The sequence below is a fragment of the Nyctereutes procyonoides genome, unplaced genomic scaffold (assembly GCF_905146905.1).
Source record: "Nyctereutes procyonoides isolate TBG_1078 unplaced genomic scaffold, NYPRO_anot_genome, whole genome shotgun sequence".
In the NCBI taxonomy this organism is placed as follows: domain Eukaryota; kingdom Metazoa; phylum Chordata; class Mammalia; order Carnivora; family Canidae; genus Nyctereutes; species Nyctereutes procyonoides.
Window position 1 is genome coordinate 18085047 of NW_026575034.1, and position 71931 is coordinate 18156977.

General features: G+C 40.2%; 2 protein-coding genes across 5 annotated transcripts in view; both read left to right on the top strand.

Moving 5' to 3' along the window:
• The first annotated feature begins 18358 nt into the window (after positions 1-18358).
• Positions 18359-41645, top strand: TMEM41B (transmembrane protein 41B). 3 transcript variants are annotated; one of them, XM_055317870.1, is made up of 8 exons: positions 18359-18436; positions 18562-18687; positions 28957-29074; positions 31299-31427; positions 36066-36159; positions 36984-37088; positions 38056-38194; positions 39761-41645. In XM_055317870.1, exons 2-8 carry the CDS (start codon positions 18567-18569, stop codon positions 39928-39930), a joined length of 876 nt encoding a protein of 291 aa, XP_055173845.1. In that variant the 5' UTR covers positions 18359-18436; positions 18562-18566; the 3' UTR covers positions 39931-41645. The 3 variants fall into 3 exon arrangements, with proteins under 3 accessions (XP_055173845.1, XP_055173847.1, XP_055173846.1); XM_055317872.1 differs by having other exon boundaries at positions 18363-18436; positions 18565-18687; XM_055317871.1 differs by lacking the exon at positions 18359-18436 and having other exon boundaries at positions 18443-18687.
• Positions 41646-70733: 29088 nt separating this feature from the next.
• Positions 70734-71931, top strand: part of DENND5A (DENN domain containing 5A) — a 98174-nt gene continuing 96976 nt past the window's right edge. Inside the window, exon 1 of one of the 2 annotated variants that reach the window (XM_055317888.1) lies at positions 70734-70891. In XM_055317888.1, coding sequence (XP_055173863.1) covers positions 70771-70891 — 121 coding nt within the window. In that variant the 5' untranslated portion in view covers positions 70734-70770. The remainder of the gene's footprint in view (positions 70892-71931) is intronic. The other variant, XM_055317887.1, reaches the window with a different exon arrangement.

Consider the following 71931-nt stretch of genomic DNA (forward strand, 5'->3'; position numbering starts at 1 on the left):
AAATCTAATGGTATTTGTCTTTCTCTGACTGACTTATTTCACTTAGCATTATGCTCTCTAGATCCATCTGTTGTTGCAAATGGCAAGATTTTGTTTCTTTTATTTATGTATGTATGTATTTATTTATTTATTTTAAATATTTTCTTTTCATTTCTTCATGAGAGACACACAGAGAGAGGCAGAGACATAGGCAGAGGGAGAAGCAGGCTCCATGCAGGGAGCCCGATGTGGGACATGATCCCAGATCCCAGGATCACGCCCTGAGCCAAAGGCAGATGCTCAACCACTGAGCCACCTGGGTGCCCCGATTTCATTCCTTTTAATGGCTAATATTCTATTATATAAATATGTATTGCTTCTTGCTTACTTTTTATCTATGTTGGAAGCTTGAGTTACTTCCATATCTTGACTATTATATAATGCTGCTATAAACAAAGAGGTGCATATATCTTTTTGAATTAGTGTTTTCATATTCTTTGGTGGAATATATTTCATATATTCATTAGTGGAATTGCTTGGATCATATGGTAATTCTATTTTTAATTTTTTGAGGAGTCTTCATATTGTTTTCCACAGTGGCTGCACCAGTTTGCATTCCCACCAACAATGCACAAGGGTTCCTTTTCCTCCACATTCTCACCAACATATGTTGTTACTAATCCATCTGTATAGTCTTTTCACTACAGAGAACTAAAGAGAATGATCTTATTGATACTAAGTTCAGTGGGCACTTTTTCTATACTTTTAAAATGTGTTTTCTCTATAGACATGCATTAATTGAGATTAATTGAGCAAACTTTTGTTACTAATTTGCATGTTCTATTGAATAACAGTATGCTTTAGGGCAACTCTTGCAAGTGCTATTGAGGGAAGCATGTGTCAAAGGTTTCTCTAAGATTTGCTAATGGTTTTTTATGTCCTTTGATCTCAGATCCAAGTGATGAAACTAACATTGTGTGTGTGTGTGCATGTTTTTTAAGATTTTATTTATTTATTAATGAGAGAGAAACACACACAGGCAGAGGGAGAAGCAGGCTCCACGCAAGGAGCCCGACGTGGGACTCAATCCCGGGACTCTAGGATCACGCTGTGGGCCGAAGGCAGATGCTAAACCGCTGAGCCACCCGGGGATCCCAGTGTGTGTGTTTTTAAAAAGATTTTGTTTATTTATTTGAGAGAGAGAGATTGAGAGCAAGCATGAGTGAGGGGCAGAGGCAGAGGGAGAAGCAGGCTCCCTGCTCGGCAGGGAGCTGGATGCAGGGCCCCACACCAGGACCCTGGGATCATGACCTGAGCCAAAGGCATAGGCTTAACTGACTGAGCCACCTGAGTGCCCCAGCATTGTGTGTTTTCTACACTTATACCATGTATACAAAATGGGGCCAAGGGCACAATTAGAAGTTTACAAAGGACACAATAATCACAATTCCTTTTCCTTTTTCTTTTTGGCAAGATGATTCACTGAAAATTAAAAATTTTCTTTTTAAATCCTTAAATAAATCACCCTTAAATCTCTTGCACTTAGTCACCTGCTTACCATCTATCAGCCGTCATGTATTCAATTACAAATAAATATGTATAAAAAGCCTGCTGTGTACCAAGTAATGCTGGAATACTGCAGTCACCAAGGCAGACAAGGTGTTTGCTTTCATGGTGCTTAGGTCTTACCTAGGGAAACAGACAATAATCAGATCAATAATATAATTTCAGGTGATGTGGTGTGAGGACAATAAGACTAAGTGCCATGAAACAGAGTGATGGGAAGAGGGCAATATTAAATAGAATAGGCAGAGAGGACCGACATTTGACTGAACCTTAAGATGAGGAGGCAGCGACTCAAAGATTTGGGAAAAGAGCCTCTCAAACCAAGGAACTAGTAGGTGCCAGGGTCTGAGATTATTTGGCAATTTTTATGTTTTGGATAATGAGAATATGAGTCCTCTCTCCATCCCATCCCCCTCCCACCCCGCTTACTGATGAGAACCCATCAGCAAGTACAGAATAAGATGGAAAGATTTTGTTTAACTTCTGGAAGTGAAAAGACCTGGTAGGGAAAGAAGCAGAAGCCAGGAAGAAAGTAAAGGTGAACTGAAGCCCAAATTGTAGCCCAGGCCTACTGAGAAGCTTTTCTATGATGAAGGTGAATTCTAGGATTTGATGTCATTTTGCTGATTCAATGGCATTATTAACTAGCAAAGAATCCACTTTTCTGTGCTTAGTGCATCACTTTATTTATAACTAAATGTTTCCTAAAGTAGAAAACAGCCACTTTGCTCTCTGTATTTATGCTCCTCAACAGAGATCCTATAGTAGACTTTCTTACTTGTGGTAAACTACTTTTAATCAGGCATCAAGGCAATAAAAATAGTTTTCATGTGATTATATCTTTGGAAAGCTGGCATAAAAATGTGATTTCACTCTGTGAGTGTGGTGTGACAGCTGTAAATGGCCACATTCCAGCATAATGCTTCAATATTGTATTTTCAGTGTGGCTGAGTTGCTGGTTTTTTCTGGCTTTGACTGCATTTTCCACAGAGAAGCTGGCACTCAGACAAATCCCCTGAGACATCCTCACAAAGAGAGGCTGACAGATCTCTGTCTCAGAGGATCTAACTGGGCAGCGTTCCATCCAGACAGGCTGGGCATGAGCGTGGGTGTCTGTGTCTGCTGGCCTCTGGGAGGGGCTTCTCATTTTGTCTTGCCAACAGTCAAGAGACATGGAGAGCTCCTTGGGATGGGAGTTCTGCCCTGGGGCCAACATGCTCTGGTACAAAGGCACTGGACCAGTTTAATAGGGCAAAGAGTCTTATTCAAGGAAGCCTGAAGTAGTGTTGCAGGCTAGACAATCAAATTTCTCTCTTAGTATACGGATGGGTCATTGAGTGAGTGCTCAATTAATAATTGGTAGAGGGTGTTCAGGCACTTTCTTTGGTGCTCGCAAAATTGATGAATACCTAATTAAAGGAACTCACCCTAACTTGTTTGGGGAAATAGCCTGTAGCTGCCAATCCTTTTTTGGTCTCCCACCCCAACTCTAAGACTGCTTATAACTCATTCAATTAATTTTCAACTAGTTTTTATCAAGTACTTCTCTGTCAGGCACTGTGGTCTGCCTAACATGTGCAGAAATGAACAAGACAGTTTTTTCTAGGATTAGTATCGTACACACAAAAGTTTTATAAAGGTTATTTTCTGGGATGCTTGGGTGGCTCAGCGGTTGAGCATCTGCCTTTGGCTCAGGGCATGAACCCAGGGTCCTGGGATCGGGTCCCACATCAGGCTCCCCACAGGGAGCCTGCTTCTCCCTCTGCCTCTGTCTCTGACTCTCTCCGTGTCTCTCATGAATAAATAAATAAAATCTTTTAAAAAATTTAAAAAATAAGGATTATCTTTTGGGGGTAGAATTAGATTGAGATATGGACAAGGACCCTTAATTTTTCCTTTTGAACTGTATTATTTGAACTTTTTGTGATAAGTATTTGGCCATGATACTTTTTTGTATCTCAAAAAAAATCTTCTGAGCAACTGTTTGTGCCACTCTTCTGAGCTTTGAGAACACAGTAATGAATGAAGCAGGGAAAGTCCCCTGTCCTCATGAAACTTCCATTCCTTAAGGAAGCAACACAAAACAAAATAAAACAAAATCCATACAAGCATGCCATACAATATAATGATGATTGATGTCTTATGGGAAAAAATACTTTTTAAAAATAAAAAAGCTATTCTGATTTGTTCAGATACTCCTGACTCTTTAGAGACTTGGATTCTTTACTGGCCTGGACAAATGGCATTGAGAGAAATGGGCCAGAAGGCCAAAGCTCAAAGCTTTGAACCATTTGGACTTATTCCGCACTCTCTCCACCCAGCATAAATGAAAGGCAGTGTGAGCTGCCTACGTTTTTTGGGCAGAGGAGTGATGTCAATCCAGAGAGTTTGACCTGGTTGGTTGCTCTTGACCAGAGCCCGGGCCTTTCCCTCTCCAGAACTCACTGCTGTGCCAGTATTTGAAGATGCTGACCCTGCCTACCCCACATTCATTGCCTGCTTCTTCCTTCCAGCATCACCAGCTGGTTTCCAGGGACCTGATCCCGCTGGCTTCTGGCCTGCCCTGTCTGACAGCTGCCTGAACACTGGGACTTAAAAATTAATTCTAAATGCCTGAGTCCAGTCACCACATTCCAATCTATTTTTAGGACAAATCCTCCTTCTTTGGCTCCCTGAGAAACCACTCTTCTTTTTCTGTTTCTAAACTGCTTCCATTCCCAGTTCAGACTGAGGTCTCCTTACCTAGGAATGCAAAGCTTAGGGGTTCCAGTTCCCATTCACAGCCAAGGAGAAGATGCTGTTTTCACTAAATTCCTCTAGTCAAAGAAGAGGTAAGACTTGATATGACAGTAAGTTAAAGAAACACAGCCAAAGTTATATGCACACTGACATTACAAAAATTTAAAAATCATTCTTATTCCAATTATGAAAGTAACATAAGCTTATTGCAAAAACTTTTGAAAAATACAGTACAAATAATTTATATTTTAGCATATTATTTTCTTTTTAATCTGTTCTCAAGCTCAGAAGTTTATTGTTATTAGTTAAATATATTACTCATGCACACAGGACAAAATTCAAATAGTAAATTTTTTTTTTTTAAGATTTCATTTATTCACGAGAGACAGAGAAAGAGAGAGAGAGAGAGAGAGAGAGAGGCAGAGACATAGGCAGAGGGAGGAGCAGGCTCCATGCAGGGAGCCTGATTTGGACTCAATCCCAGGACTCCAGGATCATGCCCAGAGTTGAAGGCAGACGCTCAACCGCTGAACCACCCAGGTGTCCCTTAAATAGTAAAATTTCACTGTTCCCCTGCTATCTGGTTCTTCCCCCTGAAGGGAACTATTCATAATATTCTTTCATAATCCTTGTGATTTCTGTAATATCTATAGAAATGTTCTACTTTCTTTCTTTCTTGATTTTAGTAATTTGGCTTTTCTCACTTTATACTTTAGTTGATCTAGGTAAAGTTTGTCAATTTTGTTGCTCTTCTTAAAGAACCAGCTTTTGTTTTTGCCGATTTTCTTTATACTGTTTTTCTGTTATCTATTATTTCTCTCCCCACTCCATTATTCTCTTCCTACTGGTAGCTGTGGGTTCAGTTTGCTCTTCTTTTTCTAGTTCAAAAGGTGTAAAATTAGTTATTAACTTACCCTGCCATTCTTTCTAATATATATATGTATATATTATTTTTATTGTATTTAAAAAGTTATCCTACAGCCAGGCACCTGGCTGGCTCAGTCGGTAGAACATGCAACTCTTGATCTCAGGGTGGTGAGTTTGAACCCCACATTGGGCATGGAACCTACTTAAAATAAATAAAAAAAAAACTATCCGGGCAGCCGGGTGGCTCGGCGGCTTAGTGCCGCCTTAAGCCCAGGGCCTAATCCTGGAGACTCGGGATCAAGTCCTGTGTCAAGCTCCATGCAGGAGCCTGCTTTTCCCTCTGCCTGTGTCTCTGCCTCTCTCTCTCTCTGTCTCTCATGAATAAATGAATAAAATCTTTAAAAAAATATTATCCTACAGTATAACAAGTTTTTGCAATGCTGTTCTGACTTTTAGCAAATATATAGATTTACTCACAAACCCAACATCACAATCAGGATATAAAAGGTCTACTTGTTTGGTTAATTATTGAGAAATGAGGGGTGAAATCTTCAACTATAATTGTGATTTGTGTATTTATATTTCAGAATTGTTACCAGCAGTTGTTGATAATGATATGTAAAGCTTCTTTTTCTTTTGTGGTTAATCATATTTTATTATATTTTGAAACTATTTTATTTTCATCAAAATCTTAATTATTCATTGATTTTTATTGATATAAATGTATAATTTTATATTTCATCCAATGAACTATTAATATCTGTTAATATTATGTTAATATTTGTTAATGTCTGTTAATATCATTATTTTGCAGTTCACCCGATTGCATCATTGGAGTCTCTTCAAGCTTGCTCTTAAATCTTTCTAATATGTCCCTGCCATTCTTTGATCACTTCCTTGCTTCTTGCACAAGATGTTCTGGTCTCATCTTGTATTTTTCCATGCCCCAACCTTGTAATCAGCCATTTCTCCTAGAAGTGGAGAATATTATTTGGAACCAAGATTTTGACACTAAGTATTATTCATTGTTTTGGGGGCATGATTGCCCCCAGACTCTTGTATTTTTTTCATTATTATCTTTTTATTTTTTTAAGATTTTATTTATTTATTCATGAGATACATGGGGGGGCAGGGCGCAGAGACACAGGCAGACGGAGAAGCAGGCTCCATGCAGGGAGCCTGATGTGGGACTCGAACCCAGGACTCCAGGATCAGGCCCTGGGCCGAAGGCAGGCGCTAAACCACTGAGCCCCCCCAGGGATCTATTATTATCTTTTTAAAAGTAAATTCTATGCCCAACACGGGGCCCAAACTCACAACCCAAGATCAAAAATCGTATGCTCTACCGACTGAGCCAATCAGGCACTCCTAACCACCATGTCCTTTTAGTGGTCGCACTCATTTACACTTATATTCATTCCTATATCGATCTATCATCTATTCATCTATCTATCTATAATCTATCTTTGTGTTGAAAACCATGATTTCACACTGATTACTTCAACCTCAATCCAACATTACGTGTTTCATTCCACTTTTCTTCATTTCCATGTTTCTAACGGTGGTAAGAAAATCCAGGCTTCTATTATTCCTAATATTGTCACTTATATTTTTATCAGTCTACTAGCTTGTAACCAATCCCTTCTCTCTCCTGTGCAACGCCCACCTCATTTTACTTGAACTCCAACCAACACCTTGCACGAGGTTGTTCTACATGGATGCACTTTTACCCAGTTTTGGCTCTGACTCCTGGTACCAGGCTAGTGCCAGCATTGAGTCCTGTGAGGACACTCTCCTCATCCTTTGTTTTTGATAACAAGCTTTGAGCTGGCCTTTCTGGGTATACCCTTGTCACCTGGTGAGCAGAGAAGAGTTAAAATAGCAGGCTTGAGACTGCTAATCTTAGAACAGTCTGCTTGCAAGGTTGGCCCTTGGCTAGCACCTGGTAAATTGGATTTCAGGAGGGTTTCACCATTCCCATACTGATAAGGGGGGCTCAATATGTTCAAACTGTTTGTATAAATAACGTGGTTTATTCCGAACAACTGCTTTCCTTGTGCTTATCTGGAATTCTGACTAGGCATAGAATGCCTATGTGACCAACTTCCAACAAAAACTTTGGGCACTCTAATACTTTGAGTCTCTAATAAGCTTCCATAGTAAACCTTTCATACATGACATCACAATTTGTTGCAGGAGGAATTAAGTATGTTCTGTATGATTCCATTGGGAGAGAGAGCTCACAGAAGCCTGTGCCTAGTTTCCTTTGGACTTGGCCCCATGTGCCTTTCCCTTTGCTGATTTTGGTTTGTATTATTTTGCTGTAATAAATCCTAGCTGTGAGTATGACTCTGCTGTGTCCTGTTAGTTAACCACTGAATCTGCAGGTGATATTGGGGACCTCTGGCACACTTGGCTTGGGCTCTGAAACCCTACAATGGGCTGCCTTTCTATAAGGACATTCTCTTCATTTGCCTGGGTTTTAAACTTCTGTGCCAAATGAGCCTCCTCATTCTATCTGGACACTGACACCCTATGCCATTCCACCTCACTTCAAGGACACTGTCCTCACATCACTTGTTTCCAATGATTTTAGCTATTGTGATTATAGCTGCTATGAATATTTGTGTATGAGTTTTCTTGTGGACATTTATTTTCAGTCCTAATGGGTGAATACTTAAGAGTGACACTGAGGGGTTATAAGTAGGTGTTTATTTAGTTTTATAAGAAGTTGCCTAAACTTTTTCCAAAGTGATTGTACCATTTAACACTCCCACCAGTAATGTATGATTGCCAATTATCTTCTAAAAACTATATAATGAGGAAAAACTTCTTGTAGAGTTATCTGTGTTTACCCTTAGGGGCACTCTTCATTGCTCTGTAGATCTGCATTTCCTGCTGCCATCATTTTCCTTTAACATTTCTTGTGTTCCAAGTCTGCTGATGACAAATCTTTCTGCTTTGATTTACCTGAAATATTTATTTTACCTTTATGTTTTAAGGTATTTATACTGGATTTAAAATTCTCAGTTCAAAAAAAAAATAAATTAATCTCAGTTCACATTTTTAAGTATTAAAGAAATTGTTCCATTTTCTTATTTGCATTATATTTTATAAGAAGTCCACATTAATTTTTATGCTTTTTCCCTGAATGAAACGTCTCTCCTGCCCCCCAACACCCTCTGGCTGTTCCAAAGATCTTCTGTTTATTCTTTGGTTGTATCAAATAATATACCTGTGTTTTTCTTTGTGTTTGGAGCTCAATGGACTTTTTGATCTTTGGGCTTATTTTTTTTTTAAACAAATCTATACAAACTTTGGCTATTATTTTTTTAAACATATTTTTTAAAGATTTAATTTATTCATGAGTGACCCAGAGAGAGAGAGAGACGGCAGAGACACAGGCAGAGGGAGAAGCAGGATCCATGCAGGGAGCCCGATGTTGGACTCAATCCCCAGTCTCCAGGATCACGCCCTGGGCCGACCGCAGGTGCTAAACCGCTGAGCCACTCAGGCGTCCCTGGCCATTATTTCTGAAAATACTTCAGATAGCTTATTTTTTTTCCTTCTTTCTTTCCAAAGTTCTAATTAAGCTTACGTTAGACTCAGCCTTTTCCTTCCTGTGCTACAGTTTGAAAAGATTCTTTTGCCTTGTCTTCAAGGTCACTATTTTTTTCTTGTATGGTCTCTGATATTATAAACCCATCTGATGAATTTTTCATATCAGATATTTCATTTTTTAGTTCCAAAATTTTTATTTGCTTCTGTTTTATGGGTTACATTTCTTAATTGATATTTCTCATTTGTTCCTTTGTTATTCTCATGGTTTCCTTTAAGTTCTTGAACATATTCATAATAGCTTTTAAAAAAAGACATTTCTGGGTCTTTTCTTTTGATTGATTTTTATTCTGATTATGGATCACCTTTTCCTGCTTTTTCTGCTTTTATTTACTTATGTAAACTTTTTAAAAAAGATTTATTTACTTATTTGAAAGAGAGAGAGAGTATGTTTGAGGAGGGAAAGAGGCAGAGATAGAAGACATTCTCAAGCAGATGCTCCAGAGTGTAGAACCTGATCTGGGGCTCCATCTCATGACCATAAGATCATGACCTGAGCTGAAATCAACAGTCAGAAGCTTAACCAACTGAGCCACCCAGGCACCTAAAATGTCTAGCAATTTTAGGTTACAGGCTGAACATGATAGATACCATGCTATAGGATATGATTTTCTTTTTATTTATAATTTATTTAGTATATTTTAAGATTTATTTATTTTAGAGAGAAGGAGAGAGAGACTCAGGGGAAGGGGAAAAAGGAGAGGGAGAGAGAATCCTCAAGCAGACTTCCTTCCCAGTGCAAGCCAGACTCGGGGCTCTATCCCAGGACCCTGAGATCATGACCTGAGCCAAAATTGAGGGTCAGTTGCTTAATGGAGTAAGCCAGCCATGTGCCCCTATTTTTTTTTTAAATGTACTTTGAGCAATGTTGAGGTTTGTTCTGGTAGGCATTTTATTTGTGCATCAAATTAATCCTTTGAATCTTGTTTTTAATCTTTATTAGTGTGTGTCTGAAACAGCCTTTTCTCAGGGCACCTGGCTGTCTCTGTTCATTGGGTGTCTGCCTTCAGGTCAGGTCATGATTCCAGAGTCCTGGGATTGAGCCCTGCTTTAGGCTCCCTGCTCAATGGGAAATCTGCTTCTCCTTCTCCCTGTCCCCACTTGGCTTCTATTCTCTTTCATTTTCTCTTTCTTTCAAATAAATAAATGAAATCTTTAAAAAAAACAAAACAAACAAACAGCTTTTTCTCTAGGGTTAGAATATCCCCAATGCCTAGACTTTGCCTTTCTGGGGTCTTTTCCTTTGGTTGATTGGAACTTTAATGTCCTCCAGCCCCAGGTAAACTTTGGAATCTCCATTTAGCTCATAGCTTTCCATTACTTGTAATTCTCCCAGCATAGCATTTGTTTTTTGCTCTACCTCACACAGTCTTACCCTGGTTTATGTAGATTTTTCACAAAAGACCCAAACAGACAGCTATCTTGAGCTTCTGTGCTCCTCTCTGGTATCCTGCCTTGCAAATTTCAGCCGTATTGATAGCCTCAAGCTCCAATCCTTTTCTTGTTGGTCCAGTAACACCACTGTGTTCTCTTTGGACTATCTCTCCACGTGACAGTCCAGAAAGTGCCTCTAGGCAGAAAGCCATGGTGATCATGAGACTTGTCTTATTTGTTTCCCTTCTCTTAAGGATTACAGTCTCTGACTATTGTTCAATGTCTAAAAGCAGCGTTTCTGGGCAGCCTGGGTGGCTCAGTGGCTTGGCGCTGCCTTCAGCCCAGGGCCTGATCCTGGAGACCCGCGATTGAGTCCCATGTCAGGCTCCATGCATGGAGCCTGCTTCTCCCTCTGCCTGCGTCTCTGCCTTTCTCTGTTTCTCATGAATAAATAAGTAAATAAAATCTTTAAAAATATATAAAAATATAAAAAAAGTAAAAGCAGTGTTTCAGATTTTTTGTCCAGTTTTCTAGTTGTTTGCAGTGGGAAGACTGGTCTGGTACCAATTACTTTGTCATGGTTAGACCTGGAAATCTCAAATTGGCTTTTGGGTTTTACATTATATTTTAAGAGGCTTTTCCAATGTTTTCTCATAGGGAGGCTCCATAGTGACTTGGAAGGAAGTATGGGGTCTCCTGGGTATTGGTAATGTTCTATTTATTGATTTGGGGATCCATGTTGAGTTAGTGAATATTCAGCAAGCTGTAAATTTAAGTTAGCGCAATTTTTCCTTCATGTATAATATACTTAAAATATATTTTTTCCCTATTCTAAAATTAATTTTAGATTCTCAGGGGATCCCTGGGTAGCTCAGCAGTTTTGTGCCTGCCTTTGGCCCAGGGCGCGATCCTGGGGTCCCGGATCGAGTTCTGTGTCGGGCTCCCAGCATGGAACCTGCTTCTCCCTCTGCCTGTGTCTCTGCCTCTCTCTATATATCTATCATAAATAAATAAAAATAAATTAAAAAAACAAAACAAAAAAAACTTTTTCAACTTTATCAGATAAAGACTTTTCTAAGCTTGCCCCAAAGCTGGCTTCCAGGGTCTGTGAATCAAGATTAAAAACTGTTTTAATCTGAAAAGGACTGTTTATTCTAGAGATTAGGAGAGAGGAGAAAGGGGATCCCTGGGTGGCTCAGTGGTTTGGCGCCTGTCTTTGGCCCAGCGCGTGATCCTGGGGACCCAAGATCGAGTCCCACATCAGGCTCCCTGCATCTTCCTCTGCCTCTCTCTCTGTGCCTTTCATGAATAAATTAATAAAATCTTTTTTAAAATAAAAGGAGGGAAGAAAAAAAGAGAGGAGCTGACAATAAGAGGGAATAAAATAAATGTCTAAAGGAATTTATTGACTGTTTCTCTGTCTTTCTTCAAACAATTTTATAAATTCTAGGGGTACCTGACTGGCTCACGTGGTAGAGCATGCAACCCTTGACCTCAGGGTCATGAGTTCAAGCCCCACATTGCGTATGGAGCCTATTAAAGAAAAAAATAAGAAAATAGTATATTTGTTTATTATTGTTTTATGGAGATTTTCTTTTGGGTGTGTGACAAAGTGTTATATTCTGTTTTAAGGGTTGCATGAGGGTAAAACCAGAAGCTTCCCTACTGGTTATACTAAGCAAGGTCTTTTGCTCAAAGTAACAAAAACACTTTTTCTATTTTGTCTTCTAGTACTTTCATAGTTTTATTAAATTAAAAGCTTTAAAATCATTTGATGAGGTGCCTCGGTGGCTCAGTCGGTTGAGCGTCCAACTCTTGGTTTTGGTTCAGATCATAGGATTGAGTTTGCATCAGGCTCCCTGCTCAGTGGGGAGCCTATTTGGGATTCTCTTCTTCTTCTTCTCTTCTTCTTCTTCTTCTTCTTCTTCTTCTTCTTCTTCTTCTTCTTCTTCTTCTTCTTCTTCTTCTTCTTCTTCTTTCTTCTTCTTCTTTAAGATTCTATTATTTATTCATGAGAATACACAGAGAGGAGACAGAGAGAGAGGCAGAGGCACAGGCAGAGGGAGAAGCAGGCTCCATGCAGGGAGCCTGTCTCGGGACTCGGTCCTGGGTTTCCAGGGTCACACCCTGGGATGAAGGCGGGCACTAAACTGCTGAGCCACCTGGGCTGCCCCTATTTGGGATTCTCTCCTTCTGTCCTTCCCCCCTACTCATTCACATGCACTCTCTCTCTAAAATAAATAAATCTAAAAAAATAATAATAAAAAAATAAAAATAAAAATAAAAAATAATAAAAATAAATAAATAAATCTTTAGAAAAATAAAATCATTTGATAATTTTGTATATAGTATGGCAGGTATCTGGCTTCTTAAAAAGTGGTTAAATATCACAGTACCATTTATTGAATAATCTTTTTTTAAGATTTTATTTTTAAATAACCTCCATACTCAATGCAGAGCTCAAACTCAGAATCCCAAGATCAAGAGTCTCATGCTCCACTCACTAATCTTTTTTTTTTATTTAAAATGCTTCCTTTATCATATATTAATCCTCATAATTACATAGGTTTATTTGATCTTATTTACTTACTCACTTTTTTCCTGCTCCAGTATACCCATGTTTTAATTACCATAGCTTTATAATATTTTTATATCTGCTGGTGCAGGTCTACCATCCTCATATTTCTTTTTTCAAAAAGTATCAATATTTTGGGACACCTGGGTGGCTCAGCGGTTTAGTGTCTGCCTTTGGCTCAGGGCGTGATCCCAGGATCCAGGATCAAGTCCCACATCCGGCTCCTTGTAGGAAGCCTGCTTCTCCGGCTGCCTGCATCTCTGCGTCTCTCTCTGTGTCTCATGAATAAATATATAAAATCTTTTTAGGGGATCCCTGGGTGGTACAGCGGTTTGGCGCCTGCCTTTGGCCCAGGGCATGATCCTGGAGACCCGGGATCGAATCCCACATCGGGCTCCCGGTACATGGAGCCTGCTTCTCCCTCCGCCTGTGTCTCTGCCTCTCTCTCTCTCTCTCTCTGTGACTATCATAAAATAAATAAATAAAAAAATAATAAAATAAAATAAAATCTTTTTTTAAAAAAAGTATCAATATTTGGGATGCCTGGGTGGCTCAGCGGTTGAGCGCCTGCCTTTGGCCCAGAGCATGATCCTGGAGACCTGAGGTGGAGTCCCATATCAGGCTCCCTGCATGGAGCCTGCTTCTCTCTCTGCCTGTCTCTGCCTCTGTGTGTGTGTGTGTCTCATGAATAAATAAATAAAAATCTTTAAAAAAAAGCATCAATATTTTCAACATCAAACTTTGTTTTAATTTCTGCTGAGCAACAGACTTGTAATTATCTTGTGATCATATGTATTTGGAGAGTTCTCATGTATCTCAAAAGCACTCATTGTGTAAAAACATTGAAAAAAGCACTGTGCTGGATCACCAAAGGTGCTCATAGTATGGTGGCAGAAAAGTAAACAATCAGAAAATAATAATTACTAAAATAGAAGAAATCCAGGAGAGGAAATCTTAAAAAATACGCAGTAATTGATCATAGAGAAATACTAGGGAGAAGACATTTAAGGTAGAGGAATAACTTTTGCAAGGACACAGTAGCACAAATGAGTGTGATAGTTTCAGGATACTACATGGTGGTTCAGAATGGTTTCTTTTATTCACTGATTGTTTATTCATATTGGATTCAGAGTCAGCTAGATCTTTTGAGCTTGTTTCAGATCATGAATGGCTTCAAGATTATCTCAGAGGCCAGGGGATCCCTGAGTAGCTCAGAGGTTGAGTGCCTGCCTTCGGCCCAGGGTGTGATCCTGGAGTCTGGGGATCAAGACCTGCATCAGGCTTCCTGCATGGAGACTGCTTCTCCCTCTGCCTGTGTGTCTCTGTGTCTCTCATGAATAAATAAATCTTTAAAAAAAAAAGATTATCTCAGAGGCCACTTTAATGGTAATATAGAAAATGGCAAGGGGGTGAAAGAGAAGAGAGATCATGAGATCTGAATGAGGTGGGTAAGGAGATGATCTGATTAGACCCAGAATTTGGATGTGAGCGTGAATGATGAAGAATTCATTCATTTATTGTTCTTTCATACATTCAACAAATTGAGGGACACCTGGGTGGCTTGTTAAGCACCTGATTCAGGTCATGATCTCAGGGTTATGAGACTGCATCCTGTGGGTGTGGAGGCTGCTTAAGATTCTTTCTCTTCGGGACACCTGGGTGGCTCAACCACTCCTGGGTGGCTCAGTGATTGAGCGTTTGCCTTTGATTCAGGGCGTGATCCTGGGGTCCACAATCAAGTCCCACATCAGGCTCCTTGAAGGAGCCTGCTTCTCCCTCTTCCTGCGTCTCTGCCTCTCTCTGTGTCTCTCATAAGTAAATAAAATCTTAAAAAAAAATTCTCTCTCTTCCTCTCTCAAAAAACAAAACAAGTTGAGCTTAATGAATGTAAAATAAGAATTCTTGGGTTTCTGGCTTGAGCAAAAGAGGAGCTGATGGTACCCATCTCCCAAGACTGTGAACATAGAGAGTGGATAAAGTTTGAGAGGTAAGATACTGACTTCAGATCTGGGGATCCCTGGGTGGCTCAGTGGTTTAGCGCCTGCCTTTGGCCCAGGGCGTGATCCTGGAGTTCTGGGATCCTGGAGTCCTGGGATCGAGTCCCGAGTCAGGCTCCCTGCATGGAGCCTGCTTCTCTCTCTGCCTGTGTCTCTGCCCACCGCCCCCCCTTTCTATCCTAAATAAATAAAATCTTAAAAAAAAAAAAAAGATTTGGATGTTCTGAGTTTGAAGTGTTTATGTGTGGTACCCCCAGGTACAAATAAGCTTTATGTGTATCATTCTGGTGTTTGAGATAAACATTTATTTATCATCTATGTATGTATTAGTAGTGGCTGCTGAAGTCATGGCTAAGATTGCCTAGAAAAAGTTTGTAGACTAAGGAGAGAGGAACTATCTTGGGGGAAATAACCAGCATTTAAGACGTAAGGTAGAGAAAAGAATTACCTTCAAGAGTCTACTAAGTGGTCAGAGAGTTGTCATGGAAACCATGAAGGAGGGAGCAGTTACTGTATTAAGCAATGCAGAGGTGGCAAATGACTAAAAACTGACCACAGAATCCAATGAGACGAAGCCCACTGGTGACCATTAATGAAAGCAGTTTTAGCTGAGAAAAGGTGGAAGAAATCACAAAGTGAGGAAGTTTAGATAGGGTATCCAAAACAAAATTCAGCAGCTTTCCTTCCAGTCTGACTCCTCTTCCTCTAATTTCTTAGGCACAAATATTCCCCTCGGCCTCCTAAATCAGAAACTCTCTAAACACTAGTCCCTTCCCTCTTACTTAATAACCTTGCCTAATTAGATATTAGTCCCCTATGTTCTACTTCCTTAACATTTCTAATATTCCAGAAGGATAAATCCCAAATATCACGATTATCTATGGATGACAGTATATGGATGATTTTTGTTTTTCTGATAGTTTGCTTTTTCGATTTTTCTGGAATGACTATGTATTTACTCATGTAATTAAAAGTTTAAAAGCAGTTTTTCTCATACAGCATCTTGGATGTCAGATATTTATTTCTAGTCCATTTCCCTGGGTCAGGCCAGGTTTATAATAATTTCTTACCTTCTTTCTGCTACGGGGGCACTCCTCAATTCTATCACTGAGAAGTCAGAATAAGTTTTGTATATACAAATCCTTGTATGTCCCCCTCTAGTCAATGACTTCAGATATCTTTGAGGATTAAGTTCAAACTTCTAGCATTTTGTGACAAGTCCTTCGTCTTATCTCTCTCATCTCATTTTCCATTTTCCCACTCTTTGCTTGCATTTATTTTTCAAAGTTAACAGTAGCTTCTAGACTTTGCAAAGGTTTCCTTCCCCTTTCTTTTGTTAATCCCTACTCCTTTAAATCAGTTTAAGAATCATTCTATCTAGGAGACCTTCATTGCAACCCACTCCAATTTAGATACCCCTCTCTATTGCTATTGCATCCTCTATACCTCTCAGTGTTATCATACTGTATTAATGAGGTTCATCTTTTCCTAATTTGTTGGCTATTTAATTTTTTCTTCTGTGAATTATTCATATCCCTTGTTCATTTTTCTGTTGAATTGTACTTTTCTTACTCACTTGTAGTAATTCTTTCAAAAAGTTTTAAAAATTAATCTCTGTACCCAACATGGAACTCGAACTCATGACCCCAAGATCAAGAGTCATATACTCCACCAACTGAGCCAGCCAGGAGCTCCGATTTGTAGTAATTCTATTCATGCGGCAGTATCTTATCTGTCTATTCCTAGGTTTTGGAGGTTTTTGTGGGTTTTTTTTTGTTATACTTACTTTTAATTTTTGTATGTAATAAAATATATCAAATGCTTAAAAATTGTTTTCATTTTTTTTATTTTTTAAAGATTTTATTTATTTATTCATGAGAGACACAGGCAGAGACACAGGCAGAGGGAGAAGCAGGCTCCATTGCAAGGAGCCCGACGTGGGACTCGATCCCGGGACTCCGGGATCACATCCTGGGCTGAAGGCAGGCACTAAACCGCTGAGCCACCCAGGGATCCCAAAAATTTTGTTTTTAAGTCATCACCTAGACTCTCTGATTACTTAAGCCTCTATCCTGGGGTGCCTGGCTGGCTCAGTTGGTGGGAGCATGTGACTTTTTATCTTGGGGTAGTGAGTTTGAGCCCCAAGTTGGGCATAGAGATTACATTTTAAAACAAAACAAAGACGTTATCCTAAAAATATAACTTTACTTGCTAATGTATTTAATATTTTTGTTTTTTATACTTCTTTGAATTTACTTTTTTTAAAATTATTTATTTATTTATTTATTTATTTATTTATTTATTTATTTATTTATTTATTTATTTATTTATGATAGTCCAGAGAGAGAGAGAGAGAGAGGCAGAGACACAGGCAGAGGGAGAAGCAGGCTCCATGCACCGGGAGCCCGACGTGGGATCCCATCCCGGGTCTCCAGGATCGCGCCCCGGGCCAAAGGCAGGCGCTAAACCGCTGCGCCACCCAGGGATCCCCTGAATTTACTTTTGAATAAGCATTGCTCACATGATTAGTCTCTTCATAAATACGATTTTCTATAGTTGAAAATTTAGTGAATAAATTTACTGAACTCCCACTGAAGGTGCTGGCACTGTCAGCTCCAGGGGGATACACAGTGGTGAACAAAAAGATCCTACCTTAATAGAGCTCCCATTGTAGAGGTGGCAGGCAACGAACAAGTAAACAAAGAATCCGAATAATTACTTTTAATGACCATGAAGGAAAAACATTGGGGTGTGGGGGGCTACCTCTTGGAGAGGTCACTGAAGATCTTAACATAAGTAGGCAGAGGTTGTGTACATTAAACAGTTCCCTTGAATAATCTCCCATAATTTACTCAACCATTCTCTAGTGTTGGGCTTTAGATTTCTTCCACATTTACCGTTATACTAATAATGGTGTTAAGAATAACTTCCTCTGTATTATTTCCATGGATAGTTTCCTAGAAATGTGATTACTGGATAGGAACAGAGTATTTTTATGCAGACTGCCAAGATGCTTTCAAGAGGGAATTCCAATACACTCATCAATGAGTAAGCTAAATACTGCTCTGAGATTTAAGAGTGGAAAAGTTAATAGTCCAAAACGCACTTCTGGGCTCAGCAGAAGGAAAAGCTAAATGAGCTGACCCGGGTTTACTAAAGTGAGGCAGGGTGAGGAAGAGGGAAAGCTTCTAAACCCATTTCTGCCACCCTGTGACCTTCACAGGTTATAGCTCCTCTCTGAGCCGTAACTTTCCTTAATTTCGATAGGCTTGGCTCAGGCTTTATTTTTAACGTTTTCACACCAAACATCACCTAGACTCTCCAGGGTGAAGACAGCACCTCGGGGAATCGTTGAAGTCAGCAAGGCTGAATCAGCATTCGCTGCGAAACGCCAACTAATCACTCGCGGGCACTTCCGGCGGCCGGGACAAAGGGTTTCCAGTCTCAGGGACCGCACTTCCGGGTAATTAAAGCTGCGCATTAGATGCCTGCGTCCTCGAGCCACACCAAGGGATTCCGGCGCCGCGACTGCGCCTGCTCCCTGAAGTCGCGAGGAGGGGCGGGGCGGTGAATGGGGAGGGCCGGGACCCTGACTTGTCTCGCGGTTATTGGGCGAGCGTGAGCGCGCGAGCCTCGGGGGTGGTGCGGGGCGGAGCTTAGTCCGAGTGGGCGCCGTAGCTTTCAGTAGTGCGCGGCGCTCGCGGGGCAGAGGTCGTCTCAGGTGAGGTGGTCGCCCCGGAAGTGGCTGTGGCTGTGGCCCTTGGGTGTTGTAAGGATCCTGCGGCAGAGTAGTTGTGAAGGGGGTGGGGGGGCGGCATCACTCCTCTTCCTCCACCTTCCCTGCAGCAGCCATGGCGAAAGGCAGAGTCGCTGAACGATCGCAGACCGGGGCACTCCACGCGACCGCTGTGGGGGACAGGGCAGCCGCGACGCCAGGTCTCACGACGCCGGGCAACGGAGACCACCTGAAGGGTGAGTAGAACCGGAACCAGAGCTGGGCTGGCCCAGACGCAGGAGTGTGCCGTCGTGGCTTCGGGGTGGAAAGGACCTCAGTTGGTCCCGGGGATTTGCGAGGGAAAAGGGCCCTGCTGGCACCCAGGGGCGCGGGAGCAGGGAGGGTGGGTCCACCACAAGGCCGGACACGGAGGAGGTGCGTCGTAAATGCTGTTGTAGTTGAGTTCGATAAGACAACTAATGACGCTGGCTTGTTTTGAAGTTCAAGGAGGATGTAAGGTTGACAGTATGGAAGCTGGACAGAACTGAAACTTCAGCACTTATGCTCTCTTTTTATCGATGAGGAAACTGAGGCCCAGAGTGGCTATGAAATTGCATAAAGTCACGAAGCCAGATTGATTAGTCAAGTAGTTAAGAGCAGGGATTTAACTATATACAGGTGCCACTTACAAGTGGCAGGAACACTTGTGTGTGAGTTCCTGCTCTGCCACTTATGCCTTTGGACTTGTTATCTTTCAAAACACAGTGGCTAAACTGTACAGTGGGGATGACAGAGATGATAGTAATAATAGTATTTGCTTAGTTTGCCATGAGATTACATAAAATAATTGATGTAAAGCACTTATTGTAATGGCTTCTGTGAAGAGGCTAAATAAATATTAGCAATTACTATTTAACTGAGATCGCTCATTCTCAAGCTTTTTATGTTACACCATTCTGCCATTTCTCAGGACTTTAAATATTATTTTAAGAAGAAAGCATACCTAGGGGCACCTGGCTGGCTCAGTCCGTAGAGCATGCAAAATCTCAGGGTTGTGAGTTCAAGCCCCACCTTGGGTGTGAAGCCTACGTAAAGTTTAAAATGAAATAAAAGTGTGCAAAGGATAAAATAAATGTATTAAAAAAAAAAGAAGAGGGGATCCCTGGGTGGCTCAGCGGTTGAGCGCCTGCCTTCCGCCCAGGGCGCGATCCTGGAGTCCCAGGATCGAGTCCCATGTCGGGCTCCCAGCTTGGAGCCTGCTTCTCCCTCTGCCTGTGTCTCTGCCTCTCTCTCTGTGTCTCTCATGAATAAATAAATAAAATCTTTTTAAAAAATAATAATAAAAAAGAAGAAAGCATACCTAGAAACTAAATACTTTTATTCCATCTTGTGATAGAGTTTTTAATTGCTTTTCAACAGTTGAAACTGTTGATTGATTGTTGAAACTGATTGAACTTTTTAAATCTTTTTAAACATTTGTGTATTTATTAATGAGAGACAGAGACATAGGCAGAGAGAGAAGCAGGTTCCCCATGGGGGAGCCTGATGCAGGACTTGATCCCAGGACCCGGGGACCACGCCTTGAGCCAAAGGCAGATGCGTAACCACTGAGCCACCTAGGTGCCCTTAAATGCTTTTTACAAAGCCCATAAACTTGAAGAGATCCTAACAAATGGCCATTAAGTTGTCTGCAGCTTAAACTAATGTGTTCTACCACCAGTGATGGGTAAGCAGAGGATCTTTTAAGATTGTCTAACAACATTATAAGTGTAGTCAACAAAAAAAAAAAATAAGTGTAGTCAACAAAGTACTACACACTTAAAAATATCTATTATATATGAAGATGATATGTTTAACATTCAGCTGAAACTTAAAGTATATTGAATTTTTTAAAGAGTATCCTGTAGAAAATGGTATTTTATTTTCAAATAATTTCAAATGCTTCCAGTCTTTTTAAGCTTTATGTATTTGAGTATTTCTCCATCTTATAGACAATAGGGCCAAGTAACTTCAAAAACCCAAAAATTAATTGTCTAAGTATAAATCCACTCTAAATTAAAGAAACATTGTTTGAAGATGCTGCTATGGAGAGTGACAATAATCCAAGGGTTTCCAGATGAACTATTTTCCAAACAATTTCCCTAAATATTGTCATTTGGTTCCTGGTAGCAGTCACTTGTTCATTACTGATTTTTGTTATTGTTTTAACGTATAAAAATAAAACCATGAAACCCCCAAAGTGCTTTTTTATCTGAGAGAATGTAGCTGGAAGGGGCAGAGGGAGAGGGAGAAAGTCTCAAGCAGACTCCACGGAGAGCCTGACCTGGGGCTTGATCTCAAGACCTGAGATCACAACCTGAGCCAAAACCAAGAGTCTGATTCTGATTCTCAGCTGACTGTGCCACCCAAGTATCCCTAAACACAATTATTTTTATGATGCTGTCAAATGACCTTTTTTTGAAGAAAATTATCTGTGGGATGCCTGGGTGGTTCAGAGGTTTAGTGCCGCCTTCAGCCCAGGACATGATCCTGGAGACCTGAGATCGAGTCCCATGTCGGGCTCCCTGCATGGAGCCTGCTTCTCCCTCTGCCTGTGTCTCTGCCTCTCTCTGTGTGTCTCTCATGAATAAATAAGTAAAATCTTAAAAAAAAAAAAAAAAAGGAAGATAGAGATGTGAAGGCATGCTTTCCTGGAGCAGTAGGATTTGGATTGCTAGAGAGAAGGTAAGGGGATTTTGGCTGGGTGAAACATTAAGCTGGAAGTTTAGTGCGAATCTTTATGTCAGTAAAGAGATTAATTTGTCAGGAGTGGAGGATTTCTGTTTCTGTAGATGAGGTTTGGCCAGGATCAAAATGGTGTTGGTACAGAGGGATTTATGTGCTATATAGAGAACTTTTTTTATCCATCCTGTTAATTAGTGATTCCAGTGTTTTCTTTTTGTTGTCTGCCTGTCTCTCTTTAATTAGTTTTAGGATTCTTTTTCTGGGCAAAAGATTTTGTAGATCCCTTACATGATAGGGTTTGGTTACTTGTACTAATCAGGTAGTGATGTGATTAGTGACTACTTAGCAACCAATTTTCCAGATTATGATAAACAATTTTTGTTAATTGTAGGCGGTATTTAAGTTGGCATTCAAAAAAAATTACAGGTTTTGGAGAAGAGATAAAAATTTAGTAACTCTTGGGACACCTGGGTGGCTCAGCGGTTGAGCGTCTGCCTTTGGCTCAGGGTATGATCCCAGGATTCTGGGATCAAGTCTCATATCAGGTTCCCTGCAGGGAGCCCGCTTCTGCCTCTGCCTGTGTCTCTGCCTCTCTCATGAATAAATAAATAAAATATTTAAAAAATTAAAAAATGTCCAAGGTAGAGCAGTCTTGGGGGATGTGAGAACTTAGTTTATCATTGGAAGTAGGTGACTAGGGGATGCCAGGGTGGCTTAGTGGTTTAGTGCCAGCCTTTGGCCCAGGGCGTGATCCTGGAGTCCCGGGATCAAGTCCCACATCAGGCTCCCTGCATGGAGCCTGCTTCTCCCTCTGGCTGTGTCTCCCCCCACTGCCCACCCCCCGTGTCTCTCATGAATAAATAAAATATTTTTTAAAAAGTAGGTGTCTAAAGTTGAATAAGAATGAAGGTGTAAGAATTTTGAGGCTGGGTGGATCATTTAAATGGATGATGAATCTTTTAGGATTATGAAGACATTCACTATAAGCTTGAGTCTTCAGTGGTTGGAGGGGAGAAGCATGTGAAAGTGGTTAGATGAGAGTGAGGGTGTATTAATTGAATGGCAGCACAGTTCTAGGGCATAGTCTTAAAGAATGAGCCTTTATACAAAATTGGCGGTGGTGTTTCTTCTACCTACAAACATGCTTTCTCTGTGTGGGTTCTTAATAGTTAATTAGTTGTATTTTATAGTTATCTTAGCTGTTTGAATTTATACTTGATACTCCTACCATTCTTTATTTTTAATAATAAAAAAATAATTCTAAAGCCCTTTAAATAAAATTTATTTCCAAAAATATTGTAGTAGATTCTTGTAACCTTGAAAACCTGTTAGAGTCCCAGTTAAGTCTTTTGCTTCTTCATGGTAGAATCAAGTAGGTTTAGAAAACACTGAATGGGGCAGCCCGGGTGGCTCAGCAGTTTAGTGCTGCCTTCAGCCCAGGGTGTAATCCTCGAGACCTGGGGTGGAGTCCTGTGTCAGGCTCCCTGAATGGAGCCTGCTTCTCCCTCTGTCTGTGTCTCTGACTCTCTCTCTCTGTTGTCTCTCATGAATAAATAAATAAAATCCCTAAAAAAGAAAAAGAAAAAAAAAAAAGAAAACAATGTTGAAAACTAGTAGACCTGATGACCAGTAAGAGTCATTCCTAAGATCTTGCAGATTTAGGAAGATTTTGCTTTTCCAAAGGTTTTGATGGGATCCCTGGTTGGCTCAGTGGTTTGGCGCCTGCCTTTGGTCCAGGGCGCAATCCTGGAGTCCCAGGATCAAGTTCCACGTCGGGCTCCTGGCATGGAGCCTGCTTCTCCCTCCTCCTGTGTCTCTGCCTCTCTCTCTATGTCTATCATAAATAAATTAATTAATTAATTTTAAAAAAGGTTTTGATCATAAGAATATTAAGAGAAATAGAGAGCTGCTCTAGGGCCATTAAGGTTACGATTTTTTAGAAAGGATATGTGCCTATTAGGAGTTAGAGAAAAGGTGGTCTTTAGAGGAAGAATTGAAGTCACAGGGTAAACGGAGAAGAGACAATTCTTGTAGCAAAATCTGAAAGGAAGTGGGTTGGCATTTAATGTAAAGTTAAAGGACAAGAGAAGATAATTTGGGGAATAGATTTTTTTTTAAATTATTTTATTTATTTTTATTTATGATAGTCACACACAGAGAGAGAGAGAGAGAGAGAGAGAGGCAGAGACACAGGCAGAGGGAGAAGCAGGCTCCATGCACCGGGAGCCTGATGCGGAATTCGATCCCGGGTCTCCAGGATCGCGCCCTGGGCCAAAGGCAGGCACTAAACCGCTGCGCCATCCAGAGATCCCTGGGGAATAGATCTTAATAGAGGTTTGGGAGCTCACTAAAGTGAGAAGGCAGTGTCATTGTTTGAGAATAGATGAAGACAGAGTTAAAGGCTTGAAGAGACTTGAAATAGCCCTTTGGGAGAGTGCTATGAAAGGATTATTGTTTGCCAGTGATAACTGTAATGAAGATAGAAAAGCATGTGAACTTGTAAGCTAAGAACATAATCTTGACTTTCTCTAACAGTACCTTTGGCCTGGGAGGAGTTGGAAAGCAGAAATGGGATAATTCAGATTGGGAATTACTATGATGGAAGATGTGAAGGTTAACGAATGTATAAAGTACTGTAGTGGGTAGCTCTAAATGCTAAGTGACGTATGTCTATGCAACCAGGAGAAGGCACGTTATAAATATGTATGCTATACATTTAGATGTAGAATTATCATTGAAACAGGGTTTTCAACTTTTATCTGTTTAGAACTCTAATTCAATTACATGCTGGTCTCTTGACTTAATAGAATTATACTAAAAAAATGTTGACTCATAAAGCTAACAACCCCTAGTTACCAGTAAGTGTGAAAGAAAGGAGAGCTTCAATATTTAATGTCACTTTGTTTTTTTGCATTCTTATCAGTTGAATTCTGTATTACTGTTGAACACAATGCTTGAAAGAGTTTGCCTATTTTTTTTTTTTAAGATTTTATTTATTTATTCATGAGAGACAGAGAGTGAGAGAGAGGCAGAGGGAGAAGCAGGCTCCATGCAGGGATCCTGACATGGGACTCTATCCCAGGTCCCCCGGATCAGGCCCTGGACTGAAGGCGGCGCTAAACCGCTGAGCCACTGGGGCTGCCCAAAGTTTGCCTAATTTTAAAGAGTACAGAAAATAGGTATCAAATTACACCTGGTGGTTAACTTTATTCAAATGTCTATATATTTCATCATCCAATTGTAAGACAGCAAGTGGCAGTCACAGAAATGTGTACTCAAGGAACACTCAGGGTGGTGTTCTGTAGTCTAGTTAAATGTTGCCTAACACCTTTCTTCCCTGTGACCACTTAGGGCTGGTAAATTAATAATGGGAAGAAAAATATTATAGTTTAATTTTAGAGCTAGCATGCTAAATGTCTTATTTAATCTTTTTTATTTTATTTTATTTTTTATATTTAATCTTTTTTAAAGCTTTTATTTAAAAAGGGCTCAAACTCACAACCCAATCAAGAGTTGCATGTTCTACCAACTGAGCCAGCCAGGTGCCCCTAATTTCTAATTTAAGAGAACATATAACCTGTTGAAATATATGTAGGGGCAGCCTGGGTGGCTCAGTGGTTTAGTGCTGCCTTCAGCCCAGGACGTGATCCTGGAGTCCTGGGATCGAGTCCCACGTCAGGCTCCCTGCATGGAGCCTGCTTCTCCCTCTGTCTGTGTCTCTGCCTCTCTCTCTCTCTCTGTGTCTCTCATGAATAAATAAATAAAATCTTTAAAAAATAAGTAAAAAATATATTTAGCTGCAGTTTGAGTTAAGAAGACTGTAAACTCTTCTCATCTTTCAGTATTCAACCAAATTTCTACCTGCTCTGTGAATCGTGACTCCATTACTCTAGCCCAATAATCTTGTTTTTCTATATACTCAAAACCCCTTTGTGCCATTCTTTGGGAATCTAGCTAATGGTGGTATCAGCTTTTTAAAAACAGAGATTGAGCAAAACATTTTGTTTTTTTTTTTTGTTTTTTTAATTTTTATTTATTGATGATAGTCACACACAGAGAGAGAGAGAGGCAGAGACACAGGCAGAGGGAGAAGCAGGCTCCATGCACCGGGAGCCCGACGTGGGACTCGATCCCAGGTCTCCAGGATCGCACCCTGGGCCAAAGGCAGGCGCCAAACCGCTGTGCCACCCAGGGATCCCTGAGCAAAACATTTTGTACCTTATGATATATAGCAGATAGTCCTAAACAACTCTTTATTTGAGTGCATACCTTGTAGAGTAAAAATCTAAAGAAAAGTACCAAGGAAGGGGTAGAGTGGTGATGGGGGAAAATCAGCCATTTATTCTTAGCAGTAGGGGATCCCTGAGTGGCTCAGCGGTTTAGCCCCTGCCTTCAGCCCAGTGCTTGATCCTGGAGACCTGGGATCAAGTCCCACATGGGGCTTCCTGCGTGGAGCCTGCTTCTCCCTCTGCCTCTCTCTCTCTCTCTCTCTCTCTCTCTCTCTCTGTCTCTCATCAATAAATGGAATCTTTAAAAAAATATGTTCTTAGCAGTAATTCTTCTGTCCACAAACATCTACCAATGAAAAAAAAGCAGCGGTTTTGAAGAGTTTAAAAGATGCCCATATTATTAAATTATTTGTACCAGTCCTTTTTGTACTCTGGACTTGATTCAAGCAGGGAAGTAAGTGAAAAGTGAAAGCCGGGCAAGTTAATTCCTGGTAGATTTAAAAGGAGCATGCCTTTAAGAAGTCACAGCCTCTGGAGAGGGATCCCTGGGTGGCGCAGTGGTTTGGCGCCTGACTTTGACCCAGGGCGCGATCCTGGAGACCCGGGATCGAATCCCATGTCAGGCTCCTGGTGCATGGAGCCTGCTTCTCCCTCTGCCTATGTCTCTACCTCTCTCTCTCTCTCTCTGTGACTATCATAAATAAATAAAAAATTAAAAAAAAAAAAAAAAAGAAGTCACAGCCTCTGGAGAAATAGTACAGACTATATATTTGTGTTATCATGTCTTTGCTTTAATGTCAGCCCATAGAAAACTATGCCCAAAACTTCAATGTGTATATTCTACTCTTATTCCTTTTCCAGTAGATTACTTCTTAATAAAGTAGGAAGAAACATTTTAGCTTTGTGAGAAGTTTGTATTCAATAGATTTTCTTTTTTTTTTTAAGGTTTTATTTATTCATGAGAGACACACACATAGAGAGAGAGTGAGTCAAAGACACAGGCAGAGGGAGAAGCAGGGTCCATGCAGGGAGCCCAACGTGGGACTTGATCCTGGGCCGAAGGCAGGCGCTAAACTGCTGAGACACCCAGGTATCCCCTATTTCAGTAGATTTTCTATTGAGAGCTATAGTTTTAGTTGAATTAGTTTTAGTGCACACTGATATTTTTGTAACTTTTGGCTGATTACTTTTTAGGGTGAATAGATATCATAACTAGGGCAAAGATATAGACAATTAGGCATTTGTTGTCATGAGATTCTGCAGAGACCTTTTCATATTTGACCCACCTCAGATGTTTAAGGTCTTTATTTAATTTTCTGTGCTGCAAAAAGGCATATATATAAATACATTAGTGGGTTAATGAACTAGAGTATTCAGTGGTAGGCATGCCTAGTTTGTTACTCCATTGAAGGCACCTTTTTTTTTTTTTCTATTCATGAGAGACACAGAGAGGCAGAGACACAGGCAGAGGGAGAAGTAGAGGGAGAATCAGGCTCCACACAGGGAGCCTGATGTGGGACTTGATCCCGGGTCTCCAGGATCACGCCCTGGGCCAAAGGCAGACGCTAAACCGCTGAGCCACCCGGGCTGCCCAGAATCTGCACTTCTAACAAGCTCCCTGGTGATGCTGATTCGTTCATAAAATATACCTTAAGTAGCACAGAGCTAGATGGTTTCTCTTGCTTCATATTCAACATAGAATTGAGCAAAATCTTACTAATCCAGTTGTAAAATCTATAAAACTACCATAATGAGACAAGGGATAAAATGAAATTTATCTTTTAATTAGTTTAGGCATTTTGGTTGAAAGCGGAAATAAGTTTAAACCAGCACCAATAAAAAAAGAGAATATAGAAAAAAGAGTATGAGACAATCTCACTGGCATTTATGAGCAAGAAATGAAATATAGTCAGGCTTCAAGGGAAGTGAAGTGAGAAAGTTAGAAATCAACAAGTTAGCTATACCTCCCATTTTGGCTCTCTGGATTTTTGTTTCAACTTCCTCTCTTACAGTATCTGGTACATGTCTTTGGCTTTGCCATGTTATCTGTGGCCTTCACTGCCTGACCTTTCAGCCTCAAGACCTACCGTCTCTTGACAACATCTCTTTGTTTTAGTTCAAATTTTCTTTTCTTTCCTTTTTTTTAAGCTTTTATTTATTTATTCATGAGAGACACACACAGAGAGAGAGAGAGGCAGAGACACAGGCAGAGGGAGAAGCAGGCTCCATGCAGGGAGCCTGATGTGGGACTCGATCCCAGGACTCCAGGATCACGCCCTGGGCCAAAGGCAGGTGCTAAACCGCTGAGCCACCCAGGGATCCCTAGTTCAAATTTTCTTTTCAAGAGAAAATTTGGTCAGCCAATGATGAATTGTTTCTACTTGACTCAAGAGACACCTGACTCAAGTGTCCCAACCTTGAGCAAGTTAGTCTTCTATGTTTGGGAGGGTAGAGTGTTGGAGTCACACTGTAATAAGGCCAGTGAGATTAGCCCCTTGCAGGGAAGGGGGGACCATGGGAAAGTTTCCCAGAGAAGGAAGGTATTAGTAGAATAGGCAATGACACCTGTCTAATAACACCTTTATAAATGATTGTGGAGAAGGATTTGCCAAATTAATGAATAGAATATGGGCATCTGATTAGGATACTCCATAAAAGTGTGTATAGAAGTTACATAGACAGTAGTTAGGGGACAAGCATAGTGGTAGATCCATCAGTTTAGTTAGATCCATCAGTTTATTTCTCAGAGAACTAAAAATAGTCCTTATTATAGCATACACATATTTTAATCCTCTGAGTGTTATCAGTATAAACAGGGAATAATGGTAAATGTAGTCAATAAAAGTTGAGCCACTCATTTCTGCCTTTCCCCCAGTGAGCACAACTAAGATATCTTAACCTCCCCACTTTTGACCTGTTCCTGGTGAAAATACCCTTGCTCATTCTTCTGCTTGCTGTCTCCTAGATCTCCTTCCTTACGTTTATTTTGCATATAATTTTTTTAGATAACATTAAGATTACTTTGTGAGGGAATGTAAACAAATTCTGCCATTTTTGGAGTCCCAGAGAGCCACCCAAAACATTTAAGACTCAACTATATTCTGAAGCCCTCAGTGTAAAAAAGAAAGCATAACATTAGTTATACTTTAGTTATTAGTTGATCTTTGGGTTCTTAGGACAGTTGAAGTAATTGCGAAGTTACCTCATTTTTCCTAAGAGGCCATTCTGTCTATGCTGTCAACATCCAATATAGATAAACAAATTGAAAAGTTAGTGATAGTATTTATAGAGCAGTGCTACTTTTCCTCTTTGGCTTAACAACAAAGCAATGCTACAAATTCTGGTGTTCTCTTTTTTCATGCTTCTGAAACAGATATATCCCCCAAAAGTAAAATGCCTGGTTAATAAATGTCAACTATAATAGTTAAAATTTTTATGTTACAACAGTGTTTTGGGCAAAAGTATAAACAATTTTTTGAGGAGGAAAGCCTTTAAGTAAATTACTTGCTGACTCAGAATACGGTCTTTTTAAAATATTTATCTTAACAATAGCCTTTTTTTTCTCCTTTTCAGAAAAAGCCTGTGCAGAAGCTGGGTCAGCAAGAATGTCACTTCTTATATTGGTGTCCATTTTCTTATCTGCAGCTTTTGTTATGTTTTTGGTCTATAAAAATTTTCCTCAACTTAGTGAGTAAGTATACAGAAACTGAAAAATGCCTAGACATTTATAGATAAAAATGGATTAAAAGTAAAACTGATTTTAAGCAACGGAACTGTCATGGTGATTGTATATCAGCTTTCATGGTTTGTAGCAAGTCCATATTGACATGTTATTTAAACACTCCTTTCCAAATATGCCTCTTGATTTTCTTTGCAGTATTTTCCTAGCACTGCTCCTCTAGTTAAAGCCTCATCTTTCTAAAGGCTTTCCAAATTTAAAAAAATATATAACCACACTAAGAAATAGTTTTTATATCCTAATCCAGCATGCGCGTGCCTGTTGCCTTTCCTCTGCTCACTTACATACATCTCTACATATTAGGTTAAAGTTTCATGAAACAGACTGTGGTCTCTTATATTTTCTATGTATTTTTTAAGGCCAGTAGTGATGAAGCAAACTTACTTTAAAATTCATGAAAGATATTGACCTGTGGTTTGAAAAACACTGATGCTCTTCTCCTCTGCCTTTCCTTGCTTTTCCATCCATGTTTTCTACCTTCCTTCTATTTTTGTCTCCTTCTACTCATCCGTTACCATCCCCACCACATTTCTCCCCTAGCTCTTTTCCCATTTTATGGAAATGATAAGGTCTGAATAGGTAGTTTTCACAGTGAAATGACTTTGTATAAACCTCGTATACCTTATTTACTATACATCTAAAATTTCTTAGCCAAAACCTTGGAGTTGAAACATGTTTCAGAATTTAGAATTTTTCCATTTTGGAAAGACAACATGGAGTAAATACTATATATCATGTAGTACCTCCACCAGAATCTGGGGTAGCATTACATAATCAGGCACATTAATATTTTTACAGAGAAATGGGCATAAAATACTATGAATAATTATATAAGTGTGGGTCAACTTTTGCTGACAAAGTATGAAGAACTTTTGGTTTTCAGAGGTTTTTGAATTTTAGGGAAGAGATCATGGACCTGAAACACACTTTAAGAAGGCAAAATATCCCAGGGTTGTTTTAACTATGGGATTACCACCCTTGTGTAATCATATATTACATAAAGGACGACTAAAATGTAGTTAGACCTTCAACCAGGGCCGGACTGATACAATAATGGATAACTGTAAAAAAAAAAAAAAAAAGGATAACTGTGAAGTGTGATTTCAGGATGTTCAGAAGTTCCTGTTTTCCTCTAAATTCCTTTCATTAACAGTTTCTTATACTTGAAATTTTATAGTTAAACTTATTTTTATTTTAGTACTTTGATTTCTTACATCAGTGTAAATGCCTTTGGGAGGCTAGCATATTCTATTTATTGATGGGTTAATATTAGTACGATTGAATTTTAGATCTTTTCTGGTTTTGATCGAGGAGGTGGACATAAGGAGCTGAGATAGGTAGGGCCAGAAGATGTAGGTTAAGGTTGTCCTTGCTCCCGGTTTGCTCTGAGAATAACAATATGACTTGCATATAAGTATGTTCTTATGGACCTGTTATTTCTGCTTATTTCTGTGTGTGTGTGTGTGCATACATACAAGTGTGCACATCTCTATAGTTTTTAGTTTGTAAATGAGCGCATTTTAGTTTACCTGCTGTTTTTATAGAATTTAGGCAGCAGCCATTCTGCAAGATCAGTTAAATTTTATCATGTAAACAAATGGGCACGATGTATATTAAACACAAAGGTAATTATTTGAAGCTTTTATAAACAAGAAATCATTCAGTTCTAAATAAGGCACCAAATATAAAGTAAAATTAATAGAAAAAGAAAAATGTTTTAAATTTATATCTGAGCTTTGAGCTGGGATATTACAGAAAGATATGAACTGTAAATTCACCAAAAATTTTACTTAATTTTAGTTGTAATTAATTATTGACTCTAGGTTATCATGAGGATTACCCAAAATGATGTTAAATGTTTTAAATATGCTAATATTAGTAGTACACTTCTTAACTCAAAATTTATACCAGGGTTGGAGCAAATGCTTTTAACCTAATTTAGTTTGGATCATCCTGACTTTCATATATTGATTACAAGTCTTATGAAATTATATTAAAACATTCTAAAGAAATAATTTATAGACTCTTAAAAGTTAAGAATTTATGGTTAATATATTACAGATCAAGGCATCAAATCATTTTGGATAAAACTTCATGTTTTGAACTTTGATTTTGATATTAACTATCTTGGCAAATTTCTGCTTTAAAATTTTTCACTTTAATTTTATTTCTTTAGAGAAGAAAGAGTGAATATGAAGGTTCCCAGAGATATGGATGATGCCAAGGCTCTAGGAAAAGTTTTATCCAAATATAAGGACACCTTTTATGTACAAGTACTTGTAGCTTATTTTGCTACATATATTTTGTATCCTTTTAACTGAAAAGAAAACATTTTCTAGTTTTATTCAAGAAGTTTTAAAAGTTCTGTTTAGTTATGCATAGCTATTTTTTCTTTTAAAAATCGTTTATGCAGTGTGATATTAAATAAAATATCAAAAAATTAAAATGGAAAAAGTTCTCACTTTAAACCTATCTCTTCAACTTGGTTATTATTTCTGAATATTTATTACCAATTCTTTTGTATTCTGCTTATTTCACTTATAAACATTTTCCTTTCCTCTGTATTATTCAAGATAATTATTTATTTAATTTATGATTGTATTAGTTGATTATTTTGATTTAGTTTATTTTGAGTTAATATTGTCACCACAGTATAATTCAAAAAAATATTCCCTTAGGTTTGAAGATATAATTTTTATTTACTTTTTTGCTTTTCTACATGTCATGTTATGAATCTTTTCGTTCGTGACTTTTTCTTCCATTTAATGGTTTCTTTGTAAAAAGATCTTGAGAGGATAATTGGTCAATTCAAAGGATATGAATTTTTGAAATAATTGTTGGTATGTATTTCTTCATTTTATAGAAATGGGATACCTGGGTGGTTCAGTGGTTGAGCGTCTGCCTTTGGCTCAGGATGTGGTCCCTGAGTCCCCGGATCTGGTCCCATATCCAGGTCCCCTTGAGGAGCTTACTTCTCCCTTCGTGTCTCCGCCTTTCTTTGTGTCTCTAATGAATAAATAAATAAAATCTTAAAAAAAAAAAAGAAATATATGTTGTGTTAACCAGTCAGGAAAATAGCTTTATTTTTCCTATGTATTTTCAAATGGCTTTAGCTACTGGTGATTAATCTTTGAATTTATGGACTTTGACTTTAATCTGATTTTTTTTGTATCTTTTTTTTTAAATTCAACTTATTTTCAAATATTCTCAGTTAATGAAAGACATTATCTCTTGATTTTGTAAAGGTAATCGTTAACCTTTCTAAACCACCATTTTTATTAAAGATTTATTTATTTGAGAGAGAAAGAGTGGGCTCATGAGCAAGGGAACCACAAGCAGAGAGGCAGAGGTAGAGAATCTTAAGCAATTCCCTGCTGAGCACAAAGCCAGGCACAGGACTTGAACTCATGACCCTGAGATCATGACCTGAGCTGAAATCAAGAGTTGGAGGCTTAACTGACTAATCTTCCCAGGCACCCTGCCAGCCAGCATTTATATTTAAAAATTAATTTACTTTGTTAATTCTCTCAAACAATTTTTTTTCTTTTTTCTCTCAAACTATTTCTATTCTGGCTTCCTCTTTTGTTTCTTGAATTGCTTTTGGTTATTGGACTTCTCAATTACGTTTTCTCCTAAAATTCCATAGCATTTTCTTTTCTTGGATTTAGATTAGATTAGATGTTAATATACTTAACACGTATATACTTAACACGTTTCTATACTTGTCTCCTTATACAAATGTTTTGAGTATATACTTAAGCACTCTGGACCAATTATTCCTTGCATAAGCAGTTTGTTAAAAGTACATTTACAAAAACTTTTGCTGATGATACAAACATTACTCCTTTATCCACCTACTGGGAATACATTTTTATTTAGGTAGTGTGGTGTATATAGGCACTTTGTCATTATTTATTATGAGAAAAATTAAAATTTAAAGAAAATTTAGAGAATTACTATGCACTTATTTTTCAACAAGTTATTTGACAACTAGTTGTAATTTAGTAGTATATCAACTGCTTTAAGAAATTCATAATTGTTATCTTTCCTACTAATTTTATTTTAGAATCTATGAGGGAAAACCATAGTATTAGACTTACAGGTTATTTTGCCTTTATGCAGTTTAACCACAAATTAAAATATTTTTCCTAAGGAAGATAAAAACTTGGTTCATTTTTTTCATTTGGCTTTTATAAGGTTTTTGTGAACAAGACATATAGTTTCTGTTACTTTGGAAAGTCATCCTGTTTTGCCCTATTTTGCCTCTCAACTTTGGGAGGGATACTGGGTGAGACTCAAGGGGATGCCTACCCATAAGGCCAATCAGCATAAATGGATCTTGACAATCTATGGGGTAATAATCTTATAGCTTAGTTATCTTAATATCCATATGCAAATTAGTAGAAATGAATAAACTACCCTGCAGAAAGTAAATTGAAAGGATAAGAATGGCTTTATTAGGGACGCCTGGGTGGCTCAGCGGTTGGGTTCCTGCCTTCAGCTCAGGGCGTGATCCTGGAGTCCCAGGATCAAGTCCTGCATCAGGCTCCCTGCATGGAGACTGCTTCTCCCTCTGCCTATGTCTCTGCCTCTCTCTCTCTCTCTCTCTCTGTTTCACATGAATAAATAAATAAAATCTTTTTTAAAAAGGCTTTATTATTATAAAATACATTTGGTTTTAAATTTTAAATATTGGTTAATATTGTTAATTCATGTTTTATTGCATATTGTTACTGTTACCTTGGTAAGTAATTATAATGATTTTGCATTTCATTTTAGATTTTCATAATATAATTTGTCAAATCCATGTTGTCTTACAATTTTCTCTTTTCACTTTTGAATCTTTAGCTCTATATTTAAAAGGTACTTTTTTAAACTCAGTGATCCAAAGAGAAGGACGTTATCTTAGGGCATTTAACTATATAGAATTTTCAAGTTGGCGCATTAGAAAAAGTAAGAAAAACACCTGAATCAATTTATTTATTTGTGGGAGGGACAGATGGAGAGAGAAAGAATCTTAAGCAGACTCCATGCCCATGCAGGGCCCTGAGATCATGACCTGAGTTGGACACTTAGCTGACTAAGTCACCCAGGCACTCCATCTGAAATCAATTTAAATAATACATTTTACTTGAACCAATATATCAAAATATTACCATTTCAACATGTAATCAACACAAAAATTGAGATATTTTACATCCTTTTTTTTTATACCAAGTCTTTGAAATGTATGTATTTTCTATTCCGAGCACATCTTTTTTTTTTTTTTTTTTCCGAGCACATCTTAATTCAGACTAATAAGTACATTTCAGTGTCTTTATAGCTACATGTAGATAGTGGCCACCGTATTCGGCAGTACAGCACTAGTATTAATTCTTTGGTATTATCTAACTTCAAACTTGTGAATATAAATGACTTTCTTATCATAATTATTTTATTCATTTATTTAACCAGTTTTTATTATATTCTTATATAATGAACGTATTTTATATGATTATTTATTTTATGTTTATAATTACATAATTATATGCTAAGTACAAATCTAGTATTTTGAGCATTCGGAAGTGGAACAACTACTAGAGCAATGGGGAATTAGGGATAGAGATGGGGCACTGTCTCATTCTAGTCGGAGCATGTCTAGAGCAGACCTTGCAAGTGCAGGGCATGCATGGTTAAGTGATTAGGCATCCAGTTTACTTGGAGTTTAGGATATAAGAAGGAGGATAGAGAAATAAGTTTAGGAAGATAGGCTAGACCCTGTGCTCAGTCTGTAGAGGATTTTGAGTACCAGGCTAAGGAATTTAGAATGTTCAGTTGGTATTTGGTAGTCATTGAGAACTTCTGAGCTGTGGATGTCACTAAAAGTCTCACCATCATCTCTTTTTTGTTTCCTTAAGGCTAAAATCTTTGGGTAACTTAAAAAGTTTTTTAGGGACGCCTGGGTGGCTCAGTGGTTGAACGTCTGCCTTTGGCTCAGGGCGTGATCCCAAGTCTGGGGATCGAGTCCTGCATCAGGCTCCCTGTGAGGAGACTGCTTCTCCCTCAGCCTATGTCTCTGCCTCTCTCTCTCTCTCTCTCTCTGTATGACTCATGAATAAATAAATAAAATCTGTAAAAGAAGAAAAAGAATAATCCATGGTAAATCTAAACTCTGGAGTGGATTCTGTATCTATTAGAAGAATGAAAAATGTCTCTCTATGCTGTTAAGGCATCGTTCTCTCCAGGATATATTGTTAAAAGAGCAAGGTGCAGAATAGTAAGTCAGTATGCCATGTTTTATCTAAGAAGGGGAGGCTATGAGTAAACACATACACATGCCAATATTTTGTTACATTTTTCTTGAAAAGAAAGAATGTCTTTAAAAGCCAGTAACAGTGCTTACCTATGGGGAGAGAGATGATACAGGGATGGAGGTGAATCTTCTCTAGATGTACTTTTTTGAGTGAATTGAGGTAAATGTATATGTTAAATTAGAAACCAGTAATTATCATATCCTATATATACCTAAATATCTGCAGAAATCACATTTCCTGAACACATTAAGGAGTAAATGCAATACATTAGAGACGCATATTTACAAGATTACAGAAGATCTTCTTTGTTTTTGTTTTCTTTTTGTTTTTGTTTTTGTTTTGTTCATTTCTTTTGCCAAAGTGCCCAGTTCTTTATCTGGTACATGTTGGGTATTTGTCTTGTTTTTTCTTTTAGTAACACATTCTTACTAGCATTGTATTTATGGTAATGCTGGCAACTGGTCAGTGTAGAGTTAAACTGAGTTGTAGGTTTTTAAACTTTTAGATATTTTACTTTTATTAATACTGAGAAATGGATGTAATCTTATTAATATAACTTCTATGTTGATACTTTTTTTTCTGAAATGTTTGATTTGTCTTTTAGAATTTCCATTTTATTATGTTTTAATCCTTAACTTAGAAGTTAACAGCTTGCAAACATTTGCTATTCCGGGCTCTATATTTCTCAGTATACTTTCAGGGTTTCTTTATCCCTTTCCGCTAGCCTTATTTCTTGTTTGTTTGGTAAGTATATAAAACGAATTTGGAAGACTAGGGAAAAAGCTTTTGATAGAAGGATGGCATCTAGTCCTACCAGTCTATGTAAGCATAAACTTATTAGTTTTAAGAGGTGATTAATGTTAAAGTAGTATCTTTGAAGTCCTCCCATAAGCAGATGTTATAGTTTGGGTTTTTTCCTAGAGCAGGGGCATTGCAGACTTAATTGCATTTATATACTCTGTTTTAATTTAGCCTTTCCTTCCTATTGTGTTTTGTAATTCAGATAGTCTGAGAGTGTTGATGGGCACGCATTAAGTCCAGGGCTGGGGGTAGTATTTTCAAACACAGCAATTGAAAAAAGAATTGAGGGATCCCTGGGTGGCGCAGCAGTTTGGCGCCTGCCTTTGGCCCAGAGCGCGATCCTGGAGACCCGGGATCGAATCCCACGTCAGGCTCCCGGTGCATGGAGCCTGCTTCTCCCTCTGCCTATGTCTCTGCCTCTCTCTCTCTCTCTGTATGACTATCATAAATAAATAAAAAAAAAATTAAAAAAAAAAAAAAGAAAAAAGAATTGACTCTTTAAATTTTATTCTTAGGTTAGGTGCTATCCTTATCTGAGTTTAATCACAAGTGCCAGTTAGTTTTAGCTGGTCTCATTTCAGTCATAATTTGGTCTGAGAAAGATTTAGATCAAATGGGTTCTTACTCTCTGCACAAAAGATGTCATGCAGAATATCTTCCCCTAACCCCAAAAGTATACTAGTTGAGCTTTTCGTTAAGTGAGTAGTATATCCATGTGACTAAGGTGGAAAAGTATACGATGCTTATGGTTTCTTGTTATTTCCTAGTGTTCTGGACTTGGTGCCTCATTCTGCTATATGCTCTCCTATTTAGTTGGGAGGCCAGTTGTATACAAATACCTAACAGAGAAAGCAGTAAAATGGTCACAACAGGTAAACATCTATTTTTAAATTATTTAATGTAATTCTTTGGCTAATTGGGAGGTCAGTGTATAGTCCCTATGTGAATTAACCCAGACTCAGGGTTTTAATAAAAATGGTCTTTTGACCTAAGTAAATTAAAGTAGTGGGCAAGGGATCCCTGGGTGGCGCAGGGGTTTGGCGCCTGCCTTTGGCCCAGGGCGCGACCCTGGAGACCCGGGATCGAATCCCACGTCGGGCTCCCGGTGCATGGAGCCTGCTTCTCCCTCTGCCTGTGTCTCTGCCTCTCTCTCTCTCTGTGACTATCATAAATAAATAAAAATTTAAAAAAAAAAAATAAAGTAGTGGGCAAATAATGAATGTTAATCATTTCAAATATGAAGTTTCTGTACTATACAGTAGTTTTACTTCTTCATTACTAATAAAATCAATCAGAGCAGAAAACATGTCTGTGAAGGCATTCACATATTTGGACATCTGTTTTGTGTTGATGTAGCCCACTGTAGTGGGTCACTGAAAAACTATCAACCAACTCCTTAAAGGCATTTCATCAGTAGAAATGGCTGTTCTCTTCATTCAGGATCTCTACAAAGACAAGAGAAAGGTCTACAAAGAAAGGTCTAATACAGTGTTGCTAAGAAGATCTAGTTTTATAAAGAATTAAAAGAAACAGCTTGTTAAAGCTCAGAGGAATTGTAGAAATCCTTCTGCTTTACCCTTTTGCTTTATAGACTAGTACATGAGAAATTAAGCATTTTGTTACAAATCACCATCATTATTTGTAAAGCAAGATCTAGAAATATAAACTATATTCAGTGCTTTTATTTAATTAACTGGCTGAATATCTCCATGATCATTTCTGTTGGATAGATTCTGAACTATCCAGGAATGGGAATTTGAAATAAGTATTTTTATATTAAGCAATTTATTTTCAATATTGGCCTTATCTTGATCCTAACTGGTTTCTTTCTTATGACAGGTTGAGCGTCATAGAGAACATCTCATTAACTACATCATATTTTTGAGAATAACACCATTTCTGCCTAATTGGTTTATTAATATTACATCCCCTGTGATAAATGTGCCATTGAAAGTTTTTTTTATTGGCACTTTTCTAGGTAAGGCCTCTGATTCACTCTGTGTTAGAACTCATTGTATAGATACCTAACAGTGTCCGGATGGGCTAGATTTCGTGTTCTTTGTACACACGCTAGCACCATATATATAACTCTTGGGCAGAGGGTCTGGTATATATAAGTAGATACTCAGAAATATCTGTTGGATTGTATTGATTTAATTATTTTTGTGTTGCTTCTTTTAAAGATGAGCACTTTCTATTAGATTTTTTTTGATCAAAAAAAAAAGATATTTTTTTGATCATACAGATTGAAGCAGGATTTTTATTAATTCGTTTCTCTTCCTGGTTGGAGGGAAAAAAAATCAAGGTGCCCTTTTTGAATAATTTACTCCCTTTTTTTTTAAATCATGTATTGAAATATTGAACTTTAATTTTCAGGAGAGAGTTGATCTTGTTTTTCTTTTTATTGACATCAGTGTTTACTATGGGCATTACCAAAAGTATGAGGGAAGCAAGGATTAATAAAATGTTATTGCTTTCAAGGAATTGGCACTTAATTTTGAAATTAATTAGTGGACATAAAGATTCATTTATACATTTTGTGAATTCTGATAGTTCTTTAGCAAGAGTATTATGCATTTCTTTCAAATTTAATTTGAATTGTTTAGATACCAATAAAATGAACAGATTCTTCTTGTACTGAGTATGTGTTAAAGTTTAAGTTCGTATTTATAGGTCTACTTGAAAAGAATAATCAAAATAAATTTTTTTTGTTGCTACTTTAAAAAACTCATTGACCAACTTAAAAATCTTAGGGGTAATTTTGGATTTTGTAAAATAACATTGCATTCGTGGAATCAGAAGAATTTTTGTTCCTATCTCCTTATTTTATAGGTGGAAACCTAGAGATTTAGTTAACTTCAACTTGGGCTGAAGTAATTTTTCAGTTTGTTCTAGTTTTTAAGAAAATGTAGTTGTTCTACCTATGCTGTTTATAAACTGCTCTTACTCATATTTTGAGTATTTTTCTGAGTATCTCCTACCACTTCATTTTTTTAAAAGTATATTCTGTCTCCAGGATAAATAACAATCTACTCAGTCTTATTTTTGAACATTTAGATTGTTTCCAGATTTTTGTTACTTATAATGGTTTAATGAATATCCTTGACACTAGATCTTTGCTCATATACATTAGCATTTCCTAGAGTTGAAATTGCTGGATCAAAGCACATTCTTTTTTTTTAAAAGCTATTGGTAAATGTAAATTATTTTCGGGAAATTTTTCTTGAGTTTCCAGATTCTTCAGAAGTAGTTATGAAAGATTGATTTCTTTATGTGGAAATAAATGTGAGGGACTTTCAACTAGATTACATTTTTCCAAAATGGAGACCAGTATATTATTCTTACAAGAAATTTTATGCACAGAGACAATTGTAATTTTAAAAAATTTAAATACAAATTTACTTGAATCAGTTCAAAGTATTAGATAATGAAGTGTTAGAATAATGTCAGTGCTGTTATGAGTTCTGAATAATTTTGTGAATATAAAGTATATTATATTACAAAATCTTATTTTAAAAAATGATTGTTTATGTTTTTGTTTTAGGTGTTGCACCTCCCTCTTTTGTAGCAATTAAAGCAGGAACAACACTATACCAACTTACAACAGCAGGGGAAGCTGTTTCCTGGAACTCAGTATTTGTTCTAATGGTTTTGGCTTTTCTTTCTATCCTGCCAGCCATCTTCCAAAAGAAATTAAAGCAGAAATTTGAGTGAGAAATCATCTAGGTTTTAGTCTTCCTATCATCATCATCATCTCAGGATTGGCAGGTTTATGTGTTAAAATCACCTCTTCGGTAGTTGAAACGAGTTTCTAAAATAAAATTTCCTATCACATAGTTAAAATAATGCATGTAAGTGGCAAGGGAGAAAAGAAAGTAAAAATGGAAATTGATATACTATGAAAAGTACTGTCAGTAGTTATGATAGACGTCTTCTAAATTACTACTCCAAGGATAGCTTTAGATAATTAGTAGCAGTGTAGTAGGAGATTCTTGACCCAACTAATTCAATTTAATATATTTCATGAGTGGGCTATACATACTTATCCTTGACTTGATAATTTAATGTTTTTTTTTCTTATCCCTTAATAATAACTAAAATAGGGAAAGCAAATACAAAATTCAAAAGCAAAGATTCTAGATTTTTAAAAATAGTATTGCAGTTCTTGCTAATGTTAGTCTTCCTTAAGAGCATAAACTTGAAAACTAAAGCTCAAAAAGAGATTTACGTTTTCTTTTTTTTAACTTTGATGTAACGGATTTGTTTAGAAGCTGCATGTTGGTGGGTTATTGAATTTAGAAAGGATATCAAGCTATATCTATTTTGTAAATTTTATTTTTGTTTTTCTCTGTTCTAGGTTATCATGAGTTAGTCTGAAATTTAAAATTCTGGCCAGTATATTTTCATCTTTTTTCTAGCTTTCACAGTATTTCCACTGTGCATATAAAAATGGCGATTACATGATAATTGTATTATATAGGTGTTGATAATTTATATTCAGATAATATTTTGTTACACAGTTCCCTTTACTATCTCAAAAGGGGTCAAAAACAAACATTCAAGTATGCAATTTTTAGATGATAGATTAATTATATTACTTTATATTTTGAAACTGAAGCAGTGGCAGTGCAACACTTAAGTGGCTAAATATAGTTTTTTTGTTTCAATAACTGTAAAATTTACCTCATTTATTTATTGGTCTGGTCATTAAAGTATGTATGATGTAATTATCCTTTTTATGCATGATATACTTAGAAGAATGCCTTGTTTCATTTTTATTGATGGCTTTTTTGTTTGGGACTGCTTTTGATTAATGCAGTTATCCAATTTAAGTGTTTTTACTTTTTATAACTCAAAGTAAAAAGAAATTCTCACATGGTAACTACTCTATTTAAGTGGTCCTGGAAACATTAAACAGCTTTCTGCTGCTTGCTTAATGGTAATACCTTTGATTTCTTGATTCTAAGACATAGCTGATTTATTAGGTAAAGTACTCTGTCAATTTTACCTTCATCCAAGACTGTCATGTTTAAAATACTTTAGCTGTGGGAGAAATCCTTGTCTGTTTTTATTGTGAGAGGAATGGTCATCCTCAAAGCCTGTTTCTACTACATAATGTGGACTAATTATTTTTTCTATCACAGTATTAACAAATGGATTTATTGTAAATACAAAGAAGATATTAATATACTATTCTTATGTCACCTGGCCTTTTGTGTGAAATTATTTATTGTCATTTCTAGCAAGGTTTTTCTTCCTTATTGACCAGAGATTGAATGATAAAGGTGTTTGTTATTTTTACAAATGAACTTAAAACATAAGTCTTTTTGGATAAGGTTCACTAAATATTACTGTATACAATGTAATTGAGTACATTTTTATCAGACTTTTAAAAATAAAAGTAAGAGCTTGGACTCAGGAGAAGCCTATTTACTCCGGTGTGTATATATTGTATTTACTCTATTCTCAGAGTATTATCCCTATCCTTATCATTGATTGTTTCCCTTTGCTGATTATTTTTTCTGAGTTTCTTATAAAGACTGAGCTGCCACTTAGATGGGGTATAGTTTCTTCTCTTAAGAGAATAATCAGTCTTTTTTCAGATTCATCATCATTGAATGTACCCCAAATGCAGTCAGTGGCCTGTATTCATGGATTTACAGACTTGGCCTGATAACCAGATGTAGATTCAAGCTTCAGCCATGTCTTGAAGACAATTACACAGTAATCCCCACCAGAGAGCAAGTACTTATAGGGAAAGGCAAGCAGGCTAACTAGGAAGCTGACACACAGAGACTATTCACCTCTTAGTTAATGACCTTTCTCTGGAGTTCTATTACTTTGAGTATAATATTTCTAAGATACTTAATGCAAATTAAAGTGTAATAAGAATAAATTATACTGTAAAAACTTAAATGTAGTACTTGGGATTTATTTCATGGAAGTATTTATGCTAAAATAAAACAAAACAGCCTTTCATTGAATAAAACTATATTCTCCTAAAATTCTGGTGCACATTTTCACCTCTAAGAATAGAAATTTTCTAAATACCTAATTTTTATAATTGGCTTTTGAGAATCTTAAATCAATTTTTAAATTGTAGTAAGTAGGGATCCCTGGGTGGCTCAGTGGTTTGGCGCCTGCCTTTGGCTCAGGGCGCGATCCTGGAGTCCTGGGATCAAGTCCCACATCGGGCTCCTGGCATGGAACCTGCTTCTCCTTCCTCCTGTGTCTCTGCCTCTCTCTCTCTCTCTATCATGAATAAATAAATCTTTAAAAAAATAAATTGTAGTAAGTAAATACAGATAAATGTTTAAATTTATAGTTCATATGCTGATTTCTCTATAAAAATTCTCCTTGGGTTTTGTTTTGTTCTGTTTTTTAAGATTTGATTTATTTGAGACAGCAGGGGGTAGGGGCAGAGGGAAAGGGAGAAGCAGACTCCCCACTGACCAGGGAGCACAACATGGGACAAGGGCTTGGGATGCAGGCTCGTTCCCAGGACCCTGGGATCATGACCTGAGCCTAAGGCAGATGCTTAACCAACTGAATCACCCAGGCGCCCCTTTTTGGTTTTTTTGAAAATGTGTAGGATAAATCAAAAGGGCTGAAGCTTTCCTGGTATGTAAATGATCATTCACCATTTGTAGTTTAGATGTTTAGAAAGTGGATCTTAGTACAAGTTCATTTTCTTTCTTTTTTTCCTTAATTACCTGGGAAAAACTTTCTAGGCTGAGTGACTGGAAGAATACTGTTGAAGCTCTAGGCCTCATTTTTCTCATCTGGAACAAATGAGTTCTAAGGTCCGGGTTCCTTAGAGCTCAGACATGATTGAATTCTCTGAAATTAATAAAAAAGATTAATAGAGCAACCCCGGTGGCTCAGCGGTTTAGTGCCTGCCTTCAGCCCAGGGTGTGATCCTGGAGACCCGGGATTGAGTTCCATGTTAGGCTCCCTTTATGGAGCCTGCTTCTCCCTCTGCCTGTGTTTCTGCTTTCTCTCTCTCTCTCTCTCTCTCTCTAATAAATAAATAAAATCTTAAAAAAAAAAAAAAAGATTGGGGCAGCCCAGGTAGCTCAGCGGTTTAGCGCCACCTTCAGCCCAGGGCCTGATCCTGGAGACTAGGGATCGAGTCCCACATCGGGCTCCCTGCGTGGAGCCTGCTTCTTCTCCCTCTGCCTATGTCTCTGCCTCTCTCTTGTCTCTCATGAATAAATTAAAAAAAAAAGATTAATAAACCTTTTTTTAATTTTTATTTATTTATGATAGTCACAGAGAGAGAGAGAGAAGCAGAGACACAGGCAGAGGGAGAAGCAGGCTCCATGCACCGGGAGCCCGACGTGGGACTTGATCCCGGGTCTCCAGGATCACGCCCTGGGCCAAAGGCAGGTGCCAAATCGCTGCGCCACCCAGGGATCCCATTTAAGATTATTTATTTGAGGGCGGCCCAGGTGGCTCAGCGGTTTAGTGCCGCCTTCAGCCCAGGGCCTGATCCTGGTGACCCAGTATTGAATCCCATGTCGAGCTCCCTGCATGGAGCCTGCTTCTCCCTCTGCCTGTGTCTCTGCCTCTCCTCTCTCTCTCTCTCTCTCTGATCTCTCATGAATAAATAATCTTTAATAATTTTTTAAAGATTATTTGAGAGAGAATGAGTGGGGGGAGGGGTAAAGAGGGAGAGGGAAAGGCTGACTCCTCACTGAGCTAGGAGACGGTAGATGTTGGGCCCTCTCCGCCTCCATAATCATGAACCACTACCTTTTTTTTTTTAAGATTTTATTTATGAGAGACAGAGGCAAAGACACAGGCAGAGGAAGAAGCAGGCTCCATGCAGGGAGCCCGATGTGGGCGGGACTCAATCCCAGGACTCCAGGATCATGCCCTGAGCCGAAGGCAGACGCTTAACTACTGAGCCACCCAGGTGTCCCAAACCACTACCTTCTAACCAGTCTCTTTCCAGACGTTCAAGCACATGCATATGTATCTCGGTTCCATTTCTCTGGAGAACCCTGACTAATTCCAGGGTTATAGGCGACTGTTAGCTGGAGACAGGAAATGACTATAGATATTGAAAGGAAAATTGGAACTTCTGGTTAGAACATGCCAAAATATTACAGAAGTAAAGGCTTTGGAAATGTTGGAGGAATAGTGATGGATACAAAACATTAGAATTTGTCGTCAAGAACCACATGTGGTCTCACATGTGCAAATGTTCATGTCAGTGTGTGTGACTCAAAATGTATTTGGTAACATGGGTAATTGTCAGAATTTATATATACAGCTTCTGGCTACACAAAAGTAGGAAGGAAAAACTATCTCTATAAGGCTTGAGAGAATTGCATCAAGTTATGTGATAGGGAGCTATGTGATGTATATTGGAACAGCAGTTCCTAGCTGGATTCAAACCCTATAGGAGTGATTTTTAGTGAAGTGTAAAAACTAAGACCACGAAAGACCTGAGAGGCCCTCTAATCATCTTTCTTAGGGATCTAACTTGGGTGGAGGAGAAGGATGAGATACTGGTCATCTTCAGAGAACAATTCTAACCAGCCTTGTTGGGAAGAGAGGTCTCAGCTCAGAGTAACTGGAACTGAGTTCAGAGGCCCAAAGAGTAAGAGTCTGGGCAATGGAAATAAATTCCCTTTTGGTTAAAATGCTCCCTGAATGCTACCCTGGACATCAATTTACTTCAGCTGTAAATGTGGGAAGTCTTGGTTACAAACAAAACAATCCTCGCAGGCCTTATTATATGGGACAATTCTGAAAAAACAAAGGGCTGCTTGGGAGTGGGATGGTGGGGGGGGATTAAGATCAATACTAACCCATTTGTCACAATGAAGCTGGGCGTTTGGGGGCGGGCTTCACTCATGTCCTGGTACTCCATAAAGTGTGGTTATTATTAAGGTACACTGATTGCAAGCAATAAGAACTGACACTGGCTTGAGCAAAAGGATATTTATTAGCACCTCTAGAGGTTGGGACCCAGAAACAATGGAATGGCCCTAGCAGGTTGAAGTCAGCCTATTGCCAATGGAATTAATAAAGTACAGTCATCTTGGGGCAGCCTGGGTAGCTCAGAGGTTTAGCGCCGCCTTCAGCCCAGGGCCTGATCGTGGAGACCCGGGATCGAGTCCCACTCCCTGCATGGAGCCTGCTTCCCCCTCTGCCTGTGTCTCTCATGAATAAATAAAAAATTATTTTAAAAAAAAGTACAGTCGTCTTCACTTTGTCATCACTTGCTCAGCATTCACATTCCAGGGTTCACAACTCAGGCAGGGAGAGCAGAGCACCTGATTATAGGAATTCCACCAGACTAAGGCAAAAAAAAAAGAAAAAGAAAAAAGGGATGCTGACAGGAAAGGAGAAATGGATTCAAGGAAACTAAAAAGCAACAAATGGGAAATTGGAAACGAAGAGCTAGCTGCAGTAATTGATCCCAGTGAGCAGAAACTTGGAGGTCATACATACTGTGTCCTTTCCCATAACAGTAACAGAGACTCTGAAACGAGACCCTGAGACTGTCAAAAAGCCCATCTATGATACGCCTTCTTGGCATGGGACAGAGTCAAAAGAGAGACGTGGTTTTGAGGATGGGGAGAATGGCAAAAGGCCCTGCCTGGGAACTCCCCCAATTTAGGGGTTTTGCTGTTTTAGCCAATAAGAATATGCAATACAGAACTCTAAAGTTGGAAGTCCCCCAATTTTGCCTCTGTGTCAGTCTATCCCAAAAATAGCTTCATCCGTACATCCAGGTTTTTTTATGCTGAACGGTAGCCATTATTCTTTCTTCACCTGAAAAGTTAGTTCATCAGCAAGATTTATTAATTTTACGTCCAGAACTCTTGAATCTAATTTCTTCCATCTTTACCATTAGCATCCTAGTTTGTTCTTTGACCAGAAGTACCTCAATAATCTCCTAATTTGCCTTGTCCCAAGATTGCCCTCCTAAATTCCATTTTCTACGTAGCAGCCAGTACATCTCTTATAAACTCACATCAAAATGGTGAACCAGCATAGCCTGCTGGCTTCCTCCCCCAAAATCAACCCTAGAGAAACAATGGAAGCAAGAGAGAAGCACAGATCAGAGACGTCAACAAGAAACCCCTGGGGAGGTTGAAAGCTTTAGTTAGCTCTGAAAGTGTGTGTGTGTGTGTGTGTGTGTACGCGTTTGTGCGTGTGCATGTTCATTGGTATTAGCAGCTATGGTCATGGGGGGAGGACTAAAGGGCAATGAGACAATGGGGCCTTGAAGTTCTATTTTTTCCCCTTCCTACATTAAATGATAGCCCAGACTCACTGTGTCACCAAAATAACAACAGAATAGTGTAGAAGTCCTGTGGGAGTGAAGGATTGGTGAATATCACTTCTCCCTGCTCCTGCATCCAGGACTGGGCAATCATAAACTAGGGAGACTACCTCTTGCACTAGGGGTTTCTTTTCAAGAGTTTGTAGGTAAATCCCTGGCCAGAGAAGTGGCCTAATAGAGTGGCAGTGAAAGGAACCTTGTCTAAGGCTTTCCACCCTGGAGCTTGTTCCATCCTCTGTCTTTAAATTCACAGAGAGAGGGATGCCTGGGTGGCTCAGTGGTTGAGTGTCTGCCTTTGGTTCAGGGCATGATCCTGGGATCTGGGATCGAGTCCCACAGGCAGCCTGCTTCTCCCACTGCCTGTGTCTCTGCCTCTCTCTGTGTGTCTCTCATGAATAAATGAATAAAATCTTAAAAAAAAAATGAGAGGCACTATGGCTTGTCCTTCAGCCCCTCCTCAACATGCACAAACGGAACAACTAGTACTTGAAGAACATAAAGTCATAAACCAAGATAACTAGACACCTAAGAAAAACAATTGCTATGAAAGAAAGACAATAAATTGAACAGCATATAATACTTAAAGCAGAATTATTGGATCAGATAGGTTTAAAAATAATATATTCAAGGGCAGCCCGGGTGGCTCAGTGGTTTAGCGCTGCCTTCAGCCCAGGGCGTGATCCTGGAGACCCAGGATCAAGTCCCATGTCGGGCTCCCTGCATGGAGCCTGCTTCTCCCTCTGCCTGTGTCTCTGCTTCTCTTTCTCTGTCTCTCATGAATGAATAAATAAAACTAAATAAATAAAATAAAAAATAATATATTCAAGATGATAAAGATATTAATATGATACAAGAACAAGAAATCATAAAGAACTAGGTGAAAAGGCACATCTGGGTGACTCAGCTGGTTAAACCTCCACCTTGGGCAAAGTCCCACGTTGGGCTCCACACACATCAGGGAGTCTGCTTGTCCCCCCCCCCCACTTCCCTTTGCCCTGGCTCATGCTCTCTCTCCCTCAAATGAATAAATAAAATCTTTAAAAAAAAAAAAAAGCAAATCACAATATGTTACACACCATATGACAATCATAGACATAGGATAGAGATTAGTGGTTGCCCAGGGGCTAAGGAAGGGTTGAGGATAGGACAAAATGGGTGTGACTAAAGGGCCACATAAGGGATCCTTGTGGGGATGGAAAATGCTCTGTTTCTTGACAATGTCAATAGCCTGGTTGTGATCTTCTACCATAGCTTTGCAAGATATTGCTTTTGGAGGAAACTGGATAAAAGGTAAATGAAATCTCTCTGTATTATTTCATAACTACACAAAAATCTACAATTATCTCAAAGTAAAAAAGTTCAATTAAAAGACAAAACGAGGGTCAGTCTGGGTGGTTCAGCAATTTAGTGCCTACCTTTGGCCCAGGGCATAATCCTGGAGACCCAGGATTGAGTCCTATGTCGGGCTCCCTGCATGGAGCCTACTTCTCCCTCTGCCTGTGTCTCTGCCTCTCTCTCTCTCACTCGGTGTCTCTCATGAATAAATAAATAAAATCCTTAAAATTTTTTTTAAAAATAAAAAACAAAATGAAAAATCACATAAATATGTTGGAAGTAGAACAGATCAAACCCCAAAACAAAAACAAAAACAAAAAAAAAGAAAATGCAAAACAGTAGAAATTAATGAAATGAACAAAAAGGCAATAGAAAGAATGAACAAAACAGAAGTTGGTACTTTGAAAAGACTAAGTCAGGGACACCTGGGTGGCTCAGTAGTTGAGTGTCTGCCTTTGGCTCAGGTTGTGATTCTGGGGTCCTGGGATCGAGTCCCTCATCAGGCTCCCCATGGGGAGCCTACTTCTCCCTCTGCCTATGTTTCTGCCTGTTTCTCTGTTTGTCATGAATAAATAAATAAAATATTAAAAAACAAGACTAAGTCATATACATTTGACAAGACAAAAGAGAAAATGTGCAAATACATAAAATGCACACTGAAGAAAGAAAAATGGATGTATATGCACAATGGAACATTTTTTATATTACCAAATTAAATGTTCTTTTTTTTTTTTTTGTAAATGTTCTTCTTAATGGGAAACTTTAGACACATTTTCTTTAGGATTGGGAACTAAATAAGGATTCCTGCTACCATTGTCACAACTTGACATAGTACTGAATATTTTGGCCAAATGCTATTAGAAAAGAAAAAGAGCTATTAGGTGTAAAGATAGGAAGGGAAGGAAAAACTTATTCAAATAATCATCTACTTAGGGATGCCTGAGTGGCTCAGGAGTTGAGCTTCTGTCAGACCCAAAGTCAGAGTGTGATCCGGGAGTTCCAGGATCAAGTCCCACATCGGGCTCCCTGGATGGAGCCTGCTTCTCCCTCTGCCTATGTCTGCCTCTCTCTCTTTCTGTGTCTCTCATGAATAAATAAGTAAAAATATTTTAAAAAATCATCTACTTAAAAAAAAAACAAATGAAAAAAATTAAAACTAAAATGAGGCATGGGGTGCCTGAGTGGCTCAGTTGGATATGCCTTCAGCTCAGGTCATGATCTCAGGGTCCTGGGATTGAGCCCCACATCGGGGCTTCTCTGCTTCTCCCTCTCTCTCTGTAATCTCTCTCTCGCTCTCACTCTCAAATAAATAAATAAAAATATTTTTTAAAAAGCACAACTAGGGATCCCTGGGTGGCGCAGTGGTTTAGCGCCTGCCTTTGGCCCAGGGCACGATCCTGGAGACCCAGGATCGAATCCCACGTCAGGCTCCCGGTGCATGGAGCCTGCTTCTCCCTCTGCCTATGTCTCTGCCTCTCTCTCTCATTCTGTGTGACTATCATAAAAAAAAAAAAAAAAAAAAAAAAAAGCACAACTAAAATGAGGCTTTAGCAAAGTTGCCGGACATAAATGGCACACTGGTCAATAGGATCTACCATTTTAAAAGGTAATCTTTGGAGCAGGGTACCTGATGATCTGCAGATCTATCTTTTGTTCCAACAGTGTTGGACAGAACAGACCTGGGCATGTCCCTCTTTCCAGCCTTTTACTACCCTCCAACCTATCTTCCAGTTGCAACTTTTGGAACCATCTTTTCATCTATTCTCTGCTTCCAGGACCAGCCAACACCATATTTTGAGTTGAGTTCCCTATTGCTGATTAACCATGAGCTCCCAGATTCATCAGAATTATTCCCCTGGGGTGAAGACGGCCATCAACCACCTTGTCAACATGTATCTGGGGGATCTTATACCTGCCTCTCTCTGGGCTTCTACTTCCAACTTGAGGATGTAGCTCTGGAGAGCAGGGGCCACTTTCATCAGTTGGTCCAGGAGAAGGGCAAGGGCTCCCTGCATCTTATGAAGATGCAAAACCAGGATGTGCAGAAGCTCTCCCAAGATGAGTGGGGCAGAACCCTGGAGACAGGGAAGCCACCATGGCCCTGGAGAAAAACCTGTTGCAGGCCCTTTTTGATCTGCATGCCCTGGATTCTGCATAGACCTCCGTTGTTGACTTCCCAAAGAGTCACTTCCTGGAAGAGGAGATAAAATTCATCAAGAAGGTGGCTACCACCTTACTAACCTCTGCAGGCTGGCCCCCAGGCTTGGCTGGGTGAGACTCATTTTGCAAAGCTCACCCTCCTCATTAGGTTTATTTACTCTCAGGCTTCTCTTAACTAGGGAGCTCCTTGGACACAGGACCTTTGCTGATGGGAGGGAAGATTGATGAGTTTCCAACCAACTTGTATTGGTTGAAGAAATGGAGGGGTAAAGGAACTATAAGTTCTCAGGAGGTGGGAGGGCAAGTAGTGCAAGTGTGGATGAGGTACAGCCAGAGGCACAAGTGGGTGGTCAGGGCTGTGCAACTTCAGGGAGTAGAAGTTGGGCCTGGAGCTTTTCTATTTATGGTCAAAGTCTGGATCTGAGGCTTTATAAGAAGGTCTTGAGCAGAATGGACTTTTCATATCCTACTTTGAAAAAAGAAAAGTACTGTTGTTGAAAAGGTTCTGAACCTGAAGTTTGGGAGTTGGGACCATCATGACAGGGATCAGTGTAGTCAAACTACCCCAGGTTTGTTAGTTTTTTTTTTTTTTTTTTTATTTATTTATTTATTTATTTATTTATTTATTTATTTATTTATTTATTTTTATTATTTACGATAGTCACAGAGAGAGAGAGCGAGAGAGGCAGAGACACAGGCAGAGGGAGAAGCAGGCTCCATGCACCGGGAGCCCGACGTGGGATTCGATCCCGGGTCTCCAGGATCGCGCCCTGAGCCAAAGGCAGGCGCCAAACCGCTGCGCCACCCAGGGATCCCAAGGTTTGTTAGTTTTAAGAAAGGATTGAGGGGCGCCTGGTGGCTCAGTCAATTAAGTGTCTGATTCTTGATTTCGGCTCAGGTTATGATCTCACGGTTGTGGGACTCAGCCCTGCATCACAGGACTGAGCCTGCATCACACTTGGTGCTCATACAAAGTCTGCTTCAGATTCTCTCCTTTTCTCCCTCTTACTCACTCTCTCTCTCTCAAATAAATAAAAAATCTTTTAAAAAGGAAAGAATTTAATGAATAAATACATACTTACAAGCTGTGCATTGTATTATTTATTTATTTATTATTTAAAAAATATTTTATTTACTTATTCATGAGACACACACAGAGAGAGGCAGAGACATAGGCAGAGGGAGAGGCAGGCTCCACACAGGGAGCCCGATGCGGGACTCAATCCTGGGTCTCCAGGATCATGCCCTGGGCCGAAGGCAGATGCTCAACCGCTGAGCCATCCGGGGGTCTCACATTGTATTTTTTAAATTGACCAGATGTTTTAGCTTAGTTTCATTATTACTAATGATGGTATAGTAGTGGTACATTCCACTAGAATGTGTGATGTTTGGGAGTTGATTTCAAGCAATTGTATTCTAGATATTTTACAGAAAAAAATAATTTAATATAGGGAATTGTAGGTGATCCCTGGGTGGTTCCATGGTTTGGTGCCTGCCTTCGGCTCAGGGCATGATCCTGGAGGCCCGGGATTGAGTTCCACGTCAGGCTTCCTGTATGGAGCCTGCTTCTCCCTCTGGCTGTGTCTCTGCCTCTCTCTCTCTCTGTGCCTCTCATGGATAAATAAATAAAATCTGGGCAGCCTGGGTGGCTCAGCGGTTTAGCACCTGCCTTCGGCCCGGGTGGTGATCCTGGAGACCTGGGATTGAGTCCCATGTCGGGCTCCCTGCATGGGGCCTGCTTCTCCCTCTGCTTGTGTCTCTGCCTCTTTCTCTGCATCTCTCTGTGCCTCTCATGGATAAATAAATAAAATCTAAAAAAATAAATTAATTAAAAAATAAATAAATAAAATCTTTTAAAAAAATAAAATCTTAAAAAATATATATATATGGAATTGTAGGTTTTACAAAATTATTGGAAAGTTTGGAGGAGCAGGTTGTAGACTGAAGATCCAAGAATGACTTGTAGAAAACATGACTCCTGTTCAAGACCCCGCCACCATAGCTCTGATTCAGAATTTAGGAGTACAGGGCCTAAGCTACCACATAACCATTGCTGCTTCTTAGATCCCGGAAGAGAAAGCCTGCTAGTTTTGCCACTGAAACTCTGTCACACCATGCACAAGGCTGGAGATAGACCACTGGCATCTCTAGAATCCTCCTTCCCCATGGAACCCTGCCAAAAGTAGCAGGAAAATAGCATCTGTTTCTCTTTACCATTCAAATTTCTTGCAGGGCTTCTAATTTGTGGAAACTATTTTGTATGCAGTATTCTAGTGTTTAGAGTTTGTAGCTTTCCAGACTCTGCAATACAGAAAAGAATAATCAGGGCCAACTCTGTAATCTGCAGGGCTCAGTGTGAAATGAAAATGCAGAGCCCTGTATTCAAAAGGCAGGGGAAAAAAAGGTGCCATTAAAGGTAGTAAAATAAAAAGATTTTTCCTTTCTTCCAGGGTCTCCTTGACTTATTATGGTGTTTTTATTTTCTATTTAATGTTGTTCTAAGTAAAGAAAAAATTAAAATGGTAACTTATTAGCTTTAAATTTATGTTTGTCTTTATGTTGTGCTGTGCCAGTTTTGTTGTTTTAAAGATTTTGTTTATTTATTCAGGAGAGACAGAGAGAGAGAGAGAGGCAGAGACACAGGCAGAGGGAGAAGCAGGCTCCATGCAGGGAGCCCGATGTGGGGCTCAATCCCAGGTCTCCAGGATCACATCCTGGACTGAAGGCAGACACTTAACTGCTGAGCCACCCAGGCATCCCATGCTATGCCAGTTTTAAGGCAAATATAAGAGTATTTAACTGCGTGTGCAATCTGAAATGATATGGTTCTACTGTGAAGCTCATATGTGCATATATATTCAATTCTTACATGAATGGTAGAAATGCTGCAGAAAGTGACTTTTGATTAAATTAAATACAGATTTAGGGGCAGTCCCGGTGGTGCAGCGGTTTAGCGATGCCTTCGGCCCAGGGTGTGATCCTGGAGACCTGGGATCCAGTCCCACATCAGGCTCTCTGCATGGAGCCTGCTTCTCCCTCTGCCTGTGTCTCTGCTTCTCTCTCTGTGTGTGTCTCTATGAATAAATAAATAACATCTTAAAAAAAAAGATAAATACAGATTTAAATTTTATTTAAATTCAGTTAATTAACATACAATGTATTATTAGTTGCAGAGGTAGAGGTCAGTGATTCATCCGTCTTATATAACACTAGTGCTCATTACATCACATGTCCTCTTTAACGTTCATCACCCAGTTGCCCTGCCCCCTCACCCTCCTCCTCTCCAGCAAACCTTAGCCTGTTTCCTATGATTAAGAGTCTCTTATGGTTTGTCTCCCTCTCTGATTTTGTCTTGTTTTATTTTTCCCTCCCTTCCTCTAAGAAACTCTGTTTTGTCTCTTAAATTCTATTTATGAATGAGATCATATGCTAATTCTTTCTCTGATTGATTTAATTCACTTAACATAATATCCTCTAGTTCTATCCATGTCGTTGCAAATGGTGAGATTTCATTTTTTTAACGGCTGAGTAGTAGTCTATTATATATATATACATATATATGTATATATATTTATATACATGTGTTCCCCGCATACATGTATATATATATATATACACATGTAAATATTTATATATATATACCACATCTTCTTTATGCATTCATCTGTCAATGGACATCTGGGCTTTTTCCATAGTTTAGCTATTGTGGACATTGCTGCTATAAACATTGGGGTGGGGACACCTGAGTGGCTCAACAGTTGAGTGTTTGCCTTCGACTCAGGGCATGATCCTGGGGTCCCAGGACTGAGTCCCACATCAGGCTCCCTGCATGGAGCTTGCTTCTCCCTCTGCCTCTGTCTCTGCCTTTCTTTCTCTGCCCCTCTCATGATTAAATAAATAAAATCTTTAAAAAATAAAAAAATCAATAATCATTGGGCTGCAGGTGCCCCTTTGGATCACTACATTTGTATCTTTGGGGTAAATACCCAGTAGCGCAATTGCTGGGTTGTAGGGTAGCTCTATTTCCAACTTTTTGAGGAAACTCCATACTGTTTTTCAGAGTGGCTTCACCAGCTTGCATTCCCATCAACAGAGTAAGAGGGTTCCCCTTTCTTTGCATCCTCACCAATATCTGTCATTTCCTGTTTTGTTAATTTTATTCATTCTGACTGGTGTGAGATGGTATCTCATTGTGGTTTGGTATGTATTTCCCTGATGCTGAGTGATGCTGAATATTTTTTATGTGTCTGTTGGCCATTTGTATGTCTTCTTTAGAGAAATGTCTGTTCATGTCTTCTGCCCATTTATTGATTGGATTATTTGTTCTTTGGGTGAACTCAACTGTTTTTATTTCACTTCTTTTTTTTTAAAGATTTATTTATTTATTCATGATAGACACATAGAGAGGTGGAGACACAGGCAGAGGGAGAAGCAGGCTCCATGCAGGGAGCCCACGTGGGCCTTGATCCTGGGACTCCAGGATCGCGCCCTGGGCCGAAGGCAGGCGCTAAACCGCTGAGCCACACAGGGATCCCCCTTTATTTCACTTCTTGATGTGTGCACATTCTAGCAGCAGTCTCTGCCTGCTATTTATTGATGATTAAGGAAGGACTGAAAGAAGAAGGGACTATGGGTTGCCTATTTTCTCCTTTCCTTCAATGTCATCATTTTTAGCAAGTGATTGCTATGAGGAAGTCACATACATAAGAATGTGATAAGATTGTGTTTCTTAGAATGCCATTGCCTTCTTTCTGTGATAGAAGCAAGCTCTGGTTTATTTATTTATTTATTTATTTATTTATTTATTTATTTATTTATTTTAAGATTTCATTTATTTATTCATGAAAGACACAGAGGAGAGAGAGAGAGGCAGAGACACAGGCAGAGGGAGAAGCAGGCTCCATGCAGGGAGCCCGATGTGGGAATCGATTCCCGGACTCCAGGATGACGCCCCAGGCCGAAGGCAGGGGCTAAACCACTAAGCCACCCAGGGATTCCCTGCAAGCTTGGTTTATTTTTTTATTTTTTTTTTTGCAAGCTTGGTTTAAATGGAAAGCATGTCCTGTCGGGAGAGTCAGCACCCTGGCTTATGCAGTTGTAGACATAACATGCTAATTTCACTGAACTCCCAGGTATCATGGGCTCACCAGAATTGCCTGCTCATGGAGTATTGCAAATGCTGTATGGGAATGAGGCAGTGAGGAATAACCGAAGTGCATATTGCTCATACAGCATCTGCTCCTGTGCACGCTCCTTTGTCCCATATGCCTTCACTTACAAAATACAAGTTCTGAGATAAAATTATGAGGAATTTTAAAACAGCAACGCTGGAGCATAAAACTGAATCCATGGCCCTTCTCAATACAGAGCCCTATGCACAGGTGAAATACCAGGAAGCTGGCCCTGGCCATAACAGGAGGAGGTAGGAATGGGTGTTGAATGTCATTTACTCTTTAATTCTGGGAGACCCAGTAATACTTCCTGTGTCTTGCTGTTTACTGGCATCACTTTGGTCAATGTAGAGAAAATGCAGCCCTGTTGTTAGCTCATACTGTAATTTTGAGTGAACTAGAAAAAGATGCCCCTTTCTTAAGATACTTTACTGCCATCTGTTGGAAAACTGTCATAATAACTTTATAAATTAATGGAGACTACAATGAATGGTGTCTCTTGGGCAGTACTCCTCAATCTGTAAAAACATGAGTGGCAGCCCTTCCTGGGCCCCTGGGGACCAGAGGCACACATGCTGAGAACTTACAACCTAAGCTTGACAAACTTGGTGGGCAGGTGGCAGGGGTTGCAGTGGCAGGCCTACAGGTGGCCCAGGCATACCTCTGAATCCTAGCCTCAAGAGGAGTTCAAACCGGAGGATGGGGAGGGAGGCAAAAAAAAAAAAAAAAAAAAAAAAAAAGAGAGAGAGAGAGAGAGAGAGAATCGAAACCGGTTGTTCCTCTTTTTGCATTGCCTTGCCTCTTGGCAGCCTATGAAGATTGTCATGGTGGGGATTTTTGGCCACTTCCAACATCTGACAAAGCCTAGTGGATGGAAACAGTATTTTTATCTAGAGGAAGCATCTAAAGGCAAAAATAAAATACAAAATCCACCCCTTCCGTTCGCTTGTTTTTGGCTGGAATTCCATTAGCTCTTTGTGATCCACATATTTTGTACAAATTAAAAAATCTTGGTTGAGGACAGCTCGGGTGGCTCAGTGGTTTAGCGCGGCCTTCAGCCCAGGTGCATGATCCTGGAGACCCAGGATTGAGTCCCACATCAGGCTCCCTACATGGAGCCTGAGTCTCCCTCTGCCTGTTTCTGTTCCTCTCTCTCTCTCTCTCTCTCTCTCTCTCTCTATCTCCCATGAATAAATAAATAAAATCTTAAAAAAAAAATCTTGGTTGAGCATTGGGTGTTATGCTATATGTTGGCATATCGAACGGCAATAAAAATATATATAGACAAGGGCAGCCCCGGTGGCTCAGCGGTTTAGCGCCACCTGCAGCCCAGGGCCTGATCCTGGAGACCTGGGATCAAGTCCGGCATCGGGCTCCCTGCATGGAGCCTGTTTCTCCCTCTGCCTGTGTCTCTGCCTCTCTCTCTCTCTCTGCATCTCTATGGATAAATAAATAAAATCTTAAAAAATATATATATATATACAAAAAAAATCTTGGGGCGCCTGGGTGGCTCAGTCAGTTGGGCATCTGTCTTCAGCTCGAGTCATGATCCTGGGGTCCTGGGATCGAGCCCCAAGTCAGGCACCCTGCTCAGTGGGGAGTCTTCTCCCTCTCCTTCTGACCCTCTCCCTTTGCTCGTGCTCTTGCTTGCACTCTCTCAAATGAATAAATAAAAATTCTTTTTTAAAAAGATTTATTTATTTATTCATGAGAGACAGAGAGAGAGAGAGAGGCAGAGACAAAGGGAGAGGGAGAAGCAAGCTCCTCACAGGGAACCTAATGTGGGACTTGATCCCGGATCCTGGGATCACACTCTGAGCCAAAGGCAGATGCCAACTGCTGAGCCACCCAGGTGTCCCAATAAAAAATTAAAAAAAAAAATCTTAACATCAGGAGCACCTGGGTGGCCCAGTCAGTCGAGGGTCAGAGGGTCCAGCTCTTGGTTTTGGCTCAGGTCATGATCTCATGGGTGGTGGGACTGAGCCTAGCAACCAGCTCCCACTCAGCAGGGATTCTTTTTTTTTTTTTTAATATAAAAGACATTCTTTTTTTATTTTTTATTTATTTATGATAGTCACACAGAGAGAGAGAGAGGCAGAGACATAGGCAGAGGGAGAAGCAGGCTCCATGCACCGGGAGCTCAACGTGGGATTCGATCCCGGGTCTCCAGGATTGCGCCCTGGGCCAAAGGCAGGTGCCAAACCACTGCGCCACCCAGGGATCCCTCAGCAGGGATTCTGCTTGAAGATTGTCTCCCTCTATTCCTACCTCACTTGCCCTCTCTCTCTCAAAAATAAATAAATCTTAAAAAAAAAACTTAACATCAGATGAATGTAACGTAACGTTTATTTGTAAAAAATGGGAAAACTGACTACAAATGTAATTTGTTTCAGAGACATCTTTCTAATTAGAGGGTCCCTGGGGTGGGAAAACAATAAAAGGACTCTGAAAGATGCAGGTATTGGAAACCCTACTCATGGCCGGACCCTTCTTCACAGAAGCGGGTAAGCCAAAGACTTAAGAGAGCAAGAGGTTTTCCTGAGGTCACATCATCTGAGTAAATTGCAGTTAGGATTCTAGCTTGGGTTCCCTGACTCCCAAGCCAGGTGCCTTCTCAATCCCCATGGATGAACATCTGCTTCTTTCTTCATCCTTCTTCTCTTCTTTTTCCTGAAATTTTGTGAACCTTTAGTCAGACCCAGAAAGAGCCCAAACCATTTTATTAACATTTACCAGAAGATTATTGGATATTGCCAATGCATTGCATTTAATAACAATGGCTAATAATTCTTTTGTAAGCGCCACACTTACTAGTGACCCTGTTACATCTCTTCTTTGTCCACAGAATACATTAAACTGTACTCTTAAAAGTGGAGCATCTCCTTATGCATAAATAGACAAATTGTTCTCCAAATATGTTCTAGGACATAATGCTCTGAACTTTAGAAATTCAGTTTATTTTGATTATAGTTAATTCTTGATGTGCTGTTTGAATTCTGTCAATATCATTATTATAAATTTAATCATCTCAATAATTAAATATCATTAGTTTTCTCTATGTAATTCTGGTATTACATATTAAAGGCAGATTGATATAACTTGGAAAATTGATAGAATGACTCTGTATGTTTTTGTTTACAGTCCACTGGAAAAAAAAGATAAAATATTCAATTATCAATTATCAATTTTATAGATGTTTTCCCATTTTTTATTAAGATATCATTTACCTTAAAATTCACTCTTTTTAGTATATGGTTCTGTGAGATATGACAAATACAAACAATTATTTTACCACCGCCACAATAGAAATACATTATTATTATTTTTTAAAATATTTTATTTATTTATTTATTCATGAGAGACACAGAGAGAGGCAGAGACCTAGGCAGAGGAAGAAGCAGCTCTCTGCAGTGAGCCCGATGCGGGATTCAATCCAGGGGGACCCTGGGATCACGACCTAAGCCAAAGGCAGATGCTCAACCACTGAGCCACCCAGGCGTCCCTCAAAATACATTATAATTCCATCACCCCAAAGAAATTTTTGAGCGTTCGGCCACGGATGAAGATAAATATATCTTCCTTTTGGGATCTTGTCCAAGGCCCTTTCACTTCCCTCACTAGACCATCTGGCCTTTCCCAGGAAGTTCTTGGCTCTCAAGTTGATGGGAATAGTGAGGCCACTATGTTCACAGTCTAAGGGAGAGGGTTGGCAGCAGCTCATATAAGGCCATCCGCCCAGACTCTCAAAAGATTCCTCAACCTAGAAGGATAGAGGGAAAGAGTGGACCACCAGTGAGTCATTCTTGAGTTTGTCAAGAGGCAAAGGTACCCCTCTGCTTATCTGGTCTTGCCACTCTGCCCTGTCTCAGCCTCCTCCAGTACACACAACACACGTGCACACAACACACAATTATTTACACATGCAGATGAACAAATATACCTCTAATATACATAAATGTATATATATATATATATATATATACACACACACACATGATCAATCCTACACACAAATCCTCACTCACATATAAACTCAAACAGATATATACATAGATATGCAAATGCATGTGCTCATGAACTACTTCTGGGAAAATTGCATCACTTGTCGACGTTATCTGCAATTTGCTTCTCTTGTTGCTCAACTTCATATTTCCCCATGCCATGGAGCATCAGATGCTGCTTGTTGCTGACTCTTCTTTGAAGCTTCTTTGTTACTGTGGGTTATGGTAGCTGAAGGGTGATGTCTAATTTTCAGTCAATTCAGGGAGCTTGTGTCATGGAGAGCCATGAGGACCTGATGCTTGTTATGAATGAGGTATTGGGGGCTGGTGGGAGAATAGGGCATGGAAAGTGAAGGCTGTGTGACTTCTTTAGAGATGGATCACTGTGCAAAAAGAGCTGGCTGCTAGAGAGAGCTGTGGTTGTATCAGTCTATATCTAGCTGAATTTGTGTTTCCAGTTTTAAGCCCATACTATAAACCATCCATTTCTCTGTATCATCAGCAAGATTCATTTTATTTTGCACATGGTGAACTCTTCACTGAGCATTGGAGAATAAGGGTTTTAAGCACCTGTGGGTTCATCAGCTGATCTTTCTTGAATGCTGTGGTGTGAGCTGGAAGGGGGCAGGTTTTGCCTGGGTGGAGTAAAGTTGATTCCGGTCTTGCTGGAGGAAGTGCCTCTGCTAGTATAGGCGTAGACTATTTCTGGAAGGATATGCAAGGCATTGGTAACATTGATTGCTTTGGGGGAAGGAAACTGAGTAGTAGACATCAAAGCCCTGTGTGATGAGATGAAGAGAGCTGTAGGAGTTCTCGGTGAAGGAGGACCCTTAGAAGAGATGAGGCATGAGCTCAGTCCTGAATGGGGTCAACAGGTGAAGGAAGAAAATTAATCTGGTATTAGCTTGAAATCCAGCCTTGGCCCTATCCTCACTTCAGAGGCCCTATATGAAGCCAAGTAAGAATATACAGATGAGTTTAGGGGGAGGGTTGTCCCAGCCTCCTTGTCTATATAGTATGTCAGGCCAAGTGAGGGTCCTCATCTGCCTAACACAGTGTCCCACCATTTGCTTTTCCCTTTGGGCATAGGGCAGACCCAGCTTGGAAGGGGAAGGCGGGGATGCTCCTGCTTTCTGAGTTTTTTAGTAGACAAAGGCTATTGGCCCAGGGAGTTTTTGACCTACATAGCTCTTCCTTTTGGAATTACAAGACTTAGTTGGGGTGGCAAGCCCTCATTCTAAGGCCTGAACTGCTAGAGCTGTTATCAGGCTCAGGTAGGGTCAAGGAAGAGGCTTTATATATGTTTACTGATGCAAATCAGAGAAAACAAGGTGGGAAAGGAGGTGCAGAGCAAGAGCCACACATATGTGATTCACTTTGGGCTTTCCAAATTCTGAGGTGGGGATGGGTAATGGACACTTTGGTCCCAAGAGGGTGGCTGCTTGGAAGACAGTAAGCAGTAAGGCTTGACCAGAGATATAGATGGTGTGAAAGGAAGAATAATAGGATGGATAGGTTGAGCCCAGATCATAGAGAATCTTGGCAGTCCCAGAGTTGGTATCCTACTAAGGGTTTAGCATGACCAGAGCTGGATGGCTGGCAGATTAATCTTGTGTGAGTAGGGGAGACTGGAGAAAGAAGATGACATTTAAAAAGTCTGAATATTATTTATTTTTGAAGAGATAATACATCATTATGGTTCAAAACTCAAAAAATACAAAAGAATATACAGTGAAACGTTTCCCTTGTATTTCTTATCCTAGCCATTCAGTTTCCTTCCCTAGAAGCAATCAATTTTAACAATGTCTTATTTTCCCAAAAATAGTATATGTGTATACAAGAAAGTACATAGTTCTTTTATTTTCTCTCTCTTTTTTTTACATAGATAATAGCATATTGCATACCCTTGTTTTTCTTATATGTTATCATCTCATTTAACTCATACAGCAAACGTAGTGAGACAGGTAATATTATCTCTCTCTTACTGATGAGGTAATGGAGGCATAGAGAAGTGAAGTAATTTACCCAAAATTATAGATTCTGTAAATGGTAAAGTTGAGATTTGAACCCAGGGAATCTGATCTCAGAGATCCATATAAGGGTCTCTGAGGAATATGTTATAACATCAATATATATATATATATATATATATATTTTAAATTTTTATTTACTTATGATAGAGAGAGAGGCAGAGACATAGGCAGAGGGAGAAGCAGGCTCCATGCAGGGAGCCCGATGTGGGATTCGATCCTGGGTCTTCAGGATCACGCCCTGGGCCAAAGGCAGGTGCCAAACCGCTGCACCACCCAGGGATCCCCATCAATATATTTTTTAAAGATTTTATTTATTTATTCATGAGAGACACAGAGAGAAGGCAGAGACATAGGCAGAGGGAGAAGCAGACTCCTTGCAGGAGCCGGATGTGGGACTCAATCCTGGAACTCCAGGATCACACCCTGAACCAAAGCCAGATGCTCAACCACTGAGCCACCCAGGCATCCCCCAATATTTATTGTACTAAAAGTCCCAATGGTAAAATTTATAAATTTATAAATCGAGAAATTGGTTCATTTCACATTAACTAAGAATGCTATGTTGACATACATTTCTGTAAGGTAATTTTCAGTGATTTATCAAGTTCTCAGTTCCATTAAGAGCTGTCTTTTATCTACCTAGAGGCAGCCAGTTGCCTACTGCGTCCAAGATATTTCCTGTCCATAACAGAATCACCATGGTTCTTCAGAGGCTTTTCAGGTTCTCCTCTGTCATCAGGTCTGCAAGTCTCAGCCCATTTGAGGAGGACCATTGGTATTACAGCAGTGGCATTTATTTTTTTTTAATTTTTATTTATTTGTTTTTAAGATTTTTATTTATTCATATGAGAGAGAGAGAGAGAGAGGGAGAATCAGGCTCCATGCATGGAGCCTGATGTGGGACTCGATCCCCGGTCCCCAGGATCACGCCCTGGGCTGAAGGCGGCGCTAAATCCCTGGGCCACCCGGGCTGCGAGCAGTGGCGTTTAATAAGGAACTTGATCCTGTACAGAAACTCTTCATGGACAAGATTAGAGAATACAGAACTTAGGGACAGGCATCTGGAGGACCTGTTGATACTGACCCAGAGTACCAGCAAAAGCGGAGAGGGAGGTTTTTAAGCTTAAGCAAATGTACGGTAAAGCAGATGTGAGGGACGCCTGGGTGGCAGAGCGTGAACCTGGAGTTCTGGGATCGAGTCCCCACATTGGACTCCCTGCAGGGAGCCTGCTTCTCCCTCTGCCTATATCTCTGCGTCTCTCTTTCTGTGTCATAAATAAATAAATAAATAAACAAACAAACAAACAAACAAACAAATAAATAAAATCGTAAAAAAAAAAGCAGTTGTGAATATGTACCCTAACTTCAAATTTGAAGCCATCGAAAAACCCCAGTCCTGAAAAAATAAGGTAAAATATATTTGCCAATTTGTCCTAGATTAGTTGTACAACTGATCAGATAAGAATAAACATATATTTCTCAGATGTGAAAAAAGAAAAAGCTGTCTTTCAATACGTGAATTTATTTTTTCTACATTAAAAAAAATTGCTTCTGGGCACCTGGGTGGCTCAGTTTGTTAAGTGTCTGCCTTTAGCTCAGGTCCTGATCCTGGGGTCCTGGGATGGAGTCCCATACTGGGCTCCCTGCTCTGCAGGGAGCCTACTTCTCCCTCTATCTCTCTCTGCCACTCTCCCTGCTTATGCTCTCTCTCTGTCAGATAAATAAATAAAATCTTATTTAAAATTGCTTCTGATTTGTATCCTTAGCTCAGATCTACCCTTTCTTTTCTTTTTTTTTTTTTTTAAGATTTTATTTATTTATCCACAAGAGACAGAGAGAGGTGTAGAGACACAGGCAGAGGGAGAAGCAGGCTCCATGCAGGGAGCCCTACATGGGACTCGATCCCAGGTCTGCAGGATCAGGCCCTGGGCCAAAGGCAGGCACTAAACCACTGAGCCACCCAGGGATCCCCTACCCTTTCATTTTTAAAAGCTAGTGTGCAGAGGCACCTAAGTGGCTCAGTTTGTTAAGTGTCTGACTCTTATTTTTGGATCAGGTCATGATCTCAGGGTTGTGTGATCAAGCCTTGCAATGTGCTGAGCCAGAGGCTCTGAACTGAGTGGGGCTCTCTGCTTGGAACCTGCTTAAGATTCTTTATCTTCCTCTTCTTCTGCTTTTCCCTCTTTCTCTCTAATTAAAGGAAAAAGAAGAAGTAGAAGAAGAAATAAAGGAAAAAGCTAGTGTCCAGAAAGTTTAGAACAACTAAAGAATGATGAGTTACCTTGAAATTCCATTATTTTTCTGTGGATTTTTTTCTCAGTTTAAAAATTTGTGGTAAAATAAACGTGCATAACATAAAATTTACCATATTAATCATGTTTAAGCATACAGTTCAGTGATAGTAAGTACATCCATAATGCTGAACAACTATCACCATCCATCTCTAGAACTCTTTTTATCTTGCAAATTGTATACTCTATATCCCACTAAATAAAGAGGCCTCATTCTTCTCTCCTCACCAACCCCTGGAAACCACCATTCTACTTTTAGTCTCTAGGATTTTGACTAGTCTAGGTAACTCATGTAAGTGGAATCATATTGTATTTGTCTTTCTGTGACTGGCTTATTTCATTTAGTGTAATTATTTGTCCTAAATTAAATGTAATTAAATGTATTCAAGGTTCATCCATATTGTAGCATATGTCTGATTTTCCTTCCTTTTAAAGGCTGAATAATATTTGACTGCGTGTGTGTGTTTTTGTGTGTGTGTGTATGGCTATACACTGCATTTGCTTATTCAGTCATTCATGGATGGACACTTGGGTTGCTTCCACGTTTTATTTATTTATTTTTTTTTAAAAAGATTTATTTATTTATTTATTTATGATAGACATGGGGTGGGGTGAGGCAGAGACACAGGAGGAGGGAGAAGCAGGCTCCATGCCGGGAGCCCGACGTGGGACTCGAACCCTGGACTCCAGGATCGGGCCCCTGGCCAAAGGCAGGCGCTAAACTGCTGAGCCACCCAGGGATCCCCATGCTTCCACGTTTTAGGTAGTAACACACACTGTTTCATACGTTGCTTTTTCCATTAACAATATATCTTGGATATTTTTTCATGTCATTTCACAATGAGTCTTCTTTTTGTTTTTCCTTCTTTCTCTTGCTTGTTTTGTTTTACAAATGCATAATATTTCAAGTTTTGCACAGACTGCAGTTTATTTGACTTGTCCCCTATAGCTGGATATTTGGATTGTTACCACTTAGTTTTTCTGTTTGGTCTTGCTGTTATATACTACAATGCACACACATATATATATATACTTTTCCAGTTAGTTTTGATCCAAGATACACCAACGATTTCATTCCATCTTCAAGGCAGGGTTTGACTCTGTTTTTGGGCTGATCTGTTGTGATCATATCCTCCCTCCTCTTTACTTTTTTTAATTTTTATTTAAAATTATATAAAAAATTTAAACTTTTTATTTAAAGGTTTTATTTATTTATTCATCAGAGACAGAGAGAGGCAGAGACACAGGCAGAGGGAGAAGCAGGCTCCACTCCATGCAGGGAGCCCGATATGGGACTCGATCCCGGGTGTCCAGGATCACATCCTGGGCTGAAGGTGGCACTAAACCCCTGAGCCACCCAGCTGCCCCTCTCCTCTTTGGTGTTGCTTTTTTAGGGTACAGACTTGCAAGGTATAGCTATCCCTGCTCTTCCTATTTCCTCCAGGGCAGAGGCAACACTCATGGGAGTAATAAAAGGGCAAATAATCCGGTGTCCCTTCAAACTGGTATTTTAGGGATCCCTGGGTGGCGCAGTGGTTTAGCGCCTGTCTTTGGCCCAGGGCATGATCCTGGAGACCCGGGATCGAATCCCACGTTGGGCTCCTGGTGCATGGAGCCTGCTTCTCCCTCTGCCTGTGTCTCTGCCTCTCTCTCTCTCTCTCTCTCTCTCTCTCTCTCTGTGACTGTCATAAATAAATAAAAATTAAAAAAACAAAAAAAAAGAATGGCCACTGATTTGCACAGATGTCTGTGTCAGGCTATTTATCTAGATTTTCCATAAGCTATTCATCTGGCTTTGGTCATCCTAATAAGCCAACGAAAAAATAAAAATGAGTTATACAAAACAAAACTGGTATTTTAAAATTACTTAGTTTTTTTTTTTTAATTTTTTTTAAAAAAATTGCTTGTTGAGGGCAGCCTGAGTGGCTCAGTGGTTTAGCGCTGCCTTTAGCCCAGGGCGTGATCCTGGGGACCTGGGATCAAGTCCCGTGTCGGGCTCCCTGCATGGAGCCTGCTTCTCTTTCTGCCATTCTCTCTCTCTCTCTCTCTCTCTCTCATGAATAAATAAATAAAATCTTAAAAAAAAAAGTACTTGTTGAAGGGTGCCTGGCTGGCTCCTTTGGTACAGCATGTGACTCTTGATCTTGGGGTTGTGGGTTCAAGCCCTACACTAGGAGTAGAGCTTACTTTTTAAAAAAAAGCCCAACTTATTGAATATGTATCAAGCGAAAGGAAATGATTTATTAATAAAATATGTATACTTTTTATACTAAAAATGAGATTTATTACATGTGTTGTATATATTACTGTTTTATACTCTATGAAATTGTTTTTTAAAAAGATTTTATTTATTTATTCATGAGAATACAGAGAGAGAGAGAGAGAGAGGCAGAGACAAAGACAGAGGGAGAAGCAGGCTCCATGCAGAGAGCTTGACGTGGGACTTGATTCCGGGTCTCCAGGATCATGCTGTGGGCTGTAGGCAGCGCTAAACCGCTGAACCACCGGGGCTGCCCCTGAAATTGTTTTTATTTCCTAGCCTTTTCATTATTGATATCATTATCTAGCAACACTCACTAAAATTAGAGGTTACTCACTTATAAAGTTCCAAAGTATTTTTCAAAATTTGCTTGAAAAATCTCAGGATGAGATTTTTCTGGATTTCATACAACTAAAATGAACATTTAGTAGCTTTTTCTTTTTTGTTTCCTTGTAATTTTGGGCCAGATAATTTTAAAGGGATTAAAAGTTGGACAGTATAGTGCTATGCTTTATTCATTGTTTTTCAGCACTAATAGAATTTTCTAATGTGTGTATGTGTTTGAATAAAGAGAGACAGACAGAGTGGAGAGAAATCAAGAATGAATAAGGTTTTTGCATGAGCTGAAAGAATAGGGTTGCCATTTACTAAGATGGGGAAAGAGTGTGGAAGGGACAGTATTATGGGGGAAAATCAGAAATCTAATTTGGAATATGTTAACTTGGAGATGCCTTTTAGACCTCCAAACTAAGATGATAAGTCAGTTAAACTCAAAAATCTTGAGTTCAGGGGCAAGTTCTAGGTAGAGTTAATAGATGTAAAGTGCTTAAAATAGTACCTTGGATATCCTTTTAAACTAAATCATACCACGACTCTCTTTTGTTCAAAACTCTCCAGTGACTCTTCAATTTATTCAGAGACAAAGGCAAAATCTTTACAGTGTGCCTACAAAGCTCTCTGTAATTTGCTTTGTCCCGCCTCCAACATCTGCTTTGGTGATGGTAATGCTAGATGCTGTAACAAATAAACCCTATAGTACTTAACATAATTGAAATTTATTTGCTTGTTTCTTTTTCTTTCTTTCTTTCTTTTTAAAGATTTTACTTCCTTGAGAGAGAGAGAGAGAGCATGAGCATGGGAGGGGCAGAGGGAGAAGCAGACTCCCCACTGAGCAGGGAGCCTGGTGTGGGGCTCCATCCCAGGACCCTGGGATCATGGCCTGAGCCAAAGGCAGATGCTTAACTGAGCCACCCAGGTGCCCCTGAAGTTTATTTCTTGTTCACGAAACAGTCCAGTGTGGGTGCTCTTGGTCAGCTGGAACCTTTCCTCTGTGTGCTTGATTCAGAGATCCAGGCTCTGTCTTCTCTTTTACCATTCCTTAGAATCTCAGAATCTTAGAATCTCTACTTAGAATCTAGAATCTCAGAATCTTAGAATCTCTACTTCTAGCTGGTGGGAGGCATAAAAGAGAGAAGCCTCATTTGCTTCTTAAATACCCTGATTAACAGTGACACACAAATTCCTACAAACATTCCACTGGTGAGAACTAGTCACACGGCCACATCTAGATGCAAGTGGGACTGGGAAATGTTGCCATGACTAGACAGCTGCTTCCTAGGGACAACTCTACACACTGTGTAAAGGTTTCATGATTTTTTGGGGAACTACTAGCCAATTCCACCACACCTTCTACAATCTTCTACCACTCTTCCCACCTCAACCCTTTCTAGCCACCCCAGACTTTTTATAACTCCTTGAACACTCTAGGCACATTTCAGCCTCATGCTCTTCCCTGGAATTATCTTCCCTCAGATGTCCATTTGTTTTTTCTCATGTCCTTCATTGTGAAATGGGTGCCCCAGAATGCCACTTATTAAGAGTGTATTATGTCCCAGATATTTGAAAGTCTTTTTTTCATTGATTTAAAAAAAATTAGGGATCCCTGGGTGGCGCAGCAGTTTGGCGCCTGCCTTTGGCCCAGGGCACATCCTGGAGACCCGGGATCGAATCCCACATCAGGCTCCCGGTGCATGGAGCCTGCTTCTCCCTCTGCCTATGTCTCTGCCTCTCTCTCTCTCTCTCTGTATGACTATCATAAATAATAAAAAAATAATTAATTTAACAATCTTCAAAGCAATCTTCTGAAAGGTAAGAATGATTATTCTTATTCCAGAGAGGTTAACTGATGTGCCTCAGCTCACACAGCTAGTAAAAGCAGGATTGGGGATTTAAACACTAAATCTAAGGAGCATCCAGTTCTCTTTTCTCTCTCTCAAAAGAAGCAATCACTCTGCCAAACACATTTTCTACTGGGAAGGAGATCACTTGACAGTTGAGTATTCTGGGCCTCTGAGCAGTTACATTTCCCAGGGAAAATTAATACAGTTGGGCTTTTGTTTCAAACTTGTGTTTTATGAGTTGAGTTAGTGTGAGAGATCTCCCAGCACTTGATTGCCCTGGATGCATTAGATAAAAAGTCTCTGGGCTTTCAGACTGAGGACATTTAAGTCTTTTTCAGGTCTCTTCTCCCATATCACCCCCAAGTGATCTTTTTAAGATGTCGGTCAGATCTTGTTATTCCTCAGCTCAAATTCCTCTAACTTACCACCCCTGACACACACTCTACAGGATAAATTCTCTGGCCTGGCATTTGAAGCTTTTCCTGCTCTGTCCCTCTCTTTCCCTGGTTTCATCCCCTTTTAATTTTCCATTTCACATTAAATTGAATTACTTGCTGTTGCCTAAATGTACCAATTTAATACGTCACTCTCTGTCATTGCTCCTGCATCCTGAAACATCTTTTTTTCTCCCCTTTTACCTGAGAAATTCCTTTTGATTCTCTGGAACTCAGGTCATATTATACTGCCTTCTGGAAGCATTCCCTGACCATCTTCCAACCTGAGGTGGTGCCTCAGGTGCTGTGTAATTATTTAGTTCTCTGAGCCCCCTCTATTATCTCTGTCCCCAACATATAGGAAGGATAGGGTGGGGCATCACCCTGAATAGGCTTTGTAAAGATACCTTCTCCTTCCTACTTTTTAATTTTTGTATATATATATATATATATATATATATATATATATATATATATATTCATGAGAGACAGAGAGAGAGAGAGAGAGGCAGAGACACAAGCAGAGGGAGGAGAAGCAGGCTCCATGCAGGGAGCCTGATGTGGGACTCGATCCCGGGTCTCCAGGATCACACCCTCAGCCAAAGGCAGGCACCAAACCGCTGAGCCACCCAGGCATCCCTGTTTGTTTATATTTCTTGAGCCCAACACAGGGCTTAAACTCACAACCCTGAGATCAAGAGTCAGACACTTAACTGACTGAGCCATCCAGGCTCCCCTTCTCCTCCTCTTTTTGTCCCATCAGTTCAGGCAGGTTACATACAGGGAGGGGCAGGTACTATGGTTCCCTGTGATGTTGGCTGTGACCTCCAGGCCACCCTCCCTAAGGGTACCAATGTTTGAGAGAAGCACCAGGGGAGAACCCAGGAGATAACCCAGAAGAGAACCGGGGTTGGCCCTTGGGGAAACCAGCTGCTTTCTGAGTCCTTAGTAGCAGCCTGCGAAAGCAAGCCTCTTGCTGGAAAAATAATAATTTATAATAATTATGGAATGCCATGTATGTTCCAGGCACTGTTATGACCATTTTACCAGTTTGCACATTTATCTTATGTAATCTTCACAAAAACATGACTGCCGGCCCCTGGAAAATGCCCAAGGTCACACAGTAAATGACAAAGTCAGGATTCAAATCTAAGCATTCTGTTTCTAGAGCCCATCGCAGTAACCACCATACTGTATTACCTTTCTGGCTTCTGATCCCCAGCTTCCTGTCTATCCTCTGTGGGAAACCAAATCAGAGGGTCCCAAGACAAGAACCAGGAGGCAAGTTTCTCTACTCCTCATTCCCCACTTGCTCTCAGAAGGACTGGCTCAGAGATGGACCTGAGAATTCTCCTAAGTGTTAAAAGGGGAGCTCCTAAGTGGCCTGGGCCTCTGGGAACTCCAGGAGAGAGAACAGGACAGTCTGATGCTTGGGAAAAGGCCTGCCTGGGGTGGTGGGTTAGGGAGCTGGGAGCTGACCACAAGCCCAGGAGTCTAGCCTGGGTTTTGTCTCTTAGACTCTATATAACCTTGGGGGGAGTCTTGTTTCTTTCTGAGCCTTAGTTTCCCCATTTGTAAAACAAAGGTAAATATGGGACTGGCTCATCCACCGCCTCCAAAAGAGAAGTCCTCTTCAGCTCTCCTGCCCACGGAAGCCAAGGGGCAGGCGCGGCGGGAAGGAGCTCTCTGGGGTCTAGGTGTCGCCTGGAGTTGGGGGGAGTGGGCTGCCCAGGTCAGTCCTGCGACCCCAGCCCCGTGACAGGGCCCGGCTAACGAGGAGACGTCGGGACTTCCAGGGTGAGGAGTGGATGGGGGGACGGAACACGGGCCAGGGAATCGGCTCTGCGGGGTGCGCCCACTCCTCCCTCACCTCCTCATCCTCTCAAGGGGAGTCGCAGCCTCGAGGGGGTGGTGGTTGCGGGCGAGCGGGCAGTGGCCGGCGGCGCTGCGGCGGCCGCCTGGGAAGCTGCGGCCCGCGGGGCCCGAAGAGCATCACGTCATCCTTTCCGCCAGGCGCCCGCCCCCTCCCCGACGGCGCCTGCGCAGGCGCGGCGGGAGGGGGTCGCGGTGGGGGCTCTCCTCAGCGCTTTCCGCCCTGCTTCAGGCTCGCTCCGGTCGCGGCGCTCTCGGCGGACGGCGGCGGCGGCGGCGGCGGCGGCGGCGAGAGGAAGGCGTCCAGGATGCGGCGCGGGGCGGCCCGGTGCCCCCCTGCCCCGTCACGGCAGCCGCGGCGGCCGCGGGGACCGGGCCAGGGCCGGGGGCGGCGGCCCGAGCCGCGGTAGCGGCGGCGGCGGCGGCGGCGGGAGGGGCGGCCTGAGGGCGGGCGGGCGCCCTGGTGCGGGGGCTCCGCGCTCCGCACGGCCCGGCCCGGCTCGGCCCCGGCGCCATGAGCGGCGGCGGCGGCGGCGGCGGCGGCGGAGGGGGCTCGGCGCCCAGTCGTTTCGCCGACTACTTTGTCATCTGCGGGCTGGACACCGAGACCGGGCTGGAGCCGGACGAGCTGTCGGGTGAGTGCGCGCGGAGTCCCGGGCTGCTTCCCCGCGCCCGCTGCGTCCGGGGACCCTCGAGGAAACCTCCCTGCTTTGTCCCGCGAGCTGGGCGAGGGCCGGTCCGCGGGACCCACGGCTGGCGCGGGGGAAGGGGCGGTCGGGCTAGAGGTGGGCAAGCGGGCCGAGGGGCTCTGGTCGGGAGGGGCGTGAACGGCCCCTGCGCCCCCGCGCTGTGCCCCTGTAGTAGGGGACGACGAGGAGGGGAAGCGCTGTGTGTTCTGTCTCGTAAAGGTAAAACGACTTTGTGCAAGATGAAGGTAAGCTTGTTGCCGAACATCCGTTAGGGAGGGAAGAATCACAGCGAAAGTAAGTTCCACCCAGACTTAAAAAAAAGAAAAAAAAACAAACAAACCGAGGAGAGCAAAACAAACTTGTGAGTTTTTCTGGCCTCTTCCCAAGAAGGCAGTTCCTCAAAACCGTTCTAACTCAGCCCTGGGCTGGGCCCCCTGGTTTGATAGGACATGAAGTAATAACGTGAACTTGAGCCACACCAAGGATGAGGACTCTCTTAGTTCTAGAAAGGGCCAGTACCCCGGGGCCTTGCCTCTGTTTATGAAAAGTAACGAGTGGCCGTTTAGGAGACCAGCCTCATTTGTGAGTAAAAAAGGGCAGCAACCTAATGAGGGAGTCTCGGTTGGGTACTGATGCTTCCTAAGTCATCTTTCAAAGAGGAAGCGATAGGAAAGTGAAGATGGGGCCCAGATCAAATTTGACAAGAATTGCAGAAGGATGTCATAACTGTAAAATCCCCACCAATACCACTGCACTGTCATTGGAGCCTTTGAATTGCAACAGTTTTGAAAAAAAGTTTTGTCTGGAGTGTCCAGTTTGCAGGTTTCATGCGAATGGAGGTTTGTTGTGTCATCCTGGTTTGATGAGGGATACTCCTTTCCAGTGTTCTGTCATGATGTATTCACTCAAGTTTCCTGGAAGCGATTATGCTATTGACTAATTTTACCTTGCTTCAGAGATAATAGGGCAGGGTTTTTTTGTTTTTC

What these genes read in the sequence shown, in the direction of transcription:
- TMEM41B (XM_055317870.1), top strand. Translation starts at nt 18,567, where the DNA reads ATGGCGAAAGGCAGAGTCGCTGAACGATCGCAGACCGGGGCACTCCAC. An exon ending in CCTTATTTCTTGTTTGTTTG is followed by an intron (nt 36,160 to 36,983) that starts GTAAGTATATAA and finishes GTTATTTCCTAG; the next exon opens with TGTTCTGGACTTGGTGCCTC. An exon ending in CAGTAAAATGGTCACAACAG is followed by an intron (nt 37,089 to 38,055) that starts GTAAACATCTAT and finishes TTCTTATGACAG; the next exon opens with GTTGAGCGTCATAGAGAACA.